Below are 68,636 nucleotides of genomic sequence, written 5' to 3' on the forward strand. Positions count from 1 at the left end.
TTCAAGCTGCCTGTGGCTCGCCACGTTAGTATACTGACATGACTGGGCAATGCCTAATTTGATGGGCTCTTTCTGTACTACCTTCCTCCTAATCATGACAGTCTTGTACGCTATACATAGTCTTCTTCACTGATAGGGAATTTAGAAAATACAGGAAGCCATGGGTTTAATAGCTGAAAGTGGAATTAATGTGTTCTTTTTCTCAGGTAAAATATCATAAGACTCCTTAGGCCAAAGTTGTAAAATGAAATCGCAACTTTCCTGGAATCATTTTGCAAACGTGAATGCCCACATAAAGTACACTAGGACTTGAATCCAAGGAATAACACATTTTTAGAGCCTCCAAATGTATAAACTTAGTACAATTCTGCATTACTTCTTAAGGCAACTGAAGAAAATAATTTTGTGATCAAATAAATATTGATTTTATTAACAGTTATTTTAAAAGTTTACAAAACTTATAAAAAATGTTAAGGCTCTATCAGCCTCATCAGTTGTTATTTCTTTTCTAGAATCTTGGATTAAGGAACAGTCGTTTGAGGGGAAACATGGTATAAAATGGGAAGATAATCTAACAGTAAAGATAGTTATATCTCTTCCTGTGTGATGAACTACTCCTAAGCTTGGTGGTTTAAAACAGCAGGCACTTTATCTCCTCACAATTTGTGAATCAGCAGAATGGGCTGGGATCTCCTGGGTGGATCTATCTTGCTTTCACCTGAGGTGACTACTGAGGCTGCCATCATCTGGTTGCTGGACTGGGGCTGGTTGCTTTCACATGTCTGGCCATTGGTGCTGGCTGTGGCCTGTGCCTAGTCTCCACTAGGTTAGCCAGGCTTCCTAACATGTCAGGTTTCCATGAGGACAAGCCCTAAAGCACGAGTACTCTCCAAGCTTCAGCTCTTGATATGCCATTGGGCCAAAGCAAGTCACGTGACCAAGCCCAGGTCAAGGTGGAACAAAACTACACAGGGTGAGAAAAGGGGGGGAGGGGCATTTGCACTGGGGGTCAGTAGTCTAACAAACTGCTGCAATAACTCTATAAAGAAAAACACCCCGGAGGACAACTGGTAAAAAATGAATGTGTGCGGGGTGGGGTGGGGTTTGGCATAGGGGGGCAAAGGCAGTAAACAGAGGCTACCAAAATCTGAAGATTCTGGAATTTTTGGAAAATCCACTGGGATTAAAGGAGTTACACAACCATGTTCTGACACCAGAAGAAAGGTGCCAGTTGAGCATCAGGGAAGTCTAGCGCTCTTCCTCCATCGCATCAATTTTCACGTTTCTTTGACTCAGCATATTTGTAGAATGAATCATGACTTTCTATAAATTTTTAATTCAGTTTTTCAAAGAAATAGTGACCTCGCTTCTATCTGCTGTGCCACAAAAATGCCGTAGAAAAAAATTCCTTCTGTTAAATCGCTCACTAGGTGAAACTGTATGTGTAACCTAGTACCAAAGAGGTATTAAGAATCGCCACAGCCGAGCCGGCCCTCCGCATCACGCACCCTATAGCAGCCAGTGGGTGAGCCGGGAGTCGAGGAGGTCACCGTGGGAAGGAGGGGCGCGGGCAGCGTGGCAGCCTCCTTCCGTCTCCGTGGAGCCACCTCCGGCCTCCGGTACAGGAAGTCGTCTGCAGCAACCAGTGGTGGCCAGCCTTGCAGCGCTGTGTTCTAGGTCAGTAGCTTCCAAGACTCCAGTTGGATTCATTGGAGTAGGCAACGTGGGGAGTCCAGTGGCAAAAGAGCTCATGAAACATGGCTAGCCACTCACCATTGTTGATGTGTTCCCTGATTCATGCAAAGAGCTTCTAGATGCAGATGAACCCTGTAGTGTCTTCTGCAGGGGATGTAGCCGAAAAAGGTGACAGAATTATTACAATGCATCAATGCACTAGAAGCTTATTGTGGAGCAAATGGAATTCAAAAAAAAGTGAAGAAAGACTCACTATTAATAGATTCCAGTACTGTTGATCCTATGGTTTTCGGAGAATTGGCCAAAGAAGTTGAGAAAATGGGAGCGGTTTTCACGGATGCCCCTGTTTCTGGTAGTGTGGGAATGGCTCGATCTGGCCACCTCACACTTAGGATGGGAGGGGTTGAGCTGCTGTGGTGCATGGGCTCCCATGTGGTGCATCGTGGAGCTGTTGGGACTGGCCAGGCTTCGAAGATCTGCAAAAACTTGCTGCTGGCTATTAGTAGGATTGGAACTGCTGAAGCTATGAATCTGGGACTCAGGTTAGGGCTTGACCCAAAACTCTTGGCTAAAATCCTAAATACGAGCTCAGGACAATGTTGGTCAAGTGACACTTATAATCCTGTACCTGGGGTGATGGATGGAGTTCCCTCGGCTAATTACTATCAGGGCGGATTTGGAGCAACACTAATGGCTAAGGATCTGGGATTAGCATGAGACTCTGCTACCAGCACAAAGAGCCCAGTCCTTCTGGGCAGTCAAGCCCATCAGATCTGCAGGGATGTTGTGCGTGAAGGGCTACTCAAAAAAAAAAGACTTCTCATCCGTGGTCCAGTTTTTGCAAGAGGAGGAGACATTCTGAGTTTGCCCTCTGGCTGTGAACACTGAAACATTGAAACCAAACTGTGTCTTGGAGCCCCTTATGGCTCACTCCACAGGAAAATGGGCTTAATCAAAGGTCAGCTGTCTGCTTTTGAGTGTGTAGGTCAGGGGTTCCCAACCCCTTGGCCTTGGACGGGTACCAGTCCACAGCCTCTTAGGAACCGGGCTGCACAGCAGGAGGTGAGTCGCAAGCAAGCCAACTAAGCTTCATCTGCTGCTCCCTATGGCTCACATTACCGCCTGAACCTCACACACCCCGCCCCCCCTCCCTGGAAAAATTTGCTTCCAGGAAACCGGTCCCTGGTTCCAAAAAGTTTAGGCACCTCTGGTCTAGGTCACAGTAGATCCTGGGATTTTTCACCCATTCTAAACTGCTTATTCTTTTTATCTATTTAGCAAACATATCATCTGTAATTTTTTTCTCTGCAAGCCACTGATGGTAACTGCTAGCTAGCTAGCTGATTGGCCTTTTTCAAAAGTTTGATTCCTAAGCATCTTCAGCTAAAACGCTGCCTACTTCACTCAGGATATTATTTACTCCACTTTACAAATAAAACTAAAATTGTTTTCAACAGGTTAAAATCTATCCTCGAGGAAAGAAAAGAAATTGGTGTGAGAAAAGATATTAGAGAAAGGGGAAGTATAGTGAGTTACTACCTGTGTCCCTCAGAAAATTTGTCCTGTTAAATAACCCAGTGGTGATATTCTTGCATTGAGATTACTGGTTTATTTTCTAGGAGTTGTTAAAGCAAGAGAACTCCTTGCTGCATGTTATGTAATTTGGACTCTGTTACATTATCTTGTTGTGCCCCTCTTGTAACAACTTCCCATACTCAGCAAACTTGTTTTTTTCATATTTTTGCTTCCTTGTCCATTTTTACTGCATATTTTTTGACTTCAAAAGAATGACATCTTTAGAACTGTTTCAGAGCCAACGATGATATGTGCTTTAGATAATTATTACACTATGCTAAATATAACCATATTCTTTTGAATTCAAATAGATTTCTATGCTGATAAAAAAAGAGAGGCACATTTCATCAATGTTTAAATAGTATCCTTCTTCCTCTAAAACTTAAAATAGGATTCAGTCTGATTGCTAAAGGGTTATTTTCTTCAACAACAAGAGCTGACTTAGGCCATTTCTTGGCAGTGGAATCTGAGCATAGAGGTCCCTGTCTGACTGCCCTTTGTTTCTCACTCACAGTATCCTGGGTGAGTGTAATGGACGGGCGTGCCCTTATGACTTAGCCCACTGCTACTGCTCCTGATGAGGGCTAATGGTGTGGGCCACTTTAAATCTTGCCCAGCAAAGTGCTGACATCTGGGGTTTCCTATCAAGTTTACCAGATATTTCACAGTAATTTCATAATTTACACAACATAAAAACACTGATTTTGAGCTTAGGAAAGCATTTCATTTAAACAGATAGAGAACACTACTCTACAAAATGGTTTAAAATTTGTGAGCAATTGCATTAAATAAACTCTAATATAAATTAATCTAATACAAGTAAACTAATAGTTGCAAAGCTACTGGTTGCTTCAGAAGCGGTGGCTACGGATAACTTCAAAGTTGTTTCCTCAATTCATTAAGAGGAGAAACTATTTGCTGTCAGCTTCTTCTTGGGGAAGCTTAGTTTGATGCTGATTCGCGTTATGAATGTATAGGAACCATTACTGGTTCTTCCTTTCCATATTCAGTGCACCATTATACTTCTATCCTCTTAAGATCTGGATATCTGTTACTGCTCCTGTTGGCTGGAGCCTGGGAGGAGGAAAGCTATCAAGAAAAAAGGTCAACAAGTGTTAAAGATTTTTAGCATACCACTGAGACTTTTTATCAACCATAATCATAAGAAATAATAATTAAAATTACTTATAGCCTGGTCAGTGAGACCTTGAGTAAATTGTGGAAGCATCCATGTTTCATACAGTTTCAGGGGATGGATATTTCCTGTTATTAACTCTATATCCTCTTCAACTGGAACAGAGAGACCTTTCTCTGTTGAAGCAGTTTTGTCTTTTTCCTGGGCATTTTCAGTTTTCTCTTAGGAGAGACTTGTAAAGCTTACATATACAAACTTACACATACACGTATAAAGCAAAGAAGGGATAGAGCAGTCTTGAGAGGACACGGTTTTGTAGCAGGCACACAAGACAGAGGTAATACTCCCTGATTGCATTTGCCTCCCTAGCCCCATCTCCTTTGTGGAAAGCATCAGCATTCTGACTGGTCTCTGCACCCCACTAACTGGACGGAACACTGCATTGGCATTCTTAGGGAGCACTGATGGTCCCTCCGGAAACTGTGGTTAGAGCTTGTGCAGCCAAAGTGCACAGGAAAGAATCAAATATACTTCAGATAACATGCTTACTCTGTTTTGCTTAATTAGCACTTACTCCCTGTAAGAGGCTGATTTCTGCTTTGACAGGGAGTAATCGAACTCGGTATTCACGCAAACCATAAAATTAAAGTTAACATACCTCAGCTTTTCATCCTACTGGAAGAAATGTATGAAATCTAAAGTTATTTTTTAATTGCTGCTGTTTAGAATGCCTGAAGCCCATTTGCTGAACTTGTTAAAGAGCAGTGTTAATGAGGGTATTTTTCGTTTCTTTCTTTTCCGACCACAGCATGAATTCTCAGCCCAAAGTGTGCCCTGTTTCCCACAATAGAGACAGGGGAAAAAGTGCGAGTCTCTCACCACAAAGCATGAGACAACTACAAATACTTCTCTCCCAGAGTTAACATTGATGAGAGTCTTTGTGGAAAAGAACTTCCTCTTTTTGCGGGAATACAGTAGAAATGCAAGATGTATTCTCCACAATTTCACTATTGGAAAAATAATTTCATAGTCTCTCTCTCTCTCTCTCTCTCTCTCTCTCTCTCTATATATATATATATATATATATATATATATATATATATATATATATGTATATATATATATATATTTTTTTTTTTTTTTTTTTGCGGTACGCGGGCCTCTCACTACTGTGGCCTCTCCTGTTGTGGAGCACAGGCTCTGCACACGCAGTCTCAGCGGCCCTGGCTCACAGGCCCAGCTGCTCCGTGGCATGTGGGATCTTCCCAGACCGGGGCACGAACCCGTGTCCCCTGCATCAGCAGGCGGACTCTCAACCACTGCGCCACCAGGGAAGCCCCATAGTCCATATTTTTTATTGGTCTTCTTAAAAACATACACAGTGTTTACAATAAGGAGTAAAAGAGAAGATTTTCAATGTGATATTTCAAGGAGCATTTTGTAAAGGCAGGATCCAGTGCCAACTTTGGAAAATTAACACACACCTATGAGATCAAAGAGTCACCTGCAAAAAATTTTATTATGTTTTTCTTTCATACTAGTTTCCTAAAGGTGCATTGTTACTTCTTGGTAACGTAATAGTCAGAAAATACAGCAAATAGTTTCTCCTCTTAATGGTGGCCATTTGAGGAAGAAGTAGCTCTTACATAAGTGTCTAGTGACCTTATCTCTTTTGATACAATACCTCTTGGTTTCAGAGGCTTGCACAGATTTCCTCTAAATGAATAAACTTAGTAAGATTTTTCTAACTATCAGTCTAAAAGTAGATTTAGAAATCTACTTCTGAAGCAGTTTTGTTAAGTAATTATTGGTCAGTTCTCTTTCTGATTGGTACTTCTTTCTGCAAAACAAATCCCTGTACTTAGAACAATTAATACCACCATCCCTGGCTCCTTGATTATTACACAGTGATGTTTCTTGAGAAAAAAGCTTACCCTTTTTGGGGGGAAACTTCAGTCCCTGAAGTAATACTTCATTAAAACTAGATCTGCTTCTAATGCCAGTGTGATGCAGATCAGTATCCCCTTTCTTTTGACTTTCCAGGATGTGTGAAGAGAATGGTATGGTTTGGTTTAGGAAGGGTTGTAGCTTAAGAGGATTGCATTATGTTTCTGTGTCACTTTGGGGGATTTTATTTCAATATTATATCCTGTTCTGTAAAAACACCCTAGTCATTCTCTTACTTATTATTAAATAATTAAACGCTGCCCTTTGTTTACTTTCCCCCTCTGATCAGAAGACTCCTCTCCACTCTAGGCCTTGATCTGAGTTCCCATTCATCAGCTTGTAGTAGATACACTTCTGGTTTCTGAAGTCAGACAGATATGGGTCCCATTTCTGTCTTCATCAGTTATAATTTAGCCTCTGATATATGCATACCAGAGCTGGGAGTGACAAACATTTTGCTTCTCCTTATTTTCCCAGGGTTCTGTGCATTTTAATAGAGGATCACAATATTTGAAGTAGAGCTGGGATGGGGTGGAACGAAAGAGCAGGAAAACATGCTTTTAGGAAGGTCTGATATACAAATCACATGGAGGTAACTGCTTGAGGGAAAACCACCCCTACCTGAGTATTGTCAATAAAGTAGCACAGGGAGGCAAACGAATCAATTGTTCACTAAAAATATTCTTCTTTAGAAGAATAAAATTCACAAGAAAGCCTCATTGCAAATAAAATATATTTGTTTTCCTAAAGGAAGATATTTGGAAAGTCGTAGTAAATACCTCTTTTGACCTTCTGTGTCCCTAGTGTTCTATCTCCACTAAGTTTTATGAACACTACATAGAGGAGGAGGCTGAGTCTCAAAGGCCATAAGTAAGAGATGGATTTCAGAGCCTTTGCAAGGTCCTTTATGCCCCATGACTTCCCATTGCTTGTGCTTTTCATCCAGATAGGTGCTTAGGATACCAGAATGAATACATCTCTTTCGAGAGGTTTTTAACAGACATTAGATCCTAAACAAGTACAACACCTAACAAATAGGACAGAATGCTTTATTTAAAGCAGAAACAGAATAAATGCTCACCTAGTATCATTTAAATCCCCATTAAATTATTTTTTGAATCAACATGTTTATATTTGAGGGTATTTTCTTATTTTTTCCTAGTTCCCTTTACTTGCACCTCCTTTCTTTTTCACTTTTCCCAACTGAAATGTTTATGGTTTCAAAAGTAATTACTTCTTGAAGAAAGTTTTCATGTATACTAAGTGCTACCTAATGGAAGCCATAGCATAGAGTCTGCTAGCGTTTAGAGTGGTATAATACATAGCCAGGTTGAATCAAGTGGGAGAGAAGGTTCATCATTCTTTTAAACTGGCAGTGTTGCCAGAGGTGGATTAATATGCTCTTTGAATCTCTTATGTGCTGTAAGTCTCCTTGATCACAATCACTGTGTTAATGGTTGAGGTTTTGAATTAGTGGTGTCTCCTGGGCTCAGCTGGGCCAAGTCCCTTCACCTCTCTGGCCATATTAGGTGATGGTTTTCTCATTTCAATACATGATCTCTGTTAGAGGGAGTGTTGACTATACCAGACTTTTAACGTGGGCACCCAGAAAGTGGAAGAATCTCTCTACTGGTGATGAATCATAACTCTTTTCATTGTGAATATAGTCCTTCCCTTAGGTAAGGTAGGAACACCATGAAAAATAGAAAGTTCTCGGGTGTCTGTGGAAGCTGGAGTGCTCTCGACCTGTCAGCTCACTGGCAGAGCAGGCTTCGTCCAGACACTAGAGAACAAAATGTGAAATTGGCACCAGCCAGCCTCTCCATTGCACAGGATATCCCTATTTAAATTTGACAATCGGGATATTTTATAATTTGAAATTCTTGTCATCTGGTTTTCTTTAGTTTTTTCTTTGGGTTGAAAAGACTGAGAAGCTTGTTAAAAAATCTGGAATTCTGACGGTGAGGCTTAACCAGATCTATTGAGTCATCAATCAGCAAACATTGACCAATGCTTACCATTCCCTCAGTTACTATACTAAGGACCCAGACACGTCTCAGATAGTGGCCTTGCTCATTCACTGTATTTACAGTACTTTTTTCTAAATGTAACCAGAGCTCAGGTAAAGACAAGACATTGATTTGAGTCTGAAGTAAACAAAGCTGACTGGTCTGACCCCTTCAGTTTCCAGAATTCTTTTGTTTCAGGTAGTAATTTTCCCAGACCAATAGAACAAAGTCCTATCGTCTATTTATTTAATATTTTATCACAATAGTCCTTGCCCCTTTGACCTCTAGTGAGGAAACTTGCATAAGAAACTAAAATATGCTTAGGTTCTATGGGTAAGTGCAGATAATGATATGAATGAAATTGAAAATGAAAGCAAAGGTAGAAAAGCCAGTTCTGAATAGATGAAGTAAGACAGAGGTATTTGAAAAATCAAGTAGAAAAGATACAATAAGGAATGGAGAGCTTCTGGAAGTTTTCCAATAGGTGAGGGGTTGGTACATCATTTTCTTTTAATAACATGTCTGGCAGTTGTATGCCAGAGAAAGTTATAAGGGGGTTGACTATATGCATGAAGTCCAGTGAGAACACTGTTTCTGTAGGCCACTGACGGTGTTCTGAGTGTACATTCTATAGTACTAGAAATTAAGTTAGGAAACAAAGGGTAATCTGATGTCATTTTAAATGACATTTCACAAATGATTAGAGAGCTAAAAGGTGTCTTTTTTCACTCAGCCAACACGTTGAGCACGTACTATGGGGCAAGCACTGTGCTTATGGGTAAGAGATAAAAGAAAAAATAAAGGCCAGAGGAACTCAAAAGAGAGTGTGAGAGATGCATAAACAACTCATTACAATCAAATAGGGAGAGGCTATTAAATAAATAGATCATAAAAATGTAACTTTGTAAAACAGAACTTAGAGTCACTAACCCTGCTAATAGGGGATATTAAAGAGAATGCCAACAATGAGGGGGTTTGGAATTAGGTTTTGAATGTCAGTAGGAATGTTCCACGTGGAGAGAAGGTCAGGGGCATACCAGGCAGAAGGAACATCCTGGACTTGAGAACCAACACAATATGTTTAAGTGATTGTAACTGAGATTTTTTTGACTAGAGCGTAGGGTATAAGTTGCCAAATGGTAGAAAATAGAGTATAAAAGTTAGGCTGGAATAAAAGTATAAAGTGTCATAATTCTTATGATGAAAGTTAGGTGTTTTCCTACAAAATGGGTTACTTATAAATATTTTAAAAATAGAGACTGCTGTGTAAGGCTTGAAAAAACACTAAATCAGAGTTGTACAGAGCTCAGGCTTAGTGGTGAAAATTTCTGTATTTTGTTTTCCAGGTTGGATACTGTTACAATTCTTCAACCTTTCTTTTTCCTAAGTAAAGGCATCTGGTGAAAATATGGGATCCATTTTATCCTGGGGAAGTTTTGTCTTAACCTTTCTTCTATGTACTTTTCCTATTTAAAATGCTTTTGCAGAATCTAATCGTACGAAGTTCGGATACTTGAAGTACCTGCTCATATTCTCTCTTGGACATAATGGGAATAATTGGGAAGTCTTCTCTAATTTTGAGACTACCATGACTACTCTCTTATGTTGGTTATTCCTGTAGATGAACCAATTTTAGGTTCATCTGAGTGATTAGTTAAACTTACTCCTCACAGATTGATTCAGCAGGTCTGAGAAGATATCTCAGAATATGTATATAGAGAGATAAACAGTAAGAAGTTACAGTAAGCACAAAAACAGATAAAGATCATTCATAATTCTTCATAAGATCTTATTTTCTCTCATTTCTCTCTTATTTTTTTCATAACTTTTCTTTAATCATATGAAAAAGAAGGGAATTTACATGGAATAACAAAAGATATGCAAAACTTAAGGAAACACAATTTTCTTAAATTTCTCAAACTTATTTGTATAGGATTCAGAATGCACTTAAAATGATTAAATGACTTAAGCTAAATCTTTTTTATTGCAAACTGTTTTAACCCAATTAACCAAGCAAGAAACTGAGAGTCATTCTTTACTCTTCTCCCCACCCTTAAACTCTGGAACAATCCCTAAGAATCGTCATAATTATACTATATATATATATATATGTATGTGTATGTGTATATATATATATATATATATATATATATATATATATATATACACACACACATATATATACACACATATATGTGTGTATATATGTATACACACACACACACACACACACACACATATGTCCATTCTTCTCTATGTCCATTGTCATATCTTTTACATTTCTTACTCGGATGTAACATCCCAGTTCACTTTTTCCCTGACTCCAGTATTATTTCTGTCTTGTTTATTCTCTGCATTGCAACCTAAATTTCACTCAACGGCTTAGAGCTCTTTGATAGCTTCTCTTTAATTTTGGGGAAAAGGCTTCAAGCACTGTGCTCTTGCCTACTAGTCCACCCTCATCTGCTTTCTCTATCCTTACTTAGCATCTCCTTCTTCCATAAATTTTCAGCAATACTCAGTAGACTTCAGGGTTAGACTTCTCTTACTGCTGAACTTTCTCCAGGTAATGTCATCAATTTGTATCATACTTTACTCATTCAATCCTTGGTTAATGCACTCTCATCATACAAGTTTCAAAATAAACATTGAATCTCTGGCTTTTCATGACTTCCATTAGAGATTAAATTCCCTTTCTACGTGTTCTTATAAAACTTGGCTGTCCAGTTACCTATGAGAGGTATAGTTCTATTTTATAGTTCATTGCCCCTACTACATTGTAAACTGCATGTGAACAATGTCCTTATTTACCAGTGTTGTAGGTACTCAATGAATATTTATTCTGTTAAAAGATTTATTCTGTTAAAAGTTAAGAGACTGTTTATGTTCCATAAATAAGAGAAAATGTAGCTCAGAACCAAGTAGTGGCAAGAGGCTTGAATAAAAGTAGACAATATTGAGAGATAGTAGGAATTTAGGTTAGAGAGTACTTGGTTACTGAATTAATTGTGAAGGTGAGGGATGATTATACAGCGTCCAGAGTTTTATTATTCCTTTAAATTAATTTTTATTAGAGTATAGTTGCTTTACAATGTTGTGGTAGTTTCTGCTATACAGCAAAGTGAATCAGTTATACCTATACATATATTTCCTCTTTTTAATATTTCTAACCATTTAGGTCACCAGAGAGCATTGAGTAGCGTTCCCTGTGCTGTACCATAGTTTATCATTAGTTATCTATTTTATACATACTGGTGTATATATGTCAATCCAAATCTCCAAATTGATGCCCCCCTTCCCCCCGCCTTGGTATCCATGTGTTTCTTCTCTACATCTGGGTCTCTATTTCTGCTTTGCGAATAAGTTCATCTGTACCATATTTCTAGGTTCCACATATAAGTGATATTATACGGTATTTGTTTTTTTTGATATTGATCTGCATGAGTTGCTTATCTAGTTTACAAATTTATTTATGTTTATATTTTTTGGAGATGAATCCCTTGTCAGTTGCTTCGTTTGCAACTATTTTCTCCCATTCTGAGGGTTGTCAGAGTCCAGAGTCTTCAGTGTTCCCCCAGTATCCAACTTGGACAAGTGTACAAATAGTGGTGGTCTAAATGATGTAGAGAGATGAATAGCGGAAGTAAGTATTGAAGGTAAAATTAATCGTTCAGTAACATCACATAATTAATTTTAAGTGTCCGTGTTATATTTGGGCAGAGTTGTTCAGTTGGCAATTAGTTAAGTTTGTAAGAGACTCAGGAGAGAGAGATGTACGTTTTAGGTCAAGATCTGTGATATATATGGTGGCTGGAATCACAAGAGTAGATGAGACCATCTATCAAGGGCAGAAGAGAGCTTCTGAGAAATACACATCTCTTGGCAGAGGGCAAAGTGAGAGTGCCCAGTGAAAGAGATAAGGATGTCCAGAGGCAGGAGGAAGAAGTAGCAGGTTAAGATGCTACTGTTGTTAAGGTGAAAGATTTTTCTGAGATGACAAGTTTGATCAACAAAATCAAATATTGCTGAAAGGTGACAGAAGGACCAAACAACATTCACTCAATTTAATCACAAATTAAATGTTGGTGAATGCAATTCCAGTGCAGATAAGTAAGAAGAAAAGAGCAAAATTGTGTGAGTCACGAGGTACATAAAGATAAGAAAATACAGACAGTGAGAATAAATACAATTTTTGATAAACTGCACTGTGAAATTCGGAAGAGAGAAAAGGTAACTAGAGAATTACTTGGCATCAAGCAAGAGTAATTTTTAATGGGAGGAGGGCAGCTTTTTAATGGGAGGGGGCCAAAATAAAATCGCTAAAGAGGAAAACCTTAACAATCCCAGTGAGGTGGGAAAATGAATGGAAGATACTGAGAAAGTGAGAATAGGTATTGATAAACTATGTCGAAAAGCTATTCATGGACGTAAAGAGAAAAAGTTAGTTTGGGGTGTTTTTGCTTTATAGTCTGTGTTTTCTCTGTGAAATAAAAGTTTGATGGGAGGTGATGTCACCTCGAGATAGTGCTCATCAAATATCCTATGTGCTTATCTACATTTTTCATCCTCCTTTGTAGTTCAACTGTTTTCCTTTGATTCGTTGTGGCCAGTGGCAAAGAAGCAGAATCAAGTGTATCACTTCTGAGCTGAGGTCATTAGGAGCCAGTGTCCCTCTTGTCTGGTCCTCTGCTATTGTGACATGGGAGGTCAAATAGTCCAGATGACGTGGCTGCAAGATGGATCAGGACCATGTGATCTGTAAGGGCTTTACTCAGTAGAGAAATAACGTACTCGTATTTTCCACTGAGATTCCTGTGTTCAATAGATCTGCCTGTGAGAGCTCAGAGAGCATAGCGAAGGCTGAAATGACAAAGACAGAGGGAGAGATGTTGGTAACAGATGGAAGGCGCCTGGCAGATAATATATTAAATGGTAAACAAAGCTGCTGGAGTAAGAGAGAGAGTATATAAGAGATGAGAAGAAGGCCAACTGTCTGTAGTATCTAACGCTAAGGAGTGAGGAGAGAAACAACTGAAAAATAAAAATAAAAAGAATGATGAGAAAGAAGCTAGGTGGTATGCCAACAGAAATCATAAGATTGCTATAAAACATAAAGGAAGGTAGTTTTCAAAGAAGCGCCATTTAATGGAGTCAGTTGTTTCCCAAAGGCAAAATGCTATGGGAACTGAAAATAAAGCATCTGATTGGATGGCTAAACTTTTATGAACAGAAATGGAACCATTTCAGGAAAGTCATGGGAGAAGATGCTGTGTTACAGTGGGGAGAGTAATCAATACATTGTGAGGAAAGGTGCCTTCATTTGCAAGAAATGCCAATTAAGAAGTGAAGAGAGCCTTTAAAGGGAAGGGATAATGTAAGAAAATCAAAAAAAAATTTAAGGAAACTTGAATAATTCGTAGACAAAGAGGGAGGTATTAGTGAAAGACTGAAAATCAGAGAAAGCTATCTTAAGTTGTTGTTATGGACTGAATTGTGTCCCCCGAAAAATTATATGTTGAAGCCCCTCCTAATTTGACTGTAGAAGATAGGAGATAGGTCCTTTAGGGAGGTAACTGAAGTTAACTGAAGTCATAAGGGTGAGGAAATAATCTGACAGGGACTGATGATGCCTTTATAAGAAGGGGAATAGATTCCAGAGATCTCTCTCCCTCTGCTCGTAGAGGAAAGGCCGTGTGAGGACACTGCAAGAAGACAGCCATCAGCAAGCCAGGAAGATTGTTCTCACCAGGAACCAATTCTCATGGTATTCAATACCTTAATCTTGGACTTCCACCCTCCAGAACTGTGAGAAAATAAATTTCTGCTGTTTAAGTCATTCAGTCTATAGTATTTCACTATAACAGCCCAACCAGACTAATACAGACCTTCATGTACACTGCAATATACAGAAGCTAAACAATGATTGTGAGCCAGAGATTCCATCTTGAACAGAAGTGTAATGACGCTTGAGGTACTCACAACTTCACGAATTTTGTCAGAAAGATGTGAAAAAATGTCAGTCAACCAACGGTTCTGATAGTGGATATTTTCTTTATGTGTTTGACATAAAGCAGTGTCTGACAGCCTCCCTGATACCCATCAGTATCGCAGTTTTGATTCTGTGGCTCCAGTTCCACATGGCACCAAGGTGCTGTGTACTGTCCATTCTTGGGTTTTTGGGTGCTGTACCTATTGCCAATAGGTGGGTCAAACCACTGGGGCTCTTCTGAAGTCCTCCCTAAATTTGGACCCAGCTTCAGCTCCAAATCCGAGTTTTCAGAGAGCCCAGGGTGAGGCTCGCCTGCCACAGTAGACACGTTGGCTAACGGGTTGCACTGCAGCACCCGCTCAGACAAGGGCACCATCACGTTGCCACCGTTCTTCTTCTGCAGGGGTGGACCCGTGGACAGTCAGCTTGGCCCCCAGCACAGCCAGCTGCCTGTTCACTCTCTCGGCCCCTGTGAGGAAGGTGTTCAGCCCTGGCTTTGAGGTCAGAGTCGTCTCCTCTCTGGGTTTGTGTGAATGGAGGAGCCGCAGCCCTGGTCTGGGTGGTGTGTTGGCCCTGGGTTTCCGGGTTTGGAGGAGTATCTTACCACCTAGACCCCCACCTAGGGCTGAAGAGTTCAGGGGCTGTGGACCGTGGGTTTTGGGGGCAGAAGATATTTAACCTGGCGTTTGAGGAAATGGAGGGAGAAGAGGCTCAGGTTCAAGGGCTCCTGGTTTGAATGTCTTGCTTTAGGTTTGAGGGCCAGGGCAGTCTCTCACCAGAAGCTGCAGGATATCATCAGGAACATTGCGAGTGTTCTTGCACATACCCCGGGCAGCTGAGTGGGAGAAGATGACCGGTGCCTGTGACACTTGTAGGGCTCGCCGTGTCACAGCATCCGAGACATGGGCCAAGTCCACCATCATGCCCAGGCGGTTCATTTCTGCCACCACCTTCTGCCGGGACAGGATGGGGAGAGGGCATGAGGGCTGCATTTATCTTGTGTGTATTTATCTGTAGGGAACAGGCGGGGCTGTACATCCATGTGGGGCAGGGTATGGAAGCCGGGTCCTTACCTCGCCAAAGCCGGTGAGCCGACTGACATTGCTGTAGAAGGGGTGGATACCCTTTGCTGAGCTCTGTGCCCTGCAGGATGGCCAGGAGGCAGTCTAACTGGTGGCCATGACTTGGCTACAAGAGCGTAGAAAGAGGTTCTGTCGAACCGTCTACACCTGCAGCTCCCTGGTGCAAGAGGAGGGACCCAGACTGGACTGTGCCTGGCAGTAGGAGGGCCCTTCTGGGGATTCAGTCTTGTTCTGCAAACCTCCATTCCCCTCCCGACCCCAGGTTCAGGGCTGGATCCCAGGGGTAAACTTGCTTTGGGCCCAGCGTGATCTTGGGCAGATCCCTGCCTCACTGGGCCCTTACCACCTGCACTGTGCTCACCAGGGCGTGTTGCAGGTGTGGGTGAGTGTCACGTAGTGCACACCCAGCGCATAGAAGGTACGCAAGATGGAGAGGCTCCTGTCCAGTGAGTGGTCGCCCTCCACACCAATGAGGCTAGCCAACTTCCGGGTGTTGTTGAGAGCTGGGGGCAGGTAGGTCAGATGATCATTTTCAGAGGCAGGGGTAGCTAACTGAAGTCCCTAACACCTACCACCACCAGTCTCTTTACCATTTTTTTTTGTTTTTTTGGCCGTGCCGCGCAGCATGAGGGCTCTTAGTTCCCCCACCGGGGATCAAACCCGAGGCCCCTGCAGTGGAAGCGTGGAGTCTTCACCTCTGGACTACCAGGGAAGTCCCCCGTCTACCTTTAACTGAGGTCACAAGCTCCAGCTCAGAATAGGAGGCACACATGAGGCAGATGAGGTGAACTTGCTCCAGGGTGAGGCACACAGCATCGCGTTCGTGGGTCCGGCATGGGACGTAGGCTCACCAGAACTGAGGGAAGGCAAGGGCTTAGTTTGGGCTTTGGAGCTCCTTGGGCTTCTCATAGCCTCCTCAGCTGGCACAACACTCACTGTGCCCAGAAGTCACATGTAATGCGTTGCTTTTTCTGTGGTACTTGGATGCCCGTCAGGTTGGCTCACTGTGACCCCTGTTCCCCCAGCATCCATGGCATGGCACTTTCTAGGTCACTATGGTAACTTAGTTCCAATGTGACTAACCTGTGGTCTCTGAGGCCCCCAAACTGCCCCACATTCCCCAGCAGCCATGGTGGCACCTTGTGTGTCCCTTTGGTACATGGGCACCCACGAGATCATTTTTTCAGCCTGTCCAAGCTGGTCTGGCCATGGCTGAAATTGCACAGATTAACATCCTGTAGCCCGTGGTGGTAAAACTGCCTCAGGACCAGGGGCATGTCGTTGTGGCTGGAGGGAGGTCAAGGCAAATAGGTGGGTTCCTTAGGTCTTGGGATCAGGCAGGACACATTGCCTGGCCTGGGCCAGCCTGTGGGTCCCCCACCTCCCACTGTCACACAGACCATACTAGGAGCAGCTGAGGCCTGGGCTGAGGGGTTCCCACCAGGGAGGGGATGACAGAGAAGGGGAAGGGCATCCATAGATGATGGAGAGGACATCCAGGGGTGGTGTGAGGGAGCCTCCCCACTAGCTCTGCATGCTCCGGACCTCCTGCCCTCCCCGGGGCCAGGCTAGGCACCCAGCGGCCCCCAGCAGCCTGCACACACTGCAGCCACCCGTCCACAAGCGGGAAGTCCCGCATCAGGGCCCGTGTGCGCTCCCGCGGACTTGGGGTGCTGGAGGTGCCCGGCGTGGTCTTCACCGGTAACCGGCTGCAGCAGCAGACCCAGCAGGAGCAGCAGACACAGCAGAGGCCGCTGGCTGAGTGCGCGGGGACCATCGAGGCGGGCAGAGGCGGGTCTGAGGGGGCGGGCAGTGGGGTTCTGCCTGTCGACACAGGGCACCCAGCGGCGCGGCCTCGCGAGGGGGGCGGTTTGAGGGAGGGGATACAGAGTCACAGGACCCTGCAACCCGTGCGCAGAGAGCCGCGATCCGGGAAGCCCAGCAGCCACAGGGCGGCAGTGCCCTCCCGCCCCCTGCTCACAGGCAGCTCCTGCGGGCTAAGCTAAGTGGCCACTAAGAGGCTAAGTGGCCTCTGCGGAGAGCCCACTCACCTCCCATCGCGGGTTCCCTCCACCCCTGCCCCTCTTCCCACTCTCACTGCTCCGAGGGGGCGCCCTAGGTTGCTCTCCCCGGCCTGTAACCTTCCTGTCCAAGCTGGGGTGCTTCTCTCAGAGGGCCACCTTCAGCCCGAGGCCTCCCGGGAGCACACCTTGTCCCCATCTGCCTGCAGCCGGCCCCGCCCACCCTGAGGGCTGCGTGCCAGTGTCTCTGTGGCCACAGGTGCTCTGGGCTCCCGGTTTCCCGGGACTGGGCCATGAGGGCTTGTGTGGGGAAAGAGAGAGTTTCTGGAAATGAGGGGGTAACCATGTGAGCTGTGGATTCAGGAAGGGGCCCTCTGCCCCCGACCTTCTCTCTCCACCTACTTGACTCCCCAACCTGCATGACCATTCTCTGGGGACTTCAACCAGCACCTGGGAACTATCAGGAACCTCCCCCACTTCTGTCAGCCAGCCTCAGGAAAGAGCGCCCTCAGGAGCCGCTACACCTCCCCAGGGCCTGAATAGAGGGACTTTGGGGATGTGAACTGAACGACCTTCTGGGGAGAGTCAGCGACCCTTTTACTCAACAGAGCAGGAACCCAGTCAGCAGGCTATTTGACTGGAAGGAAATGAAGTGATTTCCATGGCAGCAGAGCCCCCACCGCAGCAACCTTCCTCCCAGAGCTGCTGGCTGACCTTCTGGCCAGGATCCCTCCTACCTCAGCGTGGAAGGCCCGGCCTCGTGGAGAAGTATAGGTTTTGAGGAAAGACCTGGCACCTGGGTTCTGCTGCTACACTTGCCTTATCTCGTGGCCCTTGTGGCTCTAGCTTTCCCAGAAAGCTCAAGGGCTTAAGTGCCTGTGCTTACTCAGAGGCCACACGCCATTCCCCATTTCCAGCCTCAGGCCCTCCCCCTAGCTGCCTCCTCTAGAGACCCCTTCTCCTCAACACTCTCTCTCTCTCTCTCTCTCTCTCTCTCTCTCTCTCTCTCTCTCTGTCTCTGGGGATGTGCCTTCTCACAGAAGCTCAACCACAGAGATGCTTTAGGGACTGTGCCCAAACTCCTTCATCCCCAGCCTCTCAAGTTTTTGCTCTGATCCCTGGCACCCCCTGGAGCTGTTCCACCTTTGGAACCTTTCCCAGGTGGCAGGAGTGCCTAGCACAGGGGTAGTGACCTAAGTCTGAGCACTGGCGACCCTAGAAATCTGTAACACACAAACATTTTATTGAGCAGTAAGGGACCCCAGTGGGGACAGAAAGGGCTGGCAGTAAAGGAGCATGTGAACCTCGGGGCAGGGTGCATGCTGCTTGACTCTCCATCCTGTTCTTGCTTCAGGGAACAGGTCCACCATGCTCCAATCGCCGGTTTTTGGGTCTGGAGCAGTCCAGCTCTTCGTCCGAACTTTCTGAAGAGTGCTTTCGTTTGGGAGCACGTCTGGGGACTGGCTTCACTGCTTCCACCTTTGCTGGTGGGGCCAAAGGGACATCCCCGTAGGCCCGGTAGCCACCAACCAGGCAGTATGTCTCCCCATGCCAGCCCAACTGCGTTTCTCCACACCCTCGGTAGAGGACATGGTAGTGCCCGGGTGTGGGAGGAGAAACGGGAGCCACTGCTGCTGCAAAGAAAATCAGAACTGATCAGTCACTTGTGCTGTGCACAGTCTCCTGCCACAATTTCCCCCTCTCATGTCTCTCCCAGTTTCTGGCTGAAGACCTTTAATCTACTTGACATCCAAAACACAGCCTTGGCCCATCACCTCTATGAGTCCCTAGAGAAGGGACACTGGCTGCAAAAGCAACCCCTAGAGCCTACGGCTGCAGCAGATGAGGAAGTCTCTTCACCGTTTCCAGGGAAAACAGTAGAACCCGAAAGAAATTGCACTCATGATGCTCTCCATCTCTGCCTTCCACAACAGAGAAAACATTTCTTGCCGTCTGTCACTTCTGAGGCTTCAATGGAAATGTCTTTCAAGTTTTGGAAAGAAATAATCTAATACAAATCTGTTAAGAACCCCTCTCACCTTGGCAACCCCTCTTGGGCCCCAGTTATACTGCCTGTTTCAACCACACTGAACTCTAGCCCTCTGGTACTTTTATCTAGATTAGAACAAGGCTAAATACTGAGGCCGAGTGATCAGGAGACTCAGAACCGGGGTCTGGGTACCAAGTCTAGGCTCACATCAACGCAGCCTCCTGGGACACCATCTCCTCAGCCCTCCAGTCTCATTAGCACTTCATCACCCCCCCTTCATTCTTCCGGTCTTCCCATCAATATGGCACCACCCTGTCCCCGAGTACTCAGCAACTCAGTACGGGATGTGTCTGAGGGGACCGCTAGCGATGTCTGCATGACAACACAGAGGTGCCTGGGTTTGAAGGTGTGCTTCTAATTGTGGCCCCTCTTCCTCAAACTGCTCCATTTACCGTCTGCCAACAAAAATGCACTTGTCTTTTGCTGAGAGGCCACTCAGGAGAGGGTCTGAACGGAAGCATCCTGTAGCCCAAAGGGGAAGGCTACTTTATAAAGCTTAGAACCGTCCTGCACACTTGTCCAGGGATGACCTTTCACTTGTCCTCAGCAGTGAGCCCTGTGGGTCCCTGAAGGTGTCCCAGGTCACTGGTATTACTTACATGTGGGAGTGTGCTCAGTTGTACATGGTTGGCAGGCCCCACAGAAACATGTGCCAGCCAGGTGAGGTGGATTGTATCCCATACCTCCTGTGGAGGTGGCCGGTCCGGGTGTACCTGCTGCACTGCCCACCCAGGGAACAGAGCACAGGGTTGAGTATCTGTAGCCTATGACGTCAGACATGGGCTCTGACCGTCAGAGAAACTTCCCACCAGTTCTCCACCAGGTACGAATCTGCTCGGTTGTCAGTTACCATGGAATCTGTTACCACGGAATCTGTGAGAAGGCCTGCGAGGGCATCACTACCCAGTGAGGTCATATATGGAACCTGTGACTTGAGGGGCAGGCTTCAGGAGGAGGGGCAGTTTTTTGGAGGAGAACAGGGTAGAGGCAGAGGTACTCTGCCTGGCCCCTCACAGCTGGGCCTCCCCACCAATGCCCTAGTCTAGTAGACACCCCAGGTGGGGCGTGCTGGTGGTCTGGCACAGCCCCAGGGGCCACAGGAGGGCAAGAGAGACCCACATTCTGTGATTGGCTTGAGAGGCAAGATTAACGTAAGAGACAGCTAGGTTGTATGGCGCTTACCCTAAGAGGCAGAGATTTGTGTGGACTGGGGAATCAGGGGAGGCTCCTTTGCAGTGGGCCTGAAGGACAAGTGAGATTTGGACCCATGGGGAAGAGAGGGAAGACATTCCAGTTTGGAAGAATAAAAGCAAAGACACACTCTTCTCGACCTTGTCCTGCCCCCAATATAAATTCCTAGCACCCTGAAATTTTTACAACTGAGGACTTAAAAAAACCAAGAGGTTAAGGGGCCTTCGCAGTGGTACACAGGTAGTGGAGAGGTGTTCTGCTCAATGGTTAGGTTCATGTCGGGGCTCCAGGTTTACAGCTGATAGGAATGTGAGGACAAGCTCCTGCCATTTCAAACATTTCCAAGTGATACTGAGAGAGATGTTAAAGGTGCAAAATGCGGGTGCTGAATGACCTCACAGAGTGGGAATGGTGGGCCCATTTGAACATGAAATTGAAAACAAATTCATGACAAAAGGACATAATACAAAATGACAACATAATTACTACAGGCCCCTCCCCCCTAGAAGTAAAAGTCATTAGAATCCTCTCTCTCTCCACCATGAAAGAATGAGATAAAGACTCAGCAGCAGCCCCCATGAGAAACATGGTCAACAGTGTGAAGAGGTGTTACTAAGACGATTTGGTCCACCTCAGAGAAGGAAAGAGACAACTCTGCCCTTAGCCTGATCAGGCCCACAGGAAGCAAGCACATTTGGGGCAGCCTCTGATAGTGTGGCAATGAGAGAGAACCTTCTTTAGGAGGGGACTCCCTGTTGCCGACCCTGAAAAAGCAAAGATGGGACATTCGTTTAATGGGACTGTTGCAGAGGCATTGTTCCCAGGAGGTAGAGACTGCTTCGACTACCATTTTAGAGGTTGGGCCACCGTGGTTGAGAAGCACAGCACCTTCTCTTCCTAAACTGCTTGAATCAGCGGGTACACGTTAGGACAGACGAAGTCAGGCCTCATTGGAGCGGACTGCCTTTGGGAGTGGTAGAATGTAAGCTGTGAAGGGGCATGCTCTGGAGGAGGTTTGTCATGGCAGGTGGGCCAGCATGAGACCATTCAGATTCTCCACGGCTCCAGAGATCACTTGACTGGGAGCATCCCTGTGATGTGGCGGGGGGACTCCTACCTTAACAGGACCTGGCTGGGCATCTGGGGAAGGCGGAATAAATGGTTTTATTAATTTACGAGAGCGAGAGACTCACAAAAGCACTGAAAAAGACTTGTACCTGGATTCTTGAGCCAACCCTAAGAAAACTTATCTAGATCTGGAGTAGGGCTCTGGAGGCTGCACTTTTAAGCTTCCTGGGCAGTCCCACCACAGTGCTCCATGGATAGAGTGACCAAATTATTGTGTGTTCTCGGTTGCTTTGGGGAGTCAAAGTGGGCAATATTAAAAACTGCAGCAGGCATACGTATAAACGGAATATTCAAGGCAAACAGAGGTGTATAGTTATTCTATGCATGAATCAGGTTTGGGAAAAGCTAGCCTGGTGGTTAAAAAACACAACCCTTACGACAGGCAGACCAGATTCTGTCCTACTTGCTTGTGTGATTTTGACCCAGTTCTTTTATCTTTCTGACTGTTTCTTCATATGGAAAAGAGCTATGGCTGTACATTTAGCACAATATTCTCTTTTGGCAAAAGTTGCTCTGGGTCCATTTGTGTTCTCTGCAACTGAATCCTTTCCAGTGTGCAAGCATTTTTAAGTTGTTTGGTGAAGTATTACATTTGACTTTCAACTGTTCATTACTTTGGGCAAAGCTTATGTAGTGCTGCAGAGACTAGAACCTATGCAGAGATAGTGAGAGGATGTTATAAGCTTATTCTGCCGGTTGATACAAAAGTTTAACCTTTTCTCCTCTTCCTCCACCTGCCGCTAAGACATGAGAAAGAAGGCAGAGCCTGGAAATGCACACCAGGCAATACTTCTGTGTCAGTTTGCCTTTTATTCCTCTGCCAGTACTTCCCAGAGAGATTTCACCAAAAGTGCCTAAGCTTGCCATGGCCATTGTTGGGAAGAAAGTTTCTCTCTATTGCTAGTCACATCCCCTTTTCCTTCTTCTGGGGGCTTAATGGATGTTTGGGGGCAGGAACTAAAATTTAAACTAAACGGTAAAAAAACAAAGAAACAAAAAACAAAACAAAACAAAAAACATGTGTTCTTTTTTTAACATCTTTATTGGAGTATAATGGCTTTATAATGGTGTGTTAGTTTCTGCTTTATACCAAAGTGAATCAGTTATACATAAGTTCCCATAACTCTTCCCTCTTGCGTCTCCCTCCCTCCCACCCTCCCTATCCCACCCCTCTAGGTGGTCACAAAGCACCGAGCTGATCTCTCTGTGCTATGCGGCTGCTTCCCACTAGCTATCTATTTTACGTTTGGTAGTGTGTATATGTCCATGCCACTCTCTCACTTTGTCATGGCTTACCCTTCGCCCTCCCCATATCCTCAAGTCCATTCTCTAGTAGGTCTGTGTCTTTATTCCTGTCTTACCCCTAGGTTCTTCATGACATTTTTTTCTTAAATTCCATATATATATATGTGTGTTAGCATACGGTATTTGTCTTTGTCTTTCTGACTTCCTTCACTCTGTATGACGGACTCTAGGTCCATCCACCTCATTACAAATAGCTCAATTTCGTTTCTTTTTATGGCTGAGTAATATTCCACTGTGTATCTGTGCCACATCTTCTTTATCCATTCATCCGACGATGGACACTGAGGTTGTTTCCATCTCCTGGCTATTGTAAATAGAGCTGCAATGAACATTTTGGTACATGACTCCTTTTGAATTACGGTTTTCTCAGCGTATAGGCCCAGTAGTGGGATTGCTGGGTCATATGGTAGTTCTATTTGTAGTTTTTTTTTAAGGAACCTCCATACTGCTCTCCCTAGTGGCTGTACCAATTTACACTCCCACTAACAGTATAGGAGCGTTCCGTTTTCTCCACATCCTCTCCAGCATTTATTGTTTGTAGATTTTTTGATGATGGCCATTCTGACCGGTGTGAGGTGATACCTCCTTGTAGTGTTGATTTGCATTTCTCTCATAATTTGTGCTGTTGAGCATCTTTTCATGTGTTTGTTGGCCATCTTTGGAGAAATGTCTATTTAGGTCTTCTGTCCATTGTTTCATTGGGTTGTTTTTTTTGATATTGATCTGCATGAGTTGCTTATCTAGTTTACAAATTTATTTATGTTTATATTTTTTGGAGATGAATCCCTTGTCAGTTGCTTCGTTTGCAACTATTTTCTCCCATTCTGAGGGTTGTCAGAGTCCAGAGTCTTCAGTGTTCCCCCAGTATCCAACTTGGACAAGTGTACAAATAGTGGTGGTCTAAATGATGTAGAGAGATGAATAGCGGAAGTAAGTATTGAAGGTAAAATTAATCGTTCAGTAACATCACATAATTAATTTTAAGTGTCCGTGTTATATTTGGGCAGAGTTGTTCAGTTGGCAATTAGTTAAGTTTGTAAGAGACTCAGGAGAGAGAGATGTACGTTTTAGGTCAAGATCTGTGATATATATGGTGGCTGGAATCACAAGAGTAGATGAGACCATCTATCAAGGGCAGAAGAGAGCTTCTGAGAAATACACATCTCTTGGCAGAGGGCAAAGTGAGAGTGCCCAATGAAAGAGATAAGGATGTCCAGAGGCAGGAGGAAGAAGTAGCAGGTTAAGATGCTACTGTTGTTAAGGTGAAAGATTTTTCTGAGATGACAAGTTTGATCAACAAAATCAAATATTGCTGAAAGGTGACAGAAGGACCAAACAATATTCACTCAATTTAATCACAAATTAAATGTTGGTGAATGCAATTCCAGTGCAGATAAGTAAGAAGAAAAGAGCAAAATTGTGTGAGTCACTAGGTACATAAAGATAAGAAAATACAGACAGTGAGAATAAATACAATTTTTGATAAACTGCACTGTGAAATTAGGAAGAGAGAAAAGGTAACTAGAGAATTACTTGGCATCAAGCAAGAGTAATTTTTAATGGGAGGGGGGCAGCTTTTTAATGGGAGGGGGCCAAAATAAAATCGCTAAAGAGGAAAACCTTAAGAATCCCAATGAGGTGGGAAAATGAATGGAAGATACTGAGGAAGTGAGAATAGGTATTTATAAACTATGTCGAAAAGCTATTCTTGGACGTAAAGAGAAGAAGTTAGTTTGGGGTGTTTTTGCTTTATAGTCTGTGTTTTTTCTGTGAAATAAAAGTTTGATGGGAGGTGATGTCACCTCGAGATAGCGCTCATCAAATATCCTATGTGCTTATCTACATTTTTCATCCTCCTTTGTAGTTCAACTGTTTTCCTTTGATTCGTTGTGGCCAGTGGCAAAGAAGCAGAATCAAGTGTATCACTTCTGAGCTGAGGTCATTAGGAGCCAGTGTCCCTCTTGTCTGGTCCTCTGCTATTGTGACATGGGAGGTCAGATAGTCCAGATGACGTGGCTGCAAGATGGATCAGGACCATGTGATCTGTAAGGGCTTTACTCAGTAGAGAAATAACGTACTCGTATTTTCCACTGAGATTCCTGTGTTCAATAGATCTGCCTGTGAGAGCTCAGAGAGCATAGCGAAGGCTGAAATGACAAAGACAGAGGGAGAGATGTTGGTAACAGATGGAAGGCGCCTGGCAGATAATATATTAAATGGTAAACAAAGCTGCTGGAGTAAGAGAGAGAGTATATAAGAGATGAGAAGAAGGCCAACTGTCTGTAGTATCTAACGCTAAGGAGTGAGGAGAGAAACAACTGAAAAATAAAAATAAAAAGAATGATGAGAAAGGAGCTAGGTGGTATGCCAACAGAAATCATAAGATTGCTATAAAACATAAAGGAAGGTAGTTTTCAAAGAAGCACCATTTAACGGAGTCAGTTGTTTCCCAAAGGCAAAATGCTATGGGAACTGAAAATAAAGCATCTGATTGGATGGCTAAACTTTTATGAACAAAAGTGGAACCATTTCAGGAAAGTCATGGGAGAAGATGCTGTGTTACAGTGGGGAGAGTAATCAATGTATTGTGAGGAAAGTTGCCTTCATTTGCAAGAAATGCCAATTAAGAAGTGAAGAGAGCATTTAAAGGGAAGGGATAATGTAAGAAAATTAAAAAAAAATTAAGGAAACTTGAATAATTGGTAGACAAAGAGGGAGGTATTAGTGAAAGACTGAAAATCAGAGAAAGCTATCTTAAGTTGTTGTTATGGACTGAATTGTGTCCCCCGAAAAATTATATGTTGAAGCCCCTCCTAATTTGACTGTAGAAGATAGGAGATAGGTCCTTTAGGGAGGTAACTGAAGTTAACTGAAGTCATAAGGGTGAGGTAATAATCTGACAGGGACTGATGGTGTCCTTATAAGAAGGGGAATAGATTCCAGAGATCTCTCTCCCTCTGCTCGTAGAGGAAAGGCCGTGTGAGGACACTGCAAGAAGACAGCCGTCAGCACGCCAGGAAGATTGTTCTCACCAGAAACCAATTCTTATGGTATTCAATACCTTAATCTTGGACTTCCACCCTCCAGAACTGTGAGAAAATAAATTTCTGCTGTTTAAGTCATTCAGTCTATAGTATTTCACTATAACAGCCCAACCAGACTAATACAGACCTTTATGTACACTGCAATATACAGAAGCTAAACAATGATTGTGAGCCTGAGATTCCATCTTGAACAGAAGTGTAATGACGCTTGTGGTACTCACAACTTCTCGAATTTTGTCAGAAAGATGTGAAAAAAGTCAGTCAACCAACGCTTCTGATAGTGGATATTTTCTTTATGTGTTTGACATAAAGCAGTGTCTGACAGCCTCCCTGATACCCATCAGTATCGCAGTTTTGATTCTGTGGCTCCAGTTCCACATGGCACCAAGGTGCTGTGTACTGTCCATTCTTGGGTTTTTGGGTGCTGTACCTATTGCCAATAGGTGGGTCAAACCACTGGGGCTCTTCTGAAGTCCTCCCTAAATTTGGACCCAGCTTCAGCTCCAAATCCGAGTCTTCAGAGAGCCCAGGCTGAGGCTCGCCTGCCACAGTAGACACATTGGCTAACGGGTTGCACTGCAGCACCCACTCGGACAAGGGCACCATCAGGATGCCACCGTTCTTCTTCTGCAGGGGTGGACCCGTGGACAGTCAGCTTGGCCCCCAGCACAACCAGCTGCCTGTTCACTCTCTCGGCCCCTGTGAGGAAGGTGTTCAGCCCTGGCTTTGAGGTCAGAGTCATGTCCTCTCTGGGTTTGTGTGAATGGAGGAGCCGCAGCCCTGGTCTGGGTGGTGTGTTGGCCCTGGGTTTCCGGGTTTGGAGGAGTCTCTTACCACCTAGACCCCCACCTAGGGCTGAAGAGTTCAGGGGCTGTGGACCGTGGGTTTTGGGGGCAGAGGATATTTAACCTGGCGTTTGAGGAAATGGAGGGAGAAGAGGCTCAGGTTCAAGGGCTCCTGGTTTGAATCTCTTGCTTTAGGTTTGAGGGCCAGGGCAGTCTCTCACCAGAAGCTTCAGGATATCATCAGGAACATTGCGAGTGTTCTTGCACATACCCCGGGCAGCTGAGTGGGAGAAGATGACAGGTGCCTGTGACACTTGTAGGGCTCGCCGTGTCACAGCATCCGAGACATGGGCCAAGTCCACCATCATGCCCAGGCGGTTCATTTCTGCCACCACCTTCTGCCGGGACAGGATGGGGAGAGGGCATGAGGGCTGCTGCATTTATCTTGTGTGTATTTATCTGTAGGGAACAGGCGGGGCTGTACATCCATGTGGGGCAGGGTATGGAAGCCGGGTCCTTACCTCGCCAAAGCCGGTGAGCCGACTGACATTGCTGTAGAAGGGGTGGATACCTTTACTGAGCTCTGTGCCCTGCAGGATAGCCAGGATGCAGTCTGACTGGTGGCCATGACTTGGCTACAAGAGCCTAGAAAGTGGTTCTGTCGAACCGTCTACACCTGCAGCCGTCTACACCTACCACCCGCCCTGGTGGCCAGCAGGCCCGGGGAAGCGGCCCCGGCCCCCGCTCCCACTCCCGCCCCCGGCCATGGCGAAACGGCGGAGGGGGGCCTTCATCCGGAGGGAGCTGTGGAGAGCCACACCGGCGGACAGGTGGCGGCGCCGGGGCAGGGAGCCGGAGGGGGCGGCCAGGTGCAGGTCGAGGGGCTCGCGGGCCGCACGGACGGCACCCGGGCCCGCGGCGGAGTCTGGGTCCGGGTCAGCCACCCCGGGAGCGTCTGGGGTGCGGCCGCCTTTCAGGGCCGCCTTCTGGCCGCATAGAGCGCCCCCTCTGGCGCGCTGTGGTGGGAGGGGCCGGAGGAGGTGGGGCCTGCAGCGGTGCCCGTCGGGGGGGCGGAGCTGGCGGCCACCGCCACGGGCGACTAAAGGAGAAGGCGGAGCCGCAGCGGGAGGCAAAATGCCTATGGCACCCGGTGTTCCCAGGCGGTCTCCCATCCAAGTACTAACCGGGCCCGACCCTGCTTAGCTTCCGAGATCAGACGAGATCGGGCGCGTTCAGGGTGGTATGGCCGTAGACGGGGGCGGGGGATCATTTGAAGGGGGTCTTGAAAGGTAAGAGTTCCACAGTGGCGACAGGGCATTCTGTGCAGAGGAAACAAGACAGACAAAGATCTCTATCCATTGACCTTGCTCTATTTTCTTCCAGCATTTAGCACCATCTGAAATTATATTTTTGTCTAGCTTCTCGTTGTTTATTTTCTGTCTCCCCCATGCACTCTAATTCTCCGAGTGCAGGAAGCAGGTCTATCCTATGTGCCCAAAAGAATTCCTGGCACATGGTGGGTGCACAGTACATATTTGTAGCATGGATGAATCAGTAGGCAGTCCAAGCAAAAGGGAGAGAACGGGATTTGATGAGATCTATAAGTACTTATGTGGTTTCATTTCAACCTCACAATTCTCCTTCCTAAGAAAGATGTCATTATCTCCGTCTTACAAATAAGGAAACTGAGGTAAGACAAAGGCAAGCAACTTGACAAAGGTCACACACCCAGTAAAAGGTAAAGCTGGCATTGAAGCCTAAGCTAGCAGGTTCCAAAGTCTGGACTGTACCACAGGAAGAGGCTAACAAAGGCCTGAACTAAGTAAAGCCGTGGGAAGGGAGTCAGAGAGAAGAGTTCATGCTTAAGAGTTGCTGGGCTTAATAAAATGGACCAGACGTGGCCACAGACTGAAAGAATCCCCTGCAGATTCATCTCCATCTGAGCCGCTAGTCCTGACCTCCTTCTCAATCTCATGGGGATGACAGAAAAAACATGCAGCATTGGCCGCTAACTAGCTGTTTATCTTTGGAAGCCTTAGATATCTAATTTCTCCAAGCATGTTTCCCCCACATGAAAAAAATGGTGACAGATACTAGGTTTACGGTTGTTATGAGATGATGCAGATGAAGCACCCAGGACAGTTCCTGGCCCATAGTAGGTGTTCAATAAATATTAACTTACTTCTCTTTCCCCATGGCCTCCTGCTATCTTTTGGTCTGGGAAATACTATTCCCAAGAGGAGGACCAAAGAGGGAGGAAGTGTTAGGAGGGCATCTGCTCTGGGGCAGGTATGGAAATGGATAGTCTCAAGAAGGTAGTGAGTGACAAGCCAGGCCTGGAAGAGGTGGGTGGATAAGAGGCTAGGAAAGTACCCAGCAGTTTTCTCTATGAGGAAAACTCTGACCCCCCCCCCCTATAATGAAGGTTCAGACAAGCAACCAGAATTCCAAGTCATGTGCCCAGTCTTTTCTCTGCACAAAAGGTGTAGCCAGAGCTTGGTGAAGGGGAAGCAGGGGACCATTTGACTTGGGCCTCATACGTACAAATTTGGTTGGATTCCCAAAGGAAGTTATTCATCAAGTTATTATAATTTGGGGTGTTTAAAATGTTAATTTTTAACAGTTATCTGTGAGTTTAATTATGGATTGCACCTAGTAGTGATTTTCCATTTCTTAAAACATAATGTACACTGCTCTATACAAACTGTTTCCTGAAATAAACATGTTATTTGTGGACTCATTTTTAAAAGGGGTTAACTTATAAACAATTAAATTATACCACAAGTTTTTGTAACTGTCTTTGAATTTTCACATTTCCTATGTGTTGGAATTGTTTCAAAAAGAAGAAGAAGAGAAAAAGAGGCTTGGGTTTCTGGGTCTCTTCAGCTCAAGAGGGCACAGGGCAGTGGCAGCCCAGAGGCAGCCAGAGGGGAGGTGAAGAGCCTGTTACTGAGCTTGTTTACAGCACCACCTGGTGTTTATAACTCATTAAAATGTCACACTTCCTTGTCCTTAAGCCCTGGAATTTGCTGAGTAAAATCCCCACAGCTATTTTCTGAAGCCCTCTCTCTCAAAATTTCTTTTTCACTCACTTAAAAAGAATAAGGCTTATAGACAAGAATAACCCAAAACAGAAGTTGATGCCCCACGACTTTCCTTTGTTTTCTTTTAGCTTTGTGCTGTGGGACGGAAGGTCTGTATGTAATACTAGTTCAGACTGACTGAGCAGTGACTATGTGCCAAGCAGTTCTAAGTACCCTGCATGGATTAAGTAACTTAATTATTATAACAACTCTAGAGACAGGTATTACTATTACCATAAGCCCATTTTACAGATGTGGCTGCTGAGACACAGAGAGTTAAAGGAATTTCATAAAAATCACTAGAAAGTAGCAAAGCAAAGATTTGAACCCAGGCCTGAAGCCTTGCTTCAGTGTCCATGATTTTAAACACTGTTATGCTGCTTTTCCGTGTAGGTGCATGTTTCAAGAAAAGGTATCTTCTTAATTTTTATTTGGCCTGATATTAAGAATTTAATTTCCCTGGGTAAAGCTCGATGGACCAAGGATAAACAGAGAGCAAACAAGTTAAAAATATGCCTTCAATAATCATCTGCTATATGAGGCATTAAGCTTCTCAGAAGCCTAGACCGCCCTTTAGAATGTCATACAATCCAGAAGGATGGCATACAAAACAACTTAGTGTTTGTTTATAACAAGGCTACCACCACCAAGAAAGCATTATAATCCTCTGTCTTTTTAAGAGTTCAACAATTTCAGATCTCTCCTTTTAAAGGGGTAGTAATAATAATAGCTACAATCTATTGAGTGCTTTTTTGTTTTTGTTTTAGAGAAGCATCAACTAGTGAAAAACAATGTGGGTTTGGGGGAATCATACTACCTGGGTTCAGATCCTGTTATTTTTTTTAATGAATTTTTATTGGCATATAGTTGCTTTACAATGTTGTGTTAGTATCTGCTGTACAGTAAAGTGAATCGGCTATACATGTACATATATCTCCTTTTTTGGATTTTCTTCCCATTTAGGTCACCACACAGCAATGAGTAGAGTTCCTTGTGCTATACAGTATGTTCTCATTAGTTATCTATTTTATACATAGTATTAATAGTGTATATATGTCCAATGGAATATTACTCAGCCATAAAAAGAAACGAAACTGAGTTATTTGTAGTGAGGTGGATGGACCTAGAGACTCATACAGAGTGAAGTAAGTCAGAAAGAGTAAAACAAATACCGTATGCTAACACATATATATGGAATCTAGAAAAAAAAATTTTTTAAATGGTTCTGAAGAACCTAGGGGCAGGACAGGAATAAAGACACAGGCATAGAGAATGGACTTGAGGACATGGGGAGGGGGAAGGGTAAGCTGGGATGAAGTGAGAGAGTGGCATGGACATATATACACTACCAAGTGTAAAACAGATAGCTAGTGGAAAGCAGCCGCATAGCACAGGGACATCAGCTCGGTGCTTCGAGACCACCTAGAGGGGTGGGATAGGGAGGGTGGGAGGGAGACGCAAGAGGGAGGAGCTATGGGGATATATGTATACATACAGCTGATTCACTTTGTTATACAGCAGAAACTAACACACCATTGTAAAGCAATTATACTCCAATAAAGATGTTTAAAAAAGTATTAAAAAAATAGTGTATATATGTCAATGCCAATCTCCCAATTCATCCCACCACCACCCCTTCTCCCTTGGAACCATACATTTGTTCTCTACATCCGTGTCTCTATTTCTGCTTTGCACATAAGATCATCTATACCATTTTTCTAGATTCCACATATGTTAATATATATTTGTTTTTCTCTTTCTGACTTACTTCACTCTGTATGATAGTCCTGTTTTTATTTTTAACATCTTTATTGGAGTACAATTGCTTTACAATGTTGTGTTAGTTTCTGCTGTATGACAAAGTGAATTAGCTATTCATATACATATATCCCCATATCCCCTCCCTCTTGCTTCTCCCTCCCACCCCTCTAGGTGGTCACGACGCACTGAGCTGATCTCCCTCTCAGAGACAACCTATAGGCGACTCAGGGGTCAAGCAGCAGATTGGACCACAAGACCTCTAAGTTGCTGCCAAACTGGGGATCTGGACCCATTTCCTAGTTTTGCTTTGAAATACACCTGAAGAAATGAAAAACAGGTGGTCGCCAACTTTCAGAGAATTGAAGTCTGTTTTCTTGCCAGTTATTTTTCTGCCACCATCAGTTTCCATAAACCCTATGAGGAGACATATGTCCTCCCTCATTCTTACAGATCCAGTTGGGTTGGAGATGACGGAAGTGATGGCACAAAGCCAGACACGTCTTAGCGCTCACTCCGCACTGTCACCAAATGGCCAGGCGTCAACCTTGAAGCACAGTCTCTATGCTGGTTCCTGCAGAGACAAGAAGAAAGAAGAAAGAATAGGCAGAGCCTTTGGACTTCAGGACTTGTGATCCCATTTTTGTCCTCTGTAGCCGTTAGGACTTGGCAATACAGCCTGAGGCCAACAATACTGCCTGGCCTCAGTGGCTGAAACAAATGAGGGATTTAGGTTTTCACAGAAAAGTGTGAAGAGAGACCATGCAGAGCTGGGATGCAGCTTCAGGATATGACCTGAGAGCCAGGCTCCTTCTGCCCTTTGGCTCCACCATCACTTCTGTGTTGCAGGCAGGAAAAAGGGAAGAACAAGAGGAAAAAGTGGTGTTCCTACCAGTTTCAAAGAGCTCTCCTAAGAGTCTGCCCCAAGGTTAGTGCTCTTTTCCCTGGCCACACCCTACCGCAAGGGGGACTGGGCACTTTGTCACCCAATAAAATCCAGGGTCCTCTTACTAGGGAAGTAGGAGGCGAGTACAGGGCAAACAACAGCAGTCTCTTCTACTTTCTCTCATGTCCCTCTGTCAGGATAGTGGAGATTGTACCCCGCTTTCTAAAGATGAGAAAGCTGAGAGGTGGCCAGGAGGACCTGCACAGAGCCACAGTGGGTTGGTGGTAATGTTGGTGTCAGCACCCAGCTCAGGGCCGGTTTTGAAAAATGATGAACACAAAAGGCAGAAATCCATGAACATCTGTGGGCAAACAGCAGCTGTGAGCCCAGGGCCATCTCTGTGGGGAGTCAAACTGACAGATGAGAGGGGCTGCAGGGTGCAGTGAGAATGAGGGCTGCAGGACACAGGGCTCCATGTCATTCCCTGGGTTGGCAAGAGCTAGACAGCTTTGGCCTTGGCTCAGTTGGGAGAACAGATGGGCAGGAATTCGGCACAGCTTCCAAATCAGCCAAGCAGCAAAGACTGCCTTCTTTGCCCTTGTCAGCTGAGGCTACAGCTCCCACCAGTCCCAGCCAGCTGCAGAGGCCCAAGCCTGAAGACCATGACAACTTGGCCCGGCCTGTGCCATGCCCCGCCCACTGTGGGAGCCAGGAGGACAAGCAAGTGCAGGTGTTCCGCCCAGCAGTGAGGGTGACACCTAGGTGGAGCTGCCCACCAGGTTCAGATTTCTCTGTGCAGGGCGAGCAAGCCTTGTAGCAATCCAGTCTCAGCCCTGACTCCTTTGGCGCATAGGACTCTTAACTATTGAGACAGCCAGCCCGTTTGATTGACGTCCAGACCTCTGTTCTTTCTCATGCTCTCACCTCCCACAGGAATGATGGCAACGTGGCCAGAGGTGAAAGGCAAATCCAGGAATTATACCGAAATGCAAGCAATGCAGAGAGAACTCCTTCCCACATCTGAAGAAAGGAGGGTCCTCACAGAAACAAGGCAATCGATGAGGGGATAGGAACGCGTGTTCAGCTCAGAAACAGGACATAAAATACATAGAATTTTACTGCAGCTCTGGCTAGAGCATATGGTATAAGAGGAAGAAATACAAGTCTTTAGAAAGAAATGCACCTTGTGCTGTCAGCTAGACGTGGTAGGTTCATTCTCTCTTTCTCCCTCCAAAGACTACATGAATCTTGGATTATCTGTGTATCTACTCCCAATTCACTGACTCTGGTATTAAAAGCAGACTGAAATTTGTTTAGAATTCTACTTAGCTAGAAAAGTTCTTTTTTTGAATGAGACTGAAATTTGTTTAGAATTGTTTAGCTAGAAAAGCCAGAAAAGCTTTTTGTGAATGGTGCAAGGATGACTACCATGACTCCTTTAAAGAGAGAAGCTGGGAAAGAGATGGGAAGGAGAGGCCGGGCCGGCTGTGAGGGCCCCACCCCCAGGAGGATGCTCCCTGAAAGCAGCAGTCTGTGCAGTGCCCACCACACCCCTCCTCCGTGAGGCTCTGGCGCCCTGCAGCCACCTGCAGGTTACACGATGAGGCTCTTCCAATGAGTATAAAGAACCCCCAACCCTGCTCCCTTACCCCAGGACTTCTATAATCTTGAGACCCTAGACTCATCAAAGCTACACTCTGCAGCCTGAAGATCTGTCCACACAGCCAAGGGAAGGCTGGGCAGGAGGCAGCCAGCAGGCTCTCACACCACCTGCCTCCCCTCCTTCCTCAGTGGCTCCCACGAGGGCACAATCAGGGCTGGGAGGCTTCATGAGCCCCCCTTGGCCCTCTGGGATGTGAGGAGTCAGCAGGGATTCATACCCATCCTGCCGGGACCATCTGCACTCAATTATAAGCCCTTTGGAAGCCAGCAGAGGGCTGTTAAGCTGCCGCTGGTTCTCTATGATTAGCTAGTTCTTGTCTTTTGAATACTGCATATGGTGCAGCCAGCTGCAGAAAGCATTCATGACTCAAAGCTTTTTTCCCCTCAAAGAGAAAAGTGCTAAGTTGTTATTACTATGGGAAGAAAAAAAAAAGTTTAAAACTCTTACTTTCTGGTTAAGTTCCTCTTCCTACCTTAAAATTCTACCTCTTCCCAGGACTGGGACCATTCCTTTGTCTGTTTTCTACCAGCACTATATAGGTACTTGCTTGCTGAAGATGAGCCTTGCTAAGAAATATCAAGATTGTGTATAATTCCAGCTCAGGTGTTGTTATCCGTGGTCCAGTAGACCCTCTTCTCTCCCTTATTTTGTGTGAGAGACCTGACGTTAAGGCATGCTTTTGATGAAACCACTCCAAAAAGTCAACTCTTTGCAATCAACTCAGGAGCCAGCGCCACTGCTGAGGCTTACCTTCTTTCCCAGGTGCTGAGCCAGGAACAGAAGCAATACTGCTTGGTTCGCACTTGAAACCCTCAGTGTTCTCTGTAGGCGAGAAGCAGTTAGCTGGCTACAAGCTAGCATTAAAATCAGTAGGGATGCTTAAAAAAAAAACATGTATTTCTGGGGCTATACATAGACTTGAAATCCAGGCTCACATGTGAGTGGAGGTCCAGAGAAGATGGAGATTTGAGAGTCTTGTGAATAGTGATAATGAAAGCCATGAATTAGCTACAATTCACAGGGAAAAGAATATGGAAATAGAAGATGGGGGTAATCAGAGTCCCTTCTTCCTCATATCTCTGAACTAGGCAAATAACTCGTTTCTTTTCTCATAATACACAGGCTCTATGGTAAACACAGCACAAATATGCCAATAACCACAGGGCACTCTATGGATAAGACAATTCTTTGTAGAGTGGATACATGTATAACTGATTTGCTTTGCTGTACACCTGAAACTAATGCAACATTGTAAATCAACTGTACTCCATTTTAAAAATATATATTTAAGAAAATGTTCTTTGTACCATGAGTTTGGCTGGCTTAAGCCTATAAATTTGCAAAACTTTAGGAACCCATCTATATATGGAATGAATAGTTCTACTCTCCATGTTGAGAGACAAATAAAAATGCCTATTTAAATATCTAGCAGGAAAAGTACCCCAAAAGTGATTTCACTTTTTTTTTTGATGAGCAATTTTAAGCATGTCCAAGAGGAAGAAAATCTGTACCAATATGGGTTGTTCCACTGAGCCTAATGGGAGCCACATGTCTATCTGACAAGGGAGTTACAAGTTTGGAAAGGGAGAAAACAAAAGGAACCCTGTGTTGTTAGTCTGAAATTGGAGGTAAGGTATAAATTCATGGTTTTCAATATATGGATACAGAAATAAATTTAGATGTCATGGGCACATAGGTATGTGTATACATATACACACATGCAGATATTCCCAAACTCTGACCACTGAGATGGCCTGGGACCAGTGGCTCCACAACAGTACTGGGTACACTTAGCACTCAAATCTTCGCTTTAAGATAATTTTCCACTAAAGCAAGCAGGGCTGGAATAGGGAAAGTACAAGACAAACTTGGAATGTCTTATAGTGTCAGAAAATAAAGAAATGCCCAAGTTAAAGGGGGATGTGTCAAGACGACACAGGAGCCAGCTTGAAGGTGTTCCTGCTGGCCACATCAGAGACCATTTAAGCATCTAAAGGAATAACGATAATAACCAATTACAACCCACTGAATACAAACTGAAGAATCCATACTTGTAATATTAATATAAATTAATAAAGGGGGAATAAGTGATTCTATAGTGGAAAAGTCTGGCAAGCACCACCTTAAACAAGTGGTCAGTTAGTGTCATAATGATGGGACAGGTGGAAATCATGCACCGCTTGAAGAGATGCAGCGAGGAAGACGCAGCATTGCTTCTATGCTGCTCCTGCCAAAGATGCATAAACTAAACCTAACCTAACCTAATCTGACAGGAAACACCACCCAAAGTAACTGGCCTGTAATCTTCTAAAGTGTCAACGTCCATTACTCAGCCATGAAAAGAAATGAAATTGAATTATTTGTAGTGAGGTGGATGGACATAGAGACTGTCATACAGAGTGAAGTAAGTCAGAGAACTATTGGAACTAGGACAACACACCATTTCTCTGGCCTTCAGTGTCCTCCTCTGTCAATGGCATGATTGGATTCAGTTATCTCATTTCATTTCGTAAATAGTAACTAAGAAAGCCAACGTGGAATACAATTCTAAATTTGAATGCCCAAGTAAAATCCCTCTCTGTGACCCCCAGGGATCCAATGGGACAGGGGAGGGTACCTGGCATCAATCACTGAAGCTAGGTTTTCAGGTTCCATCCTCGGGAAGACATGTGGGAGCTGCACCAGGACATGACTGATGCAGCCTGTCATCGGGACGTTCCTCACAGCCACCTGCCAGGTGTCAGTGAGAACATTAGGAAGTGAGCTATCCCCATTGTTGACCAAATGCTGTCCTCTCCTTCTGCCTCATGACCCAAACAATACACAATACTTCATGAAAATTCAGAGAAAGAAGGAGAGAACCCACCTGGCCTTGCACATTGACGCAGTACTTGTTGAACACAGAGTTGATCTGGGCATCCTGCAGGGCCCCAAACAGCAGCGTCTGACGATAGTACTTGGACCGATTATTGAGGTTCCACATGCGCACTCGAGAAAAGTCCACCCCATGTGAGTCCAAGGGCAGTAGGTTCATGTGGCTCATCAACTGCTTTGAGCAGAAGTAATACTCCATTAATACTTATTGAACACTTACCTGCTGGGCGTTGCTAACCTCTCTATAAGCCCATCATCTTATTTAACCCCATGAAGTAGATACTATCATCTCCCAAATTACAGCAAGAAAACAGGCTCAGATGGGTGAGTGACTTGCCCAGAGTCAAGCGAACAAGAAGAAAAGCTCAAACTGGCCACCTTGTGGATCTCTCAAAAAGGATCAAGATGCGACCTATACAGAATATTTCTTTTCAAGGAAATTCTGAAATGCCACTCTGGTCACTCTGTAAGCAACTCAGTTCCGGACTTGGACAAGAAGGGAAATGACACGGAAAACAGAGCTGCTGTCCTTCCATGACTTGGTTCCCAAAACGTTAGAAAATTCCCTGAGTGACTACATGTGCCTTTTGCTCAAAATAAAGATGACTCAACCATCGACATGCCTGTTCTATTTTAATCATATTTTTACCTTGTAATGTATATTGAAGGGTCACAAGTACCATAAGTTTATTCCCTACTTTATAAATAAGGACTCCCCTTTATCTGTCCCAAACTTACTCCAAGTCCTGGGGTTGTAGAAAAGGTAAATGCTCACATGCCTTATAAAAATAAACCTATAGTTCTGTGATGAGGATTGTTCCAAAGCACAATCCTAAACCCCAAAACATTGCAGAGTATGTTGAGAGGGAGAAAAAAATTATACTACAAATTACAGTAGGGGGACAAAAACATCTTACGTTTCTCTGTAAAACATCACAAATTAAGAAATCATGAGCAATGTTTTCCCATCTCCACTGAAGACCAAACAAAAGAGAACGAGCATAAATAGGAGGAACTATTTTAGATAAAAACATTCCTGGTGAGGAGGGATTTCAATCAGTCAACCAACCAACCAACCAACCAACCAACCAACCAACCACACTAAACTGGTCTATTACTAGAAGCAACTTTTAAGGGGAAGAAATCTTTTCTGGAGATTTGAAAATGTTGACAAGAATTTTAATCTTTCTGGATACTTTACTGACCAACTTGTGGGTAGAAGAGGGGACAACATTTCCCGTTTTCAAATTGGAAAATGTGGAATATTTCCATTTCCAAGCTGAGTTTTAATCTGGACTTTAATAACCATTTCAGACTCAAACCACTGAGCTTCTTGTCTCTAAATGTTAATGACCAGCATTACCAAGACATGCTCCCAGTTCTGCATCAGGTAAATGTCAGCTTGATCAATGATGAGAAGCTCAATACAAGACAGAAAGTCAAAATCTCTCTTCTTCTCTCCTTCTCCACCAATGATGGTCCTCAAGCCCAGGGGGGAGGCAATGAGGATGTCTGACGAATAGAAGGGGGCATAAAGTCAGATGCTTCTCTGCAGTATTGCCACCCCTATACACAAAACAGCCAAGCACACATCAGTTCATGAGTCACCACCAAGCCATTAGCTTCCACCCTCTCCAACTGCAGCCTCCCCTTGTACCTTCCACATCTTCCCCTTTGCATGTAATTGTGCTCAAACTGCTTTAATTATTAAAATCATCATCGTCATCATCATCATCCCTCCTTTGCATCTACGGTCCCTTCTAGCTCCCACCCTCTTCTTTTCCTTCACTGGCAAACCTTCCAAAAAATTATCTCTACTTTAAAATCTCCCACTGACTCCTTAATGTACTGCAATCTGCCTCTGAGTCTCAGGACACCACTGAAATGACTCTTGCCAAGGTCACCAACAGCTCTCAGTTACCAATTCAATGGCACTTTAGTGTTTCTTGTCACGAATGCATAAGCACACCCTCCTTGAAATGTTCTTTTCCTTACTGGTGGTTTCTATCACTTTAACACTTACTTCTATTACTGACCTGGTTCTTATCTATTTTTCCATATTCAAAGAGCTCTTCAACAAATCCCTGGATTCACCCACAAGTTCTCTTTCACTCTACATAAAGCTTTGGATAAATATATTCACTAATTATGGCTTTAACATTATCATCACAAAAATTTATATTTCCTGCCCACATCTCTTTCCTAAGCAACAAGTAGCAGTCTGTAAAGAGCCCAGATCATATGTGAAGGAGATTCACTTGCTAATCTTAAAGCATCTACCAGAGGGGCAGAAGTTGGCTGGGACTCTCTCTGGGGACAGAATGCTGGCAGATGCCATTTTTACAAATTCCCTCTACCTTGATGGCACTGGTGGGTGCCACTTTTTTGCACTCTCACTCTAAGTTGCTAACAGTGGTGGTGGGTGAGTACCCCCTACCCCACGGCCCTGCACTGCCTGTGTGCAGCACTGACAAACATGGACAACGAGCAGCCACGCCTACCCCATCTCATGCCACTCGCGGGACATGACCTGAGGCAACAATCGCATGTAGCCCACACAGGGGACACTCCTTGAGCACCAGGCTCAGGCAGATGGGGGTGGGACTGCATTTCTAGACTCCATGGGAGTGAAACAAACAGAGAGAGTTTATAAGATGACCAAGAACTAGGAAAAAGTTAAAAATACAGTTCATCTCCCACACAGGGCCACTCCTTCAAGACGGGGCAGTAACTGTTTTGCATAATACACAGAAACAAAGACAGAGAGTCAAGCAAAATGAGGAAGCAGAGGAACATGTTCCAAATGAAGGAACAAGATAAAACCCCAGAAAAAATATTTAATGAAACAGATGTAAGTGATTTATCCGATAAAGAATTCAAAGTCATAGTCCTAAAGATGCTCACCAAACTTGGAAGATGAATGAACGAACACAGTGAGAAACTCAAGAAAGAGACAGAATATAAGCAAGTTCTAAACAGAACTCACACAGCTGAAGATTATAATAATTGAACTGAAAAATACACTAGAGGGAATCAACAGCAGACTAGATGGTAGAAAAGAACAGATCAGTGACCTGGCAGACAAGGTAGCAGAAATCACCCCAACAGAACAGCAAAGAGAAAAAATATTTTTAAAATATGAGGACAGTTTAAGGGAACTGTGGGACAACATCAAGTGTACTATCATCGGTGTTAAGGGGTCGCAGAAGAAGAGAGAGAAAGGGGCACTAACACCCACATTATAGGGGTCCCAGAAGGAGGACAGAGAAAGAAAGGGGCAGAAAACTTATCTGAAGAAATAATGGCTAAAAATGTCCCTAACCTGGTGAAGGAAACAGACATTCAGGTCCAGCAAGAACCAAGAGTCCCAAACAAAATGAACCCAAGGAGATTCATACCAAGACACATTATAATTAATACGTTAAAAGTCAAAGGTAAAGAGGGAATCTTAAGCAGCAAGAGAAAAACAACTAATTACAGACAAGGGAATCCCCATAAGAATATCAGCTGATTTTTCATCAGAAACTTTGTGGTCCAGAAGGAGATGGCATGATATGTTCAAATATGCTGAAAGGAAAAAACTTCCAACAAAGAAGGAAGGAAATAATAGAAGTCAGATGAGAAATACTGAATAAATGAAATGGAGACAAAAAAAAGATCAATGAAACTAAGAGCTGGTTCTGTGAAAAGATAAACAAAATTAACAAACCTTTAGTCAGACTCAATAAGAAAAAAAGAGAAGGGGCCCAAATAAAATCAGAAATGAAAGAGAACCTATAACTGACACTACAGAAATACAAAGTATCATAAGAGACTACTACGAACAATTATACACCAACAAGTCAGATAACCTAGAAGAAATACATAAATTCCGAGAAACACACAATCTTCTAAAACTGAATCATGAAGAAAAAATGTGAATAGATCAATTACTAGTAATGTGATTGAATCAGTAATCAAAAAGCTCCCCAAAAACAAAAGACCAGGACCAGAGAGCTTCATGGTGAATTCTACGAAATACTTAAAGAAGATTTAATACCTATCCTTCTCAAACATATTTCAAAAAACTGAAGAGGCGGAAACACTTCCAAACTCATTTTATGAGGCCAACATAACCCTGATACTGAAACACCACAAAAAAAGAAATGTACAGGCTACTATGCCTGATAAACACAGATGCAAAAATCCTTGACAAATTATTAGCAAACTGAATCCAACAATACATTAAAAGGACCATACACTATAATCAAGTAGAATTTATTCCAGGGATGCAAGGATGGGTTGACAAAGTGGGTATAGAGGGAACGTATCTCAACCTAGCAAAGGCATATACGATAAACCCACAGCTAACATCATATTCAGTGGTGAAAAGCTGAAAGCATTTCCTCTAAAATCAGGAAGAAGACAAGGATGCACACTTCTGCCACTTTTATTCAACATATTATTGGAAATCCTAGCCACAGCAACTAGGCAAGAAAAAGAAATAAAGGATACCCAAATTGGAAAGGAGGAAGCAAAACTGACTATTTGCAGATGACATGATACTTTATGGAGAAAACCCTAAAGACTCCACCAAAAAACTGTCAGAACTAATAAATAAATTTAGTAATGTTGCAGGATACAAAATTAACAAAAATCTGTTGTGTTTATATACATTAATAATGAACTATTAGAAATTAAGAAAACAATCCATTTACAATAGCATCAAAAAGAATAAACTACCTAGAAAAAATCTAACCAAGAAGGTAAAAAACTTGTACTTGGAAAACTACAAGGTATTGATGAAAGAAATTAAAGATGACAGAAACATGAAAAAATACACCATGCTCATAGATGGGAAGACTTAGTACTGTTAAAATGTCCATACTGGACACCAAGGGGGGAAAGTGGGGGTGGGGGTGGGGGTGTGATGAATTGGGAGATTGGGACTGACATGTATATACTAATATGTATTAAATGGATAACTAATAAGAACCTGCTGTATAAAGAAATAAATAAAATTCAAAAACAAAGTCCATACTACCCAAAGAAATCTACAGATTTAATGCAATCCTTATCAAAATACCCATGACATTTTTCATAAAACTAGAATAATCCTAAAATTTGTACAGAGGATCCTGGGGATTTGTGCAAAGGATCCTGAATAGCCAAACTGATTATGAGAAAGAAGAACAAAGCTGAAGGTATAACACTCCCTGATTTTAAACTACACTACAAGTCTACAGTAATCAAAATTGTACGGTAATAGCACAAAAACAGACACAGATCAACAGAACAGAGAGCCCAGAAATAAATCCATATTTATATGGTCACTTAATCTATGACAAAGGAGACAAGAATATACAATGCAGAAAAGACAGTCTCATCAACAAATGGTGATGGGAAAACTAGACAGCTACATGCAAAAGAATGAAACTGGACCACTAGCTTACACCATCTACAAAAATCAACTCAAAATGGATTAAAGACTTGAACATAAGACCTGAAAACCACAGAACTCCCAGAAGAAAACATAGGCAGTAACTTCCCTGACAACAGTCTCAGCAATATTTTTTTGGATCTGACTCCACAGGCAAGGGCAATGAAACCAAAAATAAACAAATGGGACTACATCAAACTAAAAAGCTTGTGCACAGCGATGGAAACCATCAATGAAACAAAAAGGCAATCTACTGAATGGGAGAGGATATTTGCAAATCTAGTAAGGGGTTAAGATCCAAAATATATAAAGAACTCATGTAACTCATTATCAAAAAGCCCCAAACAGGGCTTCCCTGGTGGCACAGTGGTTGAGAGTCCGCCTGCCGATGCAGGGGATATGGGTTCGTGCCCTGGTCCGGAAAGATCCCACGTGCCGCGGAGCGGCTAGGCCCATGAGCCATGGCCGCTGAGCCTGCGTGTCCGGAGCCTGCGCTCCGCAATGGGAGAGGCCAAAACAGTGAGAGGCCCGCGTACTGCAAAAAAAAAAAAAAACCGCAAAAAAAACCCCCCAAACAATCCAATTAAAAAATAGCAGAGGGGGCTTCCCTGGTGGCGCAGTGGTTGAGAATCCACCTGCCGATGCAGGAGACACGGGGTCGTGCCCCGGTCCGGGGGGATCCCACATGCCGTGGAGTGGCTGGGCACATGAGCCATGGCCGCTGAGCCTGCACGTCCAGAGCCCGTGCTCTGCAACGGGAGAGGCCACAACAGTGAGAGGCCCGCGTACAGCAAAAAAAAAAAAAAAAAAAAAAAGCAGAGGACCTGAATAGACATTTTTCCAAAGAAGTCGTACTGATAGCCAACAGTCAAATGTAGAGATGCTCAACATCAGTCATCAGGAAAATGCAAATCAAAATCACAATGAGAAATCAAAACTACAATGAGGTACCATCTCACACTGGTCAGAATGGCCATCATTAAAATGTCTACAAATAACAAATGCTGGAGAGGGTGTGGAGAGAAGGGAACCCTCCTACACTGTTGGTGGGAATGTAAGTTGGTGCAGTCACTATGGAAAACAGTATGGAGTTTCCTTGGAAAACTAAAAATATAATTACCATATGATCCAGCAATCCCACTCCTGGGCATATATCTGGACAAAACTATAATTCAAAAAGATACATGCACCCCTATGTTCACAGAAGCACTATTCACAATAGCCAAGACATGGAAACAACCTAAATGTCCATTGACAGATGAATGGATAAAGATGTGATACATATATACAATGGAATACTACTCAGTCATAAACATGAACAAAATAATGCCATTTGGCAGCAACATGGATGCAACTACAGATTATCATACTAAGAGGAGTCTGTCAAAGAGAAAGACAAATACCATATGATATCACGTATATATGAAATCTAAAATATGGCACAAATGAACCTATCTACAAAACAGAAACAGACTCACAGACCTGTGGTTGCCAAGGTCAGGGGTGGGGAAAGGGATGGACTGAGAGTCTGGGGTTAGTTGATGCAAACTATTACCTTTAGAATGGGTAAACAACAAGGTCCTACTGTATAGCACAGGGAACTATATCCAATCTCCTGGGATATGTCGTAATGCAAAAGAATATAAAAAAGGATGTATATATGTGTATAACTGAGTCACTGCCATACAGCAGAAATGAGCACAACATTGTAAATCAACTATACCTACTCCAATTTAAAAAAAAAAGAAGAATGTATCAGGTGGCTAGTAAGTGCTGTGATCAAAATGAAATAATATAAAATGATAGGCTGTGATTTTGGAGTTATAAATTCTTACAGCCACCATGTATTATAAGTTGCTATTAACCAAAGCACAGAGAGAAAAAAAACCACAATGAGATATCACCTCAAACCTGTCAGAATAGGTCTTATCCAAAAGACAAGAAATAACAAATGCTGGCAAAGATGTGGAGAAAAGGGAACCCGTGTGCATTGTTAGTGGAAATGTAAATTGGTGCGGCCACTATGGAAAACAGTATGGATGTTCTTCAAAAATTAAAAATAGAATCACCATACAATTGAGCAATTCAACTTCTGGGTGTTTATCCAAAGAAAAAACCCACTAATTCAAAAAGATATATGCACTCCTACGTTCAGTGAAACATTTATAATAGCCAAAATATGGAATATGGAAGCAGCCTAAGTGTCCACAGATGACAAATGGATAAAGATGTGGTGGGTACACACACACACACACACACACACACACACACAATGGAATATTACTCAGCCATAAATGAATGAAATCTTGCCATCTGCGACAACAAGGATAGACCTTGAGGGTATCACAGTAAGTGAAATAAGTCAGACAAAGACAAATATCCACAGCATGTGACTTCACTTATATGTGGAATCTAAAAAACAAAAAACCAGACGGATAGATACAGAGAACAGACTGGTGGTTGCCAGCAGGGAGGGCGGGGTTGGAGGGTGGGCAAAATGGATGGGGGAGATCAGGAGGTATAAAACTTCCAGTTATAAAGTGAACAGGTCACAGGGATCCAATGTATGCCATGGGGAATATAGTCAATAATATTGCATTAACTTTGTATGGTGACAAACGGTAACTTTACTTATTGCTGCGATAAGTTTGTAAGGTATATAGACATTGAATCACTATGTTGTACACCTGAAACTAATATGTCAATTATATATCAATTAAACAAAAGACTGATTTATCAGCTCCTTGTTGGCCGCCTGCATATGTTTAAAACTAACCATAAGCTCTAATCCCCTTGCACTGCACACTCTGGCCATGCTAAAGCCTCTGAATCCTAAGTCATGCCGGTTTATTCACCCTGATGCCTCCACACTTGCCATTTCCTGTCTGAAACTTTTTCTTCCACTCTCATCGCTCCACTTTGTACCTGGCTAAATCTGACTCAGGTTTCAACTTAGTATGGATGGTACCTCCAACAGAAGGCCTTCCCTAACAGTCCTGAGCCCATTTTGAGTAAGGATATTTGCTTTAAATACTTTTAACTAGAACACCCACTATCCTCTAACCGTAAGACATCTCATCCCATACTGTCTGATTTGTCTTAAGGCTGGACTTGCTTAACAGTAACTTTTAATTCCATATCTCCAGCTTAACAGTGCCTGGCACATAGTAGATGCTTAATAAGTGGTAAATGGGCATACGTGACTAATAAATATTTTCCAGGAACTTTTTCAATGAACAAGCAACCAAGTACATGGGAGCTGAATGACAAACAAGCAAAAATGTGCAAAGCTGGGTGGGAGTCAGTAAGTCCAGAGTGGAGATAATTCAGGTGTGGGCACTCCACATGGCAGGCAGGAGGGAAGTCCATTACGTACAGATGCTCTAGTTTATTCATCTTCCCCAGACTGACCCACCCAGCCCCATCAGCTCCAACTCCCCCAAGAAGCCCTGTAGCATTGACTGTGAGCTACCAGCTATAGGCATGCTGAGACATTTGTTATAAACATGCAGGTGCCTTTCATACATGCCTTCACAGACACTCCATCCCATTAGCCAAGTATGTACCCCATTAGCCAAGGCAAGACTCTCCCCTGGCAGACGAGTGGTCTCAAATGCGTCCTGGTTCTGCTAGGAGGCTGAGACAGTGACCCTCTGAAAGAATGCCTAATTCCAGGCTTCTAGCTTCCAGCTATGTGCACCTCACACCTCAGGTCCCTCAGGGTCTCAGTTTTGACAAGGAGGAATTACCAGTCCTGAAGTGGTCATCGATGTTGCCGACAAATACAGCTTCATAATCCTCAGGCCTCTTCAGGTTGGGTGGTCTCTCCTTGGGATCTGAGCCATACTCTCCATTAAACCTCTTTTTGTTGCTTACAATTATTTTCTTCTTGCTGTCGCCCTCAAGAAGACTGATGAAGAGCTGTACCACCCGCAAAGCAGCTTCCCGGAATGGCACCACTATCGGCACCTGTGGAGGGAGTGATGGGCAGCCTTGGAGGGGCAAGGGGAAGGAAGGACAGCTCGAGGTGAGCCTGCTGGGGACCTAAGGAGCCCTCCGTTCCACAGCCCCTGGCCAAGGACCACATCCGTGTCACCCCCTTTACATAGGACCTGGCTCAGTACTGAAGACTGAGCATCTTTCCGACCCACAGCACCATGTCCTATGGACTTCAATCTCATGGCTCCTTGGGGTGGGGGAGGGGTTAATTCTTAAGCAGAATGTAGAATTTTTTTTTTTTTTTGCGGTACACGGGCCTCTCACTGTTGTGGCCTCTCCCGCTGTGGAGCACAGGCTCCGGACGCGCAGGCTCAGCGGCCATGGCTCACGGGCCCAGCCGCTCCGCGGCATGTGGGATCTTCCTGGACTGGGGCACGAACCCGTGTCCCCTGCATCGGCAGGCGGACTCTCAACCACTGCGCCACCAGGGAAGCCCAGAAATACTCTTTGAGGTAAGTCAATGCCGTTAACAGAGGTGTCCATTAGCAAAAACCCAAGGGCATAAACACACAAAGCTCTTTGAGGACAAGAAATGTTACTCATTTCTGTCTCCCACAGAACTTAGTTCAGTATTTTGATCCGTAAGACCCAAGGAATATGCTGAACAAATGAATTAGATGTATTAAGTAGAGAATAAAGTTAGTAAGGAAAGGACTAAAGCATCATTACTTTTCTAGTACATTTCCTAGTACATTTTTCAGAAATGATGATAAAGGATTTCTGAAATAAGATGATATTTCAATGGGAAATATAGGATTCAGTTTTCCAAACATTTCCAAAAGTGCTCAATTTTAACTGTTGAGGAAAAAAACAGAAGATGCTTAACAAATGATTACCTTCTAACTACCCTTGTGTAAACAATACAGTCAATGGATATAACCCCAGTCAGATCAGGCAGTTCACCAAATTCTGAATGTGATTCATGGGTAATCTACCTCATATTCTATTTTGCAATTCTAAATGGAAACAGATAATCTTATTATCCTGATGTTCAAGATTCTGAGATAGTTTCTCAGAAAGGCAACCAGCACAGCCAGAGGGGTGTAGTGATTCAGTTTGGTACAGTGCAGGGATGATGGATCAGTTTTGAAGAGGGCCAAGTTACTGTCCCGGCTGTCACACTAAGTAAGTGTCTAGGCTTTGGTTTCCCCAACTATCAAACAAGAGGGTTGGACTAAGAAATCTCTAAGAGCCATATCAGTATCAAAATCCTAAAATCCTATTAAGCCCAATGAGAAGAATCTAAGAAGATGAGGCTTCTTCAATATAGACACAGAGGCTAAGGGGTAAGGGGGTATGGGTGGCACAGTATCTAGCTCCAGCACATCATGAAAAATGTAGACAGAATTCAACGACGTAAGCTCCCAGTCCACTGGAGCTTAGGCTTATGAGCCACATAAATGTAATCATCACTTTAAGCAGTAATAAGGATACAATGCCAAAACAGGGATTTTGTTTTCCAAGGTTTACATATTTATGTGGCTTAGTGAAGAGAATCCTTGGTTCTAGTCCTGTCTCTGCTACTTTTTCTCTGGTTCTCTTTAGCAAGGTCCTCTACGAATCTGGGTCTCTGTCCACAGGTGTAATATGTAGGGATTGAATAAAAGGCTCCTTAAGGTCCCATCCAGCTCTGACAATCACAAAGAAGACATTTATAGTGGAGTGTTACTTATGTAGGATCAGGGTTTATCTTTAAGGAGAGAATTATCATGGAGGTACCTCCTACTCCACTTTCCAGTTACATCTGCTGTTAGAGACGGTCCACTGAGCTGTCTGCAGCACTGCTGTGACATTACCTGGCCTATCTAATATGCTCATTCTTGGACTCATTCATGATTCCAATCATTAAACCGTCTGAGAACCTGCTAAGTGCCAGGACCCATATGTTAGAGCCTTACAGCCTCCCTGAGGGCAAAGTTCTGCTGCTGCCACTCACCTTGGGCCTCGTTAGCCCTTGGTCCCTGAAGTCATCATCATCACCCAACCCAAGTTTCTGGCTTCGGCATCTGCTGTTGTTGGCAAGCACCTGGGCATTGGCTTTGAGAACGTGATTTATCACATGCAGGCAGTACACGTGGCGGATCTCTTCCCCTTTCTTCAGGGCAGTCCTTTCTGGGTAGAACAGGTCCCGGTAAGAATTCATAATTAAGAAGAGCTCTTTCTGGAGGGGTGTGAAGGGGCTACTTGAATTTGGGGGACCAGAGAGGAACTGGCTGTTGGTCTTGATCCAGGTGGATTCCAGAGGCTTCTGGAGATGAAGTGACTTTAAGTCAATGTCCTTTGGGGGTTTAAAGGTTTCCAACTGTTGAAACCTGGATGAAAAGGCAAGCTGGCCCAGGATGGGCCACTGTGGGAGAAATGATCAAGAACTAAGTTAGAAATGAATTATACTACCTTACATTCATATAGTGCTTTATAATTTACCAAGGCCTTTCACAGATCCTTTTACAGATCCTCTCACTTTATCCTCACAACAACCTTACAAGCTAAACACTATAATGCTCTTCTTGCAGTTTAGGAAATGCTGAGGTTCAGAGGTTATAGGATTCAGACAAACAGGAGAACAGAACTAAGGGTTAGACCCCAAGGTTTCTGACTTTAGAAACCTTGTGAGCTCTTCACTAGATCAGTGGGTCACAAACTGTCCTGTGGACCACACTGTAGGAAGTCAAAATTTACTCTAGACAAAAGAAAAGGGGGCCCAACGGTCAAATAACTTCGGTAACCACCACAAAACCTAATCCCCCTCAGGGAGAGTCACATGCAGATCGGACACTAAAGGTTCTGCTGAGTCCTGTAACAAGGACTCCGTTCCACTTCGTTTGACCCAGAGTTTTCCAAATTTACTTGGACGTGGAACAAGGTTTTTGTTGTTGTTTTGGATTTTTTTTTTTGGGGGGAGACATATATTAGAATTGAAAAGAATAGTATTTTGTGGAATACCAGTTTGGGAATTTTTGCACTGTCACAAAACTGCTGATCTTAGCAATAAAGAAAGGATGACCTCTGCAATAAAAAAGAATTAACTATTGATATATGCCAACAACTGGGATGAATCTCCAAGGAATTATGCTGCGTGAAAAAAAGCCAACCTGTATGATTTTATTTATATAACGCTTTTGAAATAACAAAATTATAGAAATGGAGAACAGATTAGCGGTTACCAAGGGTTAGGAATGGGGGAAGGGAGGTGGGTGTGGTTATAAAATGGCACCAGGGAAGAGGAGGGATCTTGATGGTGCTGGAAATGCTCTGTATGTTGACTGTGGTGGTGGCCAGGGCAACCTACACGTGATAAAACAGTATAGAACTAAATAACACAAAGGAGCAGGAGCAAAAGTGAGGAAATCTGAATAAGACAGGTAGGTTGTATCAGTGGAAATTTCCTACTTGTGATATTGTACTACAGTTTTGTAAGATGGTACCATTGGGGGAAAGCGGGCAAAGGGCACATGGGATACCCTTGTATTATTTCTTACAACTGCATCTATAATTATTACCTCAATAAAAATTTCAATGAAACAAGGATGACCAATTCTTATGAATAGCATCAGTGGTGAAAAAAAAAATCACCGAAAAAAGAAGCAAAAACTGCTCCATACTGAATAATTTAGGTGTGAACTTATCTCAGATATTTCAAACAAATGAACAGCAGTAGCTACTGTCTGACTGAACACTTTGTACATGTCTTCCAGTAAACTAAATTACTTTATTTTGATGCAGGCATTACTGTCCCCCTCTAACAGATGAGAACAGTGAAGATTAAAAAGGTAGATTAACTTGCCTTAGGTCATGAGATAGCCCCTTGCAGACGTTGGTCTAAACCCTGGTGTACCTGTCTCCAAAGCATTCTTATCTTATTGGTCCCCACCTTCCAGCTTCCCAGTGCCTTTTCTAGCTATGCCTGTGCCTTACTGGGCTCTTCCAGTCTTCCTCTATCTTGCTCCCTATCAAGCCATCTGCCACGGGTGTGTATCATACATTCAGGGAGACCACTAAAACCCAAGACCACTGCTTACTTTTAGCTGGTGGGTAGTTTTGGGATTTGTGGCAACAGCCTGGATTTCTTTTTCTTTCAGTTCTTTGTTTACATGTTGTGCAAATGGATCTAATTCAGAAATAAAGAATATTAGAACACTTAGGGCAAATGACAGGGATTTTCCAGTCTTCCCCTGTGAATGACATCCTGTTTTCATGATGTTAACTCATCTTTTTCCCCATCAACTTTCCCCATCATTTATCCCAGTCCAGAGCTTAAAAGTTTCTGACAGGTTCATCTCCCTAAAGCATTTCTTTAATCACATTATTCCCCACCTCAAAAACCTTTGAAGAAACTTCTTGGACTGAAATTCAACATACACCTCTAACCTACCTCTCTAATGTAATTTTTGAATTACATGGCTCTCAAATTCTTCTGCCACTGTGGCTTTCCTTCCTTTAACTGAAAATTCTATCCTCTTGTTCACCGCATTTCTATATATCCAAATAGTATCTGTTGAATGTTACCCCCTGACTCACAATAAATAACTATTTCCCAAGAGCCTACTGTGTCAGGCACAGTTCTGGCTCCAAAGAAGCCATCTCTGGTCCCCTATAGACAGTCATCACTTTCTCTCAAGCGCCCCACCCTGCCCTCAGTTATCCACACCAACACATATATGTGCATGTCCTACCTCACCTAACTAGACTGCAAGATCCCTGAGGGCAGGTACCACGTCTGATTTAACCTGCACTGGAAGACAAATGTAAATGCTCAACACTCAACTGAGGTGAACAAATGATCAAAATGGCAGGGTCAGTGCTCTGCACTGGCCACCCAACCTTCTCTTCCAGCCCCACTCATGTAAGAAGCAAAGTTAAATGACCCATTCAGGGACCCAGGTAGTAAAACTTCAAATGCAGTGCACCTTATATTAAGACCTAAGATAAAGGTGAACAATAGGAAATAAGAATTCTAGGTGATAATATATCAGTACAGACCAAACAACCAGAGAAACTTTAGGATAGTCAAGCCTCCTAATGTTTCCTCCAGGGTTTTTTTTTTTAACTTTTTTTGAGTTCAGAACGCGGTTTTTGCCCAAATTCTACCTGCTACTTCTTCCTCTTGTCTAGAATAGCTAACAGAACCAAATGAGGATTAAAATTTCAACTTCAGTGGCACCGCTGGTTGAAGAATGGCACTGGGACCAAAAAAGGCAGTCAGGACCCAGAATGAGACCAACCTGACGTGCCCACCCAGGCACAGGCTAAGACACAGGACCTGAGAGACAGCAAAGCCCTGCCTCAGCCTACCACAGGCTTGTCTAAGTAACAGTCATGGGGACAGAGGCATGGCCCAGTGTTCTGTATCTTGACTTTGGCGATGACAATATAAATATACACATTTGTCAAAACTTATCGAATTATATACTTAAAATGGGTACACCTTGTTGAATGTAATTCATACCTCAATAAAGTTGATTTTAAAGTTAAATTAAACAGTCGCCTATGGGGACTTCCCCAGTGGCACAGTGGTTAAGAATCCGCCTGCCGGGCTTCCCTGGTGGTGCAGTGGTTGAGAGTCCGCCTGCCGATGCAGGGGACACGGGTTCGTGCCCCGGTCCGGGAAGATCCCACATGCCGCAGAGCGGCTGGGCCTGTGAGCCATGGCCACTGAGCCTGCGTGTCCAGAGCCTGTGCTCCACAACGGAAGAGGCCACAACAGTGGGAGGCCCGCGTACCGCAAAAAAAAAAAAAAAAAAAAAGAATCCGCCTGCCAATGCCGTGGAGCAACTAAGCCCATGCACCACAACTACAGAGCCTGAGCTCTAGAGCCAGTGAGCCACAACTACTGAGCCCATGTGTCACAACTGCTGAGCCTGCGTGTCACAACTGCTGAAGCCCGCGTGCCTAGAGCCTGCACTCCACAACAAGAGAAGCCACCACCGTGAGAAGCCCACACACTGCCACAAAGACCCAATGCAGCCAAAAATAAAGAGAGAGACTGGGGAGACAGGGTGGAGCTTTCTGGCTTCTGAGGTGCTTCCTAGTAATAAGGACCAATCAGATTAGCCACTGCCAGGTCTCACAAATCTGTAAAATTACTGCTCCAGTAAGGAAGAGCAAGTGAAGGATAGACAGAAAAATGCAAAGTACTTTTCTCCTCTTTCTCTCCCTTCCCTGCTTGGGGAAGAAAATCAGAAGTCTTCCCCTGACCCCAGCTGTGGATCGTGAGCTTTGAGGAACTGGCCTTCCCTGCTATCATTGTTCAACTGTTTGTCCTCATGAACAGCCACGCCCACTCGCAACACTGCCTAACCCTGAAAAACACAAAAGATCTCGGAGAAGCATTTCTTTCCAGCTCTACATCTAGCTGCTAAACTATCTGTTTCTATTACTGCTCATTCCAATAACAAGAGATTTAACAGGTATTAGACCACAACCACCCATACTAAGCACCAGCTGAATTCAAACAACATGAGCTGTGCTCTGACCTTGTGATGCTTTCAGAGAACAGTTGCCTCCTCTTTCCTCTTCGAGAAACTTGGTTTCTAGGCTAAAGAGTGACTCATGTTTTGCATCTGTAAACTCCTCTGGGGATTCCTCTGCTGTGCCAGGTGGCCCGTGCCCATCTTTTCCCTTAGGGTCAGCAGGTAAGGCCGCATCTGCAGTTTTGATAAAACATTTTGTAAAATTATTTACTACTCATAAATATAATTACACTTCTGTTGACAAATGAAATCTAATTCCTTAGGCTATCATTTACTTTTAAGCAAATTCAGGTAGAAGACATAAGTTTCAAAACCGAGCTTGACTGCTGACCTAGTACATGTAAAGATGTTCAAATCAGCGTTGATATAACAAATAACTAGAAAAAATGATTTCGTCATTTCTATCGAAGGGGTACTAATTAAATTACCACATATTATTTACAATGGAATATACTATGTGATTAAGCTAATGTGAACCCACAGTTACACACGTTATATCATTAAAGAAAAAAGTAACTTACAGAAATGTATGAGGCCATTATGCACATACACACAAATATATATTCACTCATATATCCATAAAAAAGTAGCCTGGAAGGTTCTATAAAATGTTAAAGGTGTTCATCCCAGGGTGGAGGAGATATACGTTAACTATATTACCCTCTTAAATTTTTACAGTAAATATATATTACTTTTATAATTTAAAAAACCAAACTTTTCATTTTTAAAAACCTAAAACATGATAGAAAAATGGAAAACCAACAAAATTTAAAAAGTCCCTAAGTCTGAGGCAATGATTTTTTTATCCGAGTACAAGTGATGAATGAAAATACTAAGAATGGTGTGTGACACCTTAAAGTAGAGACAAAAATACAGTAAGGCAAATAGGCATTAAGATAACAGAATATAAAAAGTTACCCAGATATATTCAGACAATGGACTACTATTCCAGTAATAAAAAGAAATGAATTACTAATATGAACTACACGGATGAGTCACAACAACATGAGGAGCCAAAGAAGCCACATGCAAAAGGGTACTTATTGTGTGCTTCCATTCAAATGAATTTCTAGAATAGAAAACACTAATACATAGTGAAAGAAAGCATGTCAGTGGTTGCCTGATGCCAGGCCTGGGAAACTGGCTGTAAAAGGACAAGAAGGAACTTTTTGCAGGTATTGGAAGTGTTCTGTATCTTGACTTTGGCGATGACAATATAGACAGACACATCTGTCAAAACTCATCAAATTACATACTTAAAATGGGTACACCTTGTTGAATGTAATTCATACTTCAATAAAGTTGATTTTAAAGTTAAATTAAAAAGTCACCTATGGGGACTTCCCTGGTGGCACAGTGGTTAAGAATTCGCCTGCTAATGCAGGGGACGTGGTTTCAAGCCCTAGTCTGGGAAGATCCCACATGCCGCAGAGCAACTAAGCTCGTGCGCCACAACAAGAGAAGCCACCACAGTGAGAAGCCGGCGCACCGCAACAAAGACACAATGCAGCCAAAAATAAATAAATTAATAATAATTTTTAAAAAAATAGTCACCTAGATGTTCGAGTGAGACAGAGTTCCTTTAAGCTTTCAATCCCAGCTCTTCTCTGAAGCCTCCCCTCATGTACCCTGGCAGCATGTGACCACTTTGCACCTCTTTAACACCTTATATTTATCGGTTCCATTCAGATTTGATGCTTGAAAAGTTTTGTATATTTTATGTCTATCTTCCACTAAACTTGGTTCCTCTAAGGCAGGAACAATCATCTCTTTCATAAATTGAGACCATTACAAAAACAGAATTATGTTCCCTTTCCTCTCAATCAGGGGAATTTGAAGTAGGATTGATGAAATCCTGGAAATCATAAGCAAAAACGTCATTTCTGCATTTTTATGGCCAGAGGGTCCTGTGTTTTCATCAGATTCTTGAAGATATCACAGAGCCCAACAATGTTAAGAATCTCTGCTTTGAATCCATGTGCTTTCACCCAGCTCTATGGTACAAGGCACCCTGCCCCTGGGGCAATCTGTCTGTGGTCCCTGCAAAGATGATAAACCCACATCAAAGACACTTACTCTTCCGCATGTCAGTAGACTCTACTGCCGTCTCTTCCTCCACAACAATGTCACTATCGCCGTCTTCAAGATTCATTTCTGTCTCATCTATAACACTGTCTTCTTCCTCTTCCTCCTCCTCATCTTCCTTGGAAACATCCTTTAACGTGGCAAGTAGTCTGTTGTAACCAGAAACTTGTTCTGGTTCACTCTATGCTTCACTTTCAGAACTTGGAAGTATCTAAACCCTCTGACTAAAAGGAAAATGGGGATTTTAAAAACAAAAATTATATTGTTCTTGTTGCTACCCCACGACTATCATCAGGCCCACAGTGGAACCAAGTTCAGACTTTTCTAAATAAAAACCAGCTTTTCTGCAAATATGCAATCCTATCTATTCAACCAAACCTAGCACCAAATTTGTTTAAAACAGCTAATCTAGCTATGATTCTAGAAGCTCTTCCTCTTCTTTGAACTGCTAATGTTCTACGTGGGAAGACAGCAAACTAAACACATGGAGCTTTAGGTTATAAGGCGATCTAACCTATGTGTCAGCCACTTGGCACCTTTAAAGGAGCAACAGGAAAACTTACAACAAAAAAGTGTACTTTATTTCTGAGTCCGTGGTAATGAAATAAGACCTTTGATGATTTTGCACTCTATTTTATGTTAAGCAAACATAACATTCCCTTTTAGGATTCACCAAGAGCCCTCTGGTAAGCCTCCTTAACAGGTTCTAACAGGCTACTCTCTCAGGACAGTTTCCTACTCTATACTATATTAGTTATCACAATGGCATCTTAACAGACATCTGCACTTAAAACTAAGCAATATTACTAAAATATAGCTTACATCTAAAATCAGAAAGAGTGGAAATGTAGCCAAACATTATTACCATATATAATCTTAAAAGTAACCGTCCAGAATCTACTATCATAAAGAAGGTATAAAGCATTACCAGTTGACAAGTCTGTGGTTTTGCTTCCTTTCTGGAAACCCTGAGAAGAAACAGGCAATGTTAAACTTTAACTGCTAGTATGTAGCAATTAGGAAAAGCCTAATGATACAACTTTAAATGAACATGACAGACTATACCGTTATAAATACATTATATCTATTGTCAAGTTAAAAACTCCATATGCATTTGGACAGGTTTTGTAAGGATATGCCAAATAGATAATAATAGACGAATGAAAAGGTCTAACAAGACCACATGACAAATACTACAGTCACACAGTAACAGGCTCTCATCCAAAAGATGGGAAATTTTGGCAAATACAAGCCCTCGGGGTTCACCTTTTCTAGCAAATTCCTTAAGTAGATTATCCCTCTAACTGTTGATAAAGCAGCCCAAAGGGGTGGGATGAGCACTAAGATCATAACTGAGAGTCTGGACACTTATAGAGGAACCCACAACTACCCAAACATTAGTTTCCTCATGGTCACTGAATACATAGGTGATGTCGAGGGTCCCAAGCAATTCTATTTTTTTTAACTTATTTAATTTATTTATTTTTGCCTGCTATGGCTCTTCGTTGCTGCGCCCGGGCTTTCTCTAGTTGCGGCGAGCGGTGGCTTCTCTTGTTGCAAAGCAGGGGCTCTAGGCTCGCGGGCATCAGTAGTTGCACCACCCTGGCTCAGCTGCTGTGGCTCGCGGGCTCTAGAGTGCAGGCTCAATAGTTGTGGCGCACGGGCTTACTTGCACCGCGGCATGTGGGATCTTCCTGGACCAGGGCTCGAACCCCTGTCCCCTCCATTGCCAGGCGGATTCTTAACCACTGCGCCACCAGGGAAGCCCCCAAGCAATTCTTTAAAAGCATATAAAACGAAAACAAGCTTATAAAATCTCCGCCCAGTCGCCACACGGGAGGCGTGCCGTCTAGCATAAAACTACAGGCTCAACAAAGGGTAGGAAGTCCGGTGAAGAACCCCATCTCAGGCGGGAAGCCGTCAGGATCCCCGGGCGAGCTAGGCCGGCGCCGGGGCAGCGTGGGACGCGGCGGGAGCTGCCCTGTCACTACCCCCGGGGCACCGGCGGACCAAACGCGGGGACACGCGGGCTCCCACCGGGAAAGGACGCCGGCAGCGCCGGTCCCAGCCTTGCCTCTCCATACGTGTCATAGAAGGGATGCTCCTCGCCGAAATCCCTTATCTAAGGGATTTCTGCTTCTTCTGCTTTTTAGTTAGGGAGCTGAGCAGCTGGCTCTGGCTCCGGCTCCGGCTCCCGCGTTTGCCCATGGGGAAGACGGCAATTCAGCCAACCTCCAAGAATCGCGTTTTGCACCCGGAAGTAGTCTCGTCAACCCACTCACGCGGGCTTGCCAACGGCGCTTTACGGCGGAAGCAGGGTGCCATAAAGCAGACCCGCTTTACGTCGCGCTTGTACGACAGGCGTTAGAACTTCCTGTTTCCCATTCCGCCCCCTAGCGAGGCTCTTTGGAAGCACGTGCACGCATGCGCAGCTTTTCTCTGAGCCCCGTAAGGAAGGCAGGCAGGCAGGGAGGCTTCGGGCTTCCCCAGGTGGGTAAATGGGTGGGTGTACTTTGTGCGTCTGTTTTGGCTGTGAGAATCAGCCTGCATAAACGTGTAGTGACTGAGATGGTTGAATGCAGTGCCTTTATATTATGCCATAATACAAATACCAACTAACATTTAAGGCTGCCGGTGCATCTCAGTTCATCCTCACAACAACAGTAAACAAATAGGCCTTGTTAATAAGCCTGATATTGGAGATGAGAAAGCTGATGCTTACAAAAGGTTACATACACACTAGCAAGAGAGGAGATGGAAACCTAATTCTCTCTGATGCGAGCACAGGCTTTTCCCACTAGGATCTGCCACATGCGTGTGCCATGTGAAGAATGAGGACGCAAGGCTGAGATTCCCGCCCTTTACCCTACCCCCTCATTTTCTGAAAGGATTGCAAGGGCCCTTGGTAACAAATTTGTTCTGGCACTTTTCATGTTATAAAAGCAAAAACACATCCAGAGAGGTAAAGTGACTTTCCTAAATCACCCGGAGAGTCGATGTTACAGAAAGCAGTAAAACTCAATAAAGTGTCTCAAAACTGAATTGGGGCAAATTGGGATGGAAAACTTTTAAAGGGTAAGTAACTTTTCTATATCTGGGTCGTGGTGGTGGTTACACCTTGTATACAATTACCGAAATTAATCAAACTGTACCTTTAAAATTGGTACATTTTAATGCAAGTAAATAATAACCTCAATAAACAAAGAGGGAAAAAACAGCGCAACTGGACTTAATACTCTAGAGACAGGCAGAGTGTGCAGGGATACTTAAAAACCACAGGATAGGGCTTCCCTGGTGGCGCAGTGGTTGAGAGTCCGCCTGCCGATGCAGGGGACCCGGGTTCGTGCCCCAGGTCTGGGAAGATCCCACATGCCGCGGAGCGGCTAAGCCCGTGAGCCATAGCCGCTGAGCCTGTGCGTCCGGAGCCTGGGCTCCGCAAGGCTCCGCAACTGGAGAGGCCACAACAGTGAGAGGCCCGCGTACCGAAAAAACAAAACAAAACAAAAACCACAGCATAAACACAGAGGCACTTTGTTTCTAATAGTAACTTACAATGTCAATCATAAACCACAGAATTCACCTGAATATTTAAGGTAAAATAGGAGCCATCAAAGATAGTGTTCACTGCCTCTGCTATTAGACGACTGTGAGAGAACTGGACCTTTGTCCAATACCATGTCACACCTATACAAGTCACACTACAACTATTCAAATCCTAGTTTTCTCCTTCTGGGGACCATCTACTCCTAATTAGATTCTGGGAGCTTAGGGTGGGGCAGGGAGGCAAGGGGGAGGGAGGATCAAGAAAATATGCAAACAGCAGGTAGTGCCAGCTGATGGCCCAGCCAAGGAACCCAGAAACAAACACACATCTGTCTCCTGTCTCATTTCAACATAAAAAGTACAGTCACTTACGTAAACAAAAGGCTGCTTGCAAATCTCATCATACATACTAAGGCACTAACCACAGTATAACCTGGCTATGACGATAAAGTCCTACAATGTTTTTTCTCCTCCCACCCTATTTCAAGTGCCCCAGCTTCCCTCCCCAGAGGCAACCAGTTTCTTGGTGTTCTTCCAGAGATCTGCTATAAAAAGCTATACTCATGAGCACTTGATGTGACTCTTTACTCTCTCCTGCTTTCCATGTCATTGTAGTCCTATGGACAGGTCTAGACTGTTCCCAGGTTCAGACACAACTGTGCCCTAGCTCCACCCAAGTGGTCTCATCATTGGCTCACTGAGCCCGCTTCTGAAAATATTTATATTAGCCTTTGACAACATAAAAGGGGATGCTTTGTGAAATTTTAACCTGAGACTTCGCAATTTAAACATATTTTTCATGCCTCCAGTGAAAGTTCTCTTAGTAAAACCCACACAAAGAAGATGCATGTGCCAACTAGTGAAGGCCCTGGGAAAATTGTAATAAAGGCAAAATTTGTTCTTCCCTTTCTTCTTCCCATGCTCAGCCCTTCCTTTTCCATCCTGCAGGGTTTTCTTTGCCCTTTGCCCTCAGGGACTCAGTATTTTCAGGGGTAAAAACAATCCAGGAAATAATCTTTTATACTAGTTTGTAAAGAGAGGCTGATGAATTAATGTTACTTGGGTATTTCAATTCGGGGAGACTCCCTAGGATAACGATCTCAAGGGGTGGGAGGGCGGTGGCTGTCCCTTAAGACAAGATGGTCAGAATATTCAGAAAAGTGTTAGTTTTTCTTTATTAAAAACTTTTTCTTTGGAAAATTTCAAGTATATACAAAAGTAGACAAAAGAGTATAATGCACTCCCATGTTCCCATCCCTTGGCTTCAATGCAAGGCCATCTTGTTTCATTTATATGCCCACCCACTACCCCTAACTCCCGCCCCTGTATTATTTTTGAAGCAAATCCCAGACATTGTATTATTTTATCTGTAAATATTTATTTCTAAATATCTAAAAGATAAGGGTTCTTTCTTTAACATAGCTACAATGGCACTATTTCACCTAAAAAAAGATGATAACAATTATTTAATATCATCATGTAACCAGTCAGTATTCAGATTTCTGATTGTCTCATAAATGTCGTCTTTTTTTTTTACACTGTTAGTTGAACATGTTCTGCTATTCTCTGTGTTTCTCGCGAATACATTGTGGGATTTAGAACTTTGATCAGATTTCATGATAGCTGATATTTTATACTTCCATCAAGAGGCGTATACCATCTGGTTGCCTTTCATTTTGTGATGTTACCAGTCATTGGTAGTCAATGTCTAAATTCGTTAATTCATTAGAGGTCACATTCTAATTCTATCATGAGGTGATATTCTAATTCTATCATTTCTTCTTCACTTACTTGCTGGACTATTTCTATGAAAGCAAGCTTTTCCTTCCCCTAAATTTTGCTTACCCAGTGGTACTGTTTGTATAGGAAAAGCAGAAGAAATGCTTGATTCTCTCCCTTCATTTAGTAATTTTCAACACAAGGAGTCAATTCACTGGATCTTCTAATGTTGACCAATCAACTTTTTTTAAATTTTTAGTATCATTATGAACTCATGGAATTACACAAATTGATGTGTTTTAATCCCTTGCAAATATTATGGTGTACATGATTGGAAAGAGCTTATTTGACATATAGTGATGTATTTGAAAAGACAAACTATGTCCTAATACAAACCACAGAAAGTAAACGGGAGTCTATCTGAGATTCTCAACAGAGCAGGAATGGGAAGGTGGGGAAGGAGCACAATTTGAGGATACAGATCAGATGCTGGGGAAGTTTGAGTTTTGAAATTTATGTGATAATATACGTGGTAACAAGGGCACATGTATTCAAGATATGTTGACAGGGAGCCATAAATAATCCAAAGGTATGACTCTCTAATTATGAAAGCTCCGACACCTCAGCTACTGATTTGGGAAGATTCTGGGGAAGGTGTGTGTGCACCCACACATCTGTCTCCTCCTAGATGCCTCAAATCAGACAGTCTCCTCCACCACATGTATGCATACATGTCTGTATACACCCCAAAGCCATCCAGCCTCTTCCTGAGAGTGCTGGCAGAAATCCATAAATGAATCTATCTCACTTTCCAACCCAGACAATGAAACAGACTTTGGCTTGGGACTTTAGGAGAATTCTCCACTAACATGTTCAGAATTACTTGTTTCTGACTCTCTTCTTATCCTTGGACCAAGCTGAGCACTGGTAAGTGTTCTCAGAGAAGCAGCTTTCTTTATTCCAAACTTGGATCTGTATAAGAGGAGGAGGAGGAAAAAGAAGGCTCAGTAACTCCCTTGGAAGTACGCTGCCCACCTGGGGCCCTCCCTCCAAACTTCTTCCCTTCAGCACCAATCTAACAGCCCACTTCCATCTCCCCTGGCAAAGAAAGTTGTCACTGGACCTGCAGATAAAAGAGACAAACAAGAAGTTACAAGTACCATGAGCATGAGGGTTCATAGTCCTGATTTCAAATATGTTTCCCTGTTGGGACAGAGCAGTGTCCTGATTTTGACTTTGGTCAGCACCAAACTACCTATCCTTTGATTATCTATGGCTATGATATGAGATTGTGGATATGAAAGCTCTCTGAAATTGGACAAGTGCTGTGTGGATGGGAGGGCTTCTCACTGCTATTATCGGCTTTTTGTTTCCTCCTGTAAATCATTCTCTCCAGGCCTCAGTCAAGTCCTTGAGGGCAGCAAGGCGCAGGCCAGACAGGAACTCCTGTAAGTCAGGAGCTCCTGGCACAGGGCTAGGGGCAGGGCGATCTCCACGAGCAATGGAGAATGTGTTGACTTCAGAAAAATGAGTTATCTGGGGATACAGGATCATTGGGTGTCAGTGAGACGAAAAACTGGACTTCTGTTCAGTAAGACTGATTGACCAAATGTGTTTTATCGTGTCTCCCTCCCCAGGCCATTCACGGGCCTAGCCGCTCCGCGGCACGTGGGATCTTTCCGGACCAGGGCACGAACCCATATCCCCTGCATCGGCAGGCGGACTCTCAACCACTGTGCCACCAGGGAAGCCCTGTTTGGGGTTTTTTGATAATGAGTTACATGAGTTCTTTATATGTTTTGGATCTTAACCCCTTACTAGATTTGCAAATATCCTCTCCCATTCAGTAGATTGCCTTTTTGTTTCATTGATGGTTTCCATCGCTGTGCACAAGCTTTTTAGTTTGATGTAGTCCCATTTGTTTATTTTTGGTTTCATTGCCCTTGCCTGTGGAGTCAGATCCAAAAAAATATTGCTGAGACTGTTGTCAGGGAAGTTACTGCCTATGTTTTCTTCTGGGAGTTCTGTGGTTTTCAGGTCTTATGTTCAAGTCTTTAATCCATTTTGAGTTGATTTTTGTAGATGGTGTAAGCTAGTGGTCCAGTTTCATTCTTTTGCATGTAGCTGTCTAGTTTTCCCATCACCATTTGTTGATGAGACTGTCTTTTCTGCATTGTATATTCTTGTCTCCTTTGTCATAGATTAAGTGACCATATAAATATGGATTTATTTCTGGGCTCTCTGTTCTGTTGATCTGTGTCTGTTTTTGTGCTATTACCGTACAATTTTGATTACTGTAGACTTGTAGTGTAGTTTAAAATCAGGGAGTGTTATACCTTCAGCTTTGTTCTTCTTTCTCATAATCAGTTTGGCTATTCAGGATCCTTTGCACAAATCCCCAGGATCCTCTGTACAAATTTTAGGATTATTCTAGTTTTATGAAAAATGTCATGGGTATTTTGATAAGGATTGCATTAAATCTGTAGATTTCTTTGGGTAGTATGGACTTTGTTTTTGAATTTTATTTATTTCTTTATACAGCAGGTTCTTATTAGTTATCCATTTAATACATATTAGTATATACATGTCAGTCCCAATCTCCCAATTCATCACACCCCCACCCCCACCCCCACTTTCCCCCCTTGGTGTCCAGTATGGACATTTTAACAGTACTAAGTCTTCCCATCTATGAGCATGGTGTATTTTTTCATGTTTCTGTCATCTTTAATTTCTTTCATCAATACCTTGTAGTTTTCCAAGTACAAGTTTTTTACCTTCTTGGTTAGATTTTTTCTAGGTAGTTTATTCTTTTTGATGCTATTGTAAATGGATTGTTTTCTTAATTTCTAATAGTTCATTATTAATGTATATAAACACAACAGATTTTTGTTAATTTTGTATCCTGCAACATTACTAAATTTATTTATTAGTTCTGACAGTTTTTTGGTGGAGTCTTTAGGGTTTTCTCCATAAAGTATCATGTCATCTGCAAATAGTCAGTTTTGCTTCCTCCTTTCCAATTTGGGTATCCTTTATTTCTTTTTCTTGCCTAGTTGCTGTGGCTAGGATTTCCAATAATATGTTGAATAAAAGTGGCAGAAGTGTGCATCCTTGTCTTCTTCCTGATTTTAGAGGAAATGCTTTCAGCTTTTCACCACTGAATATGATGTTAGCTGTGGGTTTATCGTATATGCCTTTGCTAGGTTGAGATACGTTCCCTCTATACCCACTTTGTCAACCCATCCTTGCATCCCTGGAATAAATTCTACTTGATTATAGTGTATGGTCCTTTTAATGTATTGTTGGATTCAGTTTGCTAATAATTTGTCAAGGATTTTTGCATCTGTGTTTATCAGGCATAGTAGCCTGTACATTTCTTTTTTTGTGGTGTTTCAGTATCAGGGTTATGTTGGCCTCATAAAATGAGTTTGGAAGTGTTTCCGCCTCTTCAGTTTTTTGAAATATGTTTGAGAAGGATAGGTATTAAATCTTCTTTAAGTATTTCGTAGAATTCACCATGAAGCTCTCTGGTCCTGGTCTTTTGTTTTTGGGGAGCTTTTTGATTACTGATTCAATCACATTACTAGTAATTGATCTATTCACATTTTTTCTTCATGATTCAGTTTTAGAAGATTGTGTGTTTCTCGGAATTTATGTATTTCTTCTAGGTTATCTGACTTGTTGGTGTATAATTGTTTGTAGTAGTCTCTTATGATACTTTGTATTTCTGTAGTGTCAGTTATAGGTTCTCTTTCATTTCTGATTTTATTTGGGCCCCTTCTCTTTTTTTCTTATTGAGTCTGACTAAAGGTTTGTTAATTTTGTTTATCTTTTCACAGAACCAGCTCTTAGTTTCATTGATCTTTTTTTTGTCTCCATTTCATTTATTCAGTATTTCTCATCTGACTTCTATTATTTCCTTCCTTCTTTGTTGGAAGTTTTTTCCTTTCAGCATATTTGAACATATCATGCCATCTCCTTCTGGACCACAAAGTTTCTGATGAAAAATCAGCTGATATTCTTATGGGGATTCCCTTGTCTGTAATTAGTTGTTTTTCTCTTGCTGCTTAAGATTCCCTCTTTACCTTTGACTTTTAACGTATTAATTATAATGTGTCTTGGTATGAATCTCCTTGGGTTCATTTTGTTTGGGACTCTTGGTTCTTGCTGGACCTGAATGTCTGTTTCCTTCACCAGGTTAGGGACATTTTTAGCCATTATTTCTTCAGATAAGTTTTCTGCCCCTTTCTTTCTCTGTCCTCCTTCTGGGACCCCTATAATGTGGGTGTTAGTGCCCCTTTCTCTCTCTTCTTCTGCGACCCCTTAACACCGATGATAGTACACTTGATGTTGTCCCACAGTTCCCTTAAACTGTCCTCATATTTTAAAAATATTTTTTCTCTTTGCTGTTCTGTTGGGGTGATTTCTGCTACCTTGTCTGCCAGGTCACTGATCTGTTCTTTTCTACCATCTAGTCTGCTGTTGATTCCCTCTAGTGTATTTTTCAGTTCAATTATTATAATCTTCAGCTGTGTGAGTTCTGTTTAGAACTTGCTTATATTCTGTCTCTTTCTTGAGTTTCTCACTGTGTTCGTTCATTCATCTTCCAAGTTTGGTGAGCATCTTTAGGACTATGACTTTGAATTCTTTATCGGATAAATCACTTACATCTGTTTCATTAAATATTTTTTCTGGGGTTTTATCTTGTTCCTTCATTTGGAACATGTTCCTCTGCTTCCTCATTTTGCTTGACTCTCTGTCTTTGTTTCTGTGTATTATGCAAAACAGTTACTGCCCCGTCTTGAAGGAGTGGCCCTGTGTGGGAGATGAACTGTATTTTTAACTTTTTCCTAGTTCTTGGTCATCTTATAAACTCTCTCTGTTTGTTTCACTCCCATGGAGTCTAGAAATGCAGTCCCACCCCCATCTGCCTGAGCCTGGTGCTCAAGGAGTGTCCCCTGTGTGGGCTACATGCGATTGTTGCCTCAGGTCATGTCCCGCGAGTGGCATGAGATGGGGTAGGCGTGGCTGCTCGTTGTCCATGTTTGTCAGTGCTGCACACAGGCAGTGCAGGGCCGTGGGGTAGGGGGTACTCACCCACCACCACTGTTAGCAACTTAGAGTGAGAGTGCAAAAAAGTGGCACCCACCAGTGCCATCAAGGTAGAGGGAATTTGTAAAAATGGCATCTGCCAGCATTCTGTCCCCAGAGAGAGTCCCAGCCAACTTCTGCCCCTCTGGTAGATGCTTTAAGATTAGCAAGTGAATCTCCTTCACATATGATCTGGGCTCTTTACAGACTGCTACTTGTTGCTTAGGAAAGAGATGTGGGCAGGAAATATAAATTTTTGTGATGATAATGTTAAAGCCATAATTAGTGAATATACTTATCCAAAGCTTTATGTAGAGTGAAAGAGAACTTGTGGGTGAATCCAGGGATTTGTTGAAGAGCTCTTTGAATATGGAAAAATAGATAAGAACCAGGTCAGTAATAGAAGTAAGTGTTAAAGTGATAGAAACCACCAGTAAGGAAAAGAACATTTCAAGGAGGGTGTGCTTATGCATTCGTGACAAGAAACACTAAAGTGCCATTGAATTGGTAACTGAGAGCTGTTGGTGACCTTGGCAAGAGTCATTTCAGTGGTGTCCTGAGACTCAGAGGCAGATTGCAGTACATTAAGGAGTCAGTGGGAGATTTTAAAGTAGAGATAATTTTTTGGAAGGTTTGCCAGTGAAGGAAAAGAAGAGGGTGGGAGCTAGAAGGGACCGTAGATGCAAAGGAGGGATGATGATGATGACGATGATGATTTTAATAATTAAAGCAGTTTGAGCACAATTACATGCAAAGGGGAAGATGTGGAAGGTACAAGGGGAGGCTGCAGTTGGAGAGGGTGGAAGCTAATGGCTTGGTGGTGACTCATGAACTGATGTGTGCTTGGCTGTTTTGTGTATAGGGGTGGCAATACTGCAGAGAAGCATCTGACTTTATGCCCCCTTCTATTCGTCAGACATCCTCATTGCCTCCCCCCTGGGCTTGAGGACCATCATTGGTGGAGAAGGAGAGAAGAAGAGAGATTTTGACTTTCTGTCTTGTATTGAGCTTCTCATCATTGATCAAGCTGACATTTACCTGATGCAGAACTGGGAGCATGTCTTGGTAATGCTGGTCATTAACATTTAGAGACAAGAAGCTCAGTGGTTTGAGTCTGAAATGGTTATTAAAGTCCAGATTAAAACTCAGCTTGGAAATGGAAATATTCCACATTTTCCAATTTGAAAACGGGAAATGTTGTCCCCTCTTCTACCCACAAGTTGGTCAGTAAAGTATCCAGAAAGATTAAAATTCTTGTCAACATTTTCAAATCTCCAGAAAAGATTTCTTCCCCTTAAAAGTTGCTTCTAGTAATAGACCAGTTTAGTGTGGTTGGTTGGTTGGTTGGTTGGTTGGTTGGTTGGTTGACTGATTGAAATCCCTCCTCACCAGGAATGTTTTTATCTAAAATAGTTCCTCCTATTTATGCTCGTTCTCTTTTGTTTGGTCTTCAGTGGAGATGGGAAAACATTGCTCATGATTTCTTAATTTGTGATGTTTTACAGAGAAACGTAAGATGTTTTTGTCCCCCTACTGTAATTTGTAGTATAATTTTTTTCTCCCTCTCAACATACTCTGCAATGTTTTGGGGTTTAGGATTGTGCTTTGGAACAATCCTCATCACAGAACTATAGGTTTATTTTTATAAGGCATGTGAGCATTTACCTTTTCTACAACCCCAGGACTTGGAGTAAGTTTGGGACAGATAAAGGGGAGTCCTTATTTATAAAGTAGGGAATAAACTTATGGTACTTGTGACCCTTCAATATACATTACAAGGTAAAAATATGATTAAAATAGAACAGGCATGTCGATGGTTGAGTCATCTTTATTTTGAGCAAAAGGCACATGTAGTCACTCAGGGAATTTTCTAACGTTTTGGGAACCAAGTCATGGAAGGACAGCAGCTCTGTTTTCCGTGTCATTTCCCTTCTTGTCCAAGTCCGGAACTGAGTTGCTTACAGAGTGACCAGAGTGGCATTTCAGAATTTCCTTGAAAAGAAATATTCTGTATAGGTCGCATCTTGATCCTTTTTGAGAGATCCACAAGGTGGCCAGTTTGAGCTTTTCTTCTTGTTCGCTTGACTCTGGGCAAGTCACTCACCCATCTGAGCCTGTTTTCTTGCTGTAATTTGGGAGATGATAGTATCTACTTCATGGGGTTAAATAAGATGATGGGCTTATAGAGAGGTTAGCAACGCCCAGCAGGTAAGTGTTCAATAAGTATTAATGGAGTATTACTTCTGCTCAAAGCAGTTGATGAGCCACATGAACCTACTGCCCTTGGACTCACATGGGGTGGACTTTTCTCGAGTGCGCATGTGGAACCTCAATAATCGGTCCAAGTACTATCGTCAGACGCTGCTGTTTGGGGCCCTGCAGGATGCCCAGATCAACTCTGTGTTCAACAAGTACTGCGTCAATGTGCAAGGCCAGGTGGGTTCTCTCCTTCTTTCTCTGAATTTTCATGAAGTATTGTGTATTGTTTGGGTCATGAGGCAGAAGGAGAGGACAGCATTTGGTCAACAATGGGGATAGCTCACTTCCTAATGTTCTCACTGACACCTGGCAGGTGGCTGTGAGGAACGTCCCGATGACAGGCTGCATCAGTCATGTCCTGGTGCAGCTCCCACATGTCTTCCCGAGGATGGAACCTGAAAACCTAGCTTCAGTGATTGATGCCAGGTACCCTCCCCTGTCCCATTGGATCCCTGGGGGTCACAGAGAGGGATTTTACTTGGGCATTCAAATTTAGAATTGTATTCCACGTTGGCTTTCTTAGTTACTGTTTACGAAATGAAATGAGATAACTGAATCCAATCATGCCATTGACAGAGGAGGACACTGAAGGCCAGAGAAATGGTGTGTTGTCCTAGTTCCAATAGTTCTCTGACTTACTTCACTCTGTATGACAGTCTCTATGTCCATCCACCTCACTACAAATAATTCAATTTCATTTCTTTTCATGGCTGAGTAATGGACGTTGACACTTTAGAAGATTACAGGCCAGTTACTTTGGGTGGTGTTTCCTGTCAGATTAGGTTAGGTTAGGTTTAGTTTATGCATCTTTGGCAGGAGCAGCATAGAAGC

The 68,636-nt window shown here is 43.2% G+C and overlaps 1 protein-coding gene and 2 pseudogenes across 6 annotated transcripts in view; 2 read left to right on the top strand and 1 right to left on the bottom strand.

The window, feature by feature from the left end:
- LOC308610082 (3-hydroxyisobutyrate dehydrogenase, mitochondrial-like) overlaps positions 1-3,112 on the top strand; it is a 4,707-nt pseudogene extending 1,595 nt beyond the window's left edge. Inside the window, exon 2 of the transcript in view lies at positions 1,516-3,112. The product of the transcript in view is annotated as a 3-hydroxyisobutyrate dehydrogenase, mitochondrial-like (transcript). The remainder of the gene's footprint in view (positions 1-1,515) is intronic.
- A 33,773-nt stretch (positions 3,113-36,885) lies between these two features.
- LOC308610083 (U3 small nucleolar RNA-associated protein 25 homolog) lies at positions 36,886-60,431 on the bottom strand (annotated as a pseudogene). The gene is made up of 11 exons: positions 60,425-60,431; positions 56,683-56,857; positions 56,122-56,161; positions 55,185-55,417; positions 53,112-53,282; positions 50,658-50,746; positions 48,575-48,985; positions 46,389-46,608; positions 38,584-38,786; positions 37,213-37,395; positions 36,886-37,076 (listed from the first exon to the last, which is right to left on the bottom strand). The product of its transcript is annotated as a U3 small nucleolar RNA-associated protein 25 homolog (transcript).
- A 5,443-nt stretch (positions 60,432-65,874) lies between these two features.
- LOC308610088 (U3 small nucleolar RNA-associated protein 25 homolog) overlaps positions 65,875-68,636 on the top strand; it is a 7,715-nt gene continuing 4,953 nt past the window's right edge. For 2 of the 4 annotated variants that reach the window (XR_014014423.1, XM_081259348.1), the window contains exons 1-3: positions 65,875-66,611; positions 67,800-67,982; positions 68,119-68,231. Coding sequence is in view for 3 of the 4 variants with exons in the window: in XM_081259348.1 (XP_081115474.1) it covers positions 66,588-66,611; positions 67,800-67,982; positions 68,119-68,231 (320 nt within the window). In the remaining variant the exon portion in view is untranslated. Of the gene's footprint in view, positions 66,612-67,799; positions 67,983-68,118; positions 68,378-68,636 lie in introns of those variants that run through there. The other 2 variants (XM_081259347.1, XM_081259346.1) reach the window with 2 other exon arrangements.

Source organism: Mesoplodon bidens (genome assembly GCF_964165515.1).
Source record: "Mesoplodon bidens genome assembly, contig: HAP1_SCAFFOLD_491, whole genome shotgun sequence".
NCBI classification, from domain to species: domain Eukaryota; kingdom Metazoa; phylum Chordata; class Mammalia; order Artiodactyla; family Ziphiidae; genus Mesoplodon; species Mesoplodon bidens.